This window comes from Atractosteus spatula, chromosome 8 (genome assembly GCF_055471065.1).
Source record: "Atractosteus spatula isolate fAtrSpa1 chromosome 8, fAtrSpa1.hap1, whole genome shotgun sequence".
In the NCBI taxonomy this organism is placed as follows: Eukaryota; Metazoa; Chordata; class Actinopteri; order Semionotiformes; family Lepisosteidae; genus Atractosteus; species Atractosteus spatula.
This window is the reverse complement of record NC_142713.1, coordinates 33847372-33919460: the sequence shown is the minus strand read 5'-3', so window position 1 is coordinate 33919460 and position 72089 is coordinate 33847372. Positions and strand designations below refer to the sequence as shown.

General features: G+C 37.3%; 2 protein-coding genes across 2 annotated transcripts in view; one reads left to right on the top strand and one right to left on the bottom strand.

Annotated features, from left to right (window-relative positions):
• arid2 (AT-rich interaction domain 2) overlaps positions 1 to 30791 on the top strand; it is an 81844-nt gene extending 51053 nt beyond the window's left edge. The window contains exons 6-21 of the mRNA XM_088923050.1: positions 507 to 574; positions 1320 to 1389; positions 1507 to 1757; positions 2122 to 2218; positions 2320 to 2529; positions 3416 to 3583; positions 11381 to 11462; positions 11680 to 11814; positions 14176 to 14369; positions 16041 to 18784; positions 23786 to 23943; positions 24558 to 24696; positions 24784 to 24866; positions 26144 to 26267; positions 28830 to 28921; positions 29528 to 30791. Of these exons, the coding sequence (XP_088779176.1) occupies positions 507 to 574; positions 1320 to 1389; positions 1507 to 1757; positions 2122 to 2218; positions 2320 to 2529; positions 3416 to 3583; positions 11381 to 11462; positions 11680 to 11814; positions 14176 to 14369; positions 16041 to 18784; positions 23786 to 23943; positions 24558 to 24696; positions 24784 to 24866; positions 26144 to 26267; positions 28830 to 28921; positions 29528 to 29639 (4727 nt within the window). The 3' untranslated portion in view covers positions 29640 to 30791. The remainder of the gene's footprint in view (positions 1 to 506; positions 575 to 1319; positions 1390 to 1506; positions 1758 to 2121; positions 2219 to 2319; positions 2530 to 3415; positions 3584 to 11380; positions 11463 to 11679; positions 11815 to 14175; positions 14370 to 16040; positions 18785 to 23785; positions 23944 to 24557; positions 24697 to 24783; positions 24867 to 26143; positions 26268 to 28829; positions 28922 to 29527) is intronic.
• Positions 30792 to 40980: 10189 nt separating this feature from the next.
• Positions 40981 to 71500, bottom strand: scaf11 (SR-related CTD-associated factor 11). Its single transcript, XM_088923049.1, has 15 exons — positions 71281 to 71500; positions 60835 to 60895; positions 60224 to 60384; positions 58314 to 58391; positions 57274 to 57380; positions 57046 to 57116; positions 55507 to 55565; positions 52131 to 52237; positions 51630 to 51752; positions 51024 to 51127; positions 47736 to 50219; positions 45019 to 45368; positions 43794 to 43997; positions 42505 to 42624; positions 40981 to 42354 (listed from the first exon to the last, which is right to left on the bottom strand). The coding sequence occupies exons 2-15, from the start codon at positions 60875 to 60877 to the stop codon at positions 42235 to 42237; spliced, it is 4131 nt and encodes a 1376-aa protein (XP_088779175.1). The 5' UTR covers positions 60878 to 60895; positions 71281 to 71500; the 3' UTR covers positions 40981 to 42234.
• Positions 71501 to 72089: the final 589 nt, after the last annotated feature.

Below are 72089 nucleotides of genomic sequence, written 5' to 3'. Positions count from 1 at the left end.
GGTAACATCACTAATAGCAGTTCAATGTCATGTGACTAGCCATTTCTGAATTCAGTGTTTTGAACCTGTGATTATTACTCTGAAAAAATGATTGAAAAATGGTGATTCCCCAAACAACATTTAAAATAAAAAGACTGTTACATACACCACATTCTTTTTTTTCAACTGCCAGAAGGTTATTGGACTTTAATGTTACTTCTTAATTTTGAATTTACTATACTGAAATATTTCCAGTCTGTTTACAGTAAAATGACATTACAGTCTAAGCTAGATGCAGGGTCTAGATTTGGGTGAATTGTCCCATGGTAAATGTAAGCTTATTTTTGAGAATGGATACATTTATGTCTCTTTTATCATTTAAAATAATTTAAACCAAGGTGAATGCTTTTTTGAAAGTAGGTTATCACTGATGTAAGGAGGAATAAATGGAAGGCTAAATTATTGCTCTTTCTGATGTCTGAAGGTTTTTTTAAGCTTTTCTTCGTGTTTGTGTGCTTGTATTACAGCACTAGGAAGCTTTTCTGCTGTATTTGGGACCGAGTGGAAAGAGAAAACATCTCGAGATTTTGTAAAGGTAATCTTTCATAAATGCACCCTTATCATTTAATGACAGTGTATAATAATGCTTAATTTGTTTCCATTTATTAGCACTGTTTTTTGTAAGTATCTGAAAGCCATTTACTCAGTATTTATTAATAGACATGATTTTATTAAACCAGAAAATTGCTTTAGCCTTGAACACCCCAAATGCTTTTTAGTGCATTTCTGAGCAAATAGTAAAATAATTCCTATTTCAAACTATGTAAAAAAGTTTGAAAGAATTCTGTAATAAACTACTTTGCTTTACCCATGAACCATTTTTTCTTGATTTTGTTGTTTTGTTGTTTGTGAACTTCATCTTTGATGAAGTATAGATAGCAAAAGTTCAAGAAGAAAATCTTTGCATGTTTTTTGGCATCCCATATGTTGTAACCAACATTTTTCACACCAAGTCATTTCTCTACCTTGCTTTCATACTTCATGAGCAAGTGCAGAACTTTACCACAATGCCATAATTAACTTCCTCTGCACAATTTTTCTCATTTAGATTAGACGTTTCTGTGGGTGTAGATTACTACAGTACTCTTCTGTATGAGCAAATCATTCATAACACATTTCTCAGGGAGAGTATTCTCCTGATGCTAAAACTCTTTAGTATCAACAGTTTTGCCCTTTTTTGTATTTTAAATAGTCTTATCTTTATAAATAACTGAAAATACAGTATGCATCGCTGCAGTTGTGTAACAATGAAATATTTTAAAACTTTTTTTTTCTTATAGTTATGGAAGGACATAGTAGATGATAATGAAGTAAGGGACCTCATTACAGACAAGAGCAACAAATCACAAGGTAGGTGAACTGAATTTCCATTGTTTCTTAATAAAGCTTGAGCTGAATTAATTCAAATTTTTCTAGAGCTGAGTAAATGTTGAATTCATAATTTGTACATTTTCTTTTTCACTGAAGATGGTACGACTACGGAGGGCAGCTGGGATTCTCTTTTCCATCCTCCTCGGAATGTCGGCATTAATGACATTGAAGGACAGCGGGTGCTCCAAATTGCAGTTATCCTTAGAAATCTTTCATTTGAAGAAGGAAACGTTAAACTTCTGGCAGCTAATCGGACTTGTCTCAGATTCCTATTACTGTGTGCCCACTGTCACTTTATTTCTCTAAGGCAGCTGGGTCTGGACACTCTGGGCAATGTAGCAGGAGAGGTAAAGATCTTGTTTTTTGGTGTGGACAGTGTCATTCTGATTCTTGTTTTAAAGTTAACATTTGCCAGGGATTCATCAATTTTAAGAGATTAATTTCTTTCCCATTAGTATTTGAAATAGAAAATCTCTCTTTATATACTTTTTGAGTAAAAATGAGCCTCCGATGACAATAGTATAAAGATAGTGACTGTTATTGGGAATGTTTTACAAAATGTGATTTCCATCTTTTTCTCTGTCTGTAAAAAGTCACAGATTGTCAAGATAGTTTTAGAGGAGACTGATGCAAACTGATGGCAGCTATTTCTTTTGTCTTGGTTTCTCTTATAAATGTGATCACTAGTAATGATAATTTTTTACTTTGCAGCTTCAGTTGGATCCTGTTGATTTTAGAGCTACTCATCTTATGTTTCACACTATTACAAAATGTTTAATGTCAAGAGACAGGTTTTTAAAAATGAGGGGTGAGTATTTCTTGTATAAACACAATAGTTCTTATTTTGTTTTTACTTGAAACGTGTAGTGCATTTGGCCCCTGACCTTCTTGGTTTGGTTGTATTTTCAGCAATGGAAATCTTGGGGAACCTTTGTAAAGCTGATGATAATGCAGTCCTCATTTGTGAGTATGTGGATCAAGAATCCTACAGGGAGATAATATGTCATCTCACTTTACCTGATGTGCTGCTTGTAATCTCCACACTAGAGGTGCTATACATGCTTACAGAACTGGGAGATGTAACTTGCACAAAGATAGCTTCTGTGGACAAGAGTATAGGTATGTACAGTTTTACCCCCCATCTTTTCAGTTAAGTAGAAAATAAGCTTTAATGGTCTTTTACCTTAATGTTATTTTTTGTATCTCTTAATGGTACAGTTGTAATACAATTCTAATTTTGATGTGGAATCTGTCCAAATCATTATTACTTACACTTGCATACTTTATGGAATACACAGTTTTGTTTATCTGACTCCCATTGATGTCATGCCAAGATAAAGTAACAGAAGGGGTTTTATTGAAAGTGAATGTTCTTTGGCTGACCATAACTGTTTTCCGGAAGTATCTGAAAAATACTTCAATGTGTCAGGCAAGAGTTGAGGGCAAAATATAATATGTTGTAATTAAATTGTTATTTTTGTGAGTTTAATATTTATTATGAAATCTCTTATGGGATAAGTTTTGTTTTCAGTTTGAGTCTTTTGTCTTACAATATCTAAGTATTATTTCTCTCCTTATGTGCTAACACAAGTGTCAGCTCGAATATTTATGGAGAGGCACAGTTACAGTATAATTAAATACATTTTTTTGAAAGACTGCTGGATATACTCCTGTGTGCCAACACTAAACAAATGCATCTCTGTAGCTGGAATCAATAAGTTGTAATTTCTATACTCTTACCTAGAGTATTGTGCCTGAAATGTAAGCAGCTGCATAATGGAATATTATGATTAAGTTTAAGGAATTATAAACAGATGTATTTTGTTTCCTGTTGGTGACATACTTTCCTTCAAATAAATACAATAGGGAGGAAATTATGTAATTAGACTATATTCTTTTTTCTTGGACACTTAAATGTTTTTTTCATGTTTGTTTTAAATGCCCAATGGCAATACTAATATAGAAATTCCACAATGAAATTATTTCCTTTTCACTCACTTCTCAGATCTTTTAGTTCGTTTGGTATCGGTGGACATCCAGACCTTTGGACCTGATGCACTCACAGCAGTGAAGCTTATTGAGCACCAGAGCTCCAACAGCCAAGTGGTGTCTGAAATTAGACCCCAGTTGGTAGAGCACGTCCCTGCACAGCTACATGGAGCTTCTACACCAGGTAAGAGATACAGGATATTTACTACAATGTTACAAGATAATAATACGGCCTTTGCTTCTCTCTGAACTTAATCTTTGTCATCTGTGTTAATGTGCGTTTTTGAAAATTCCTGAACCACCTGCGCTACATTATGAGAATCTAACACTACACATAAACAGTAGTTCTCGCATGTTTCCCACAAGCCAAAGGAGATATACGTTTTAAAATATGCCTAACTTCATTAAAAATCATTGGTTTTGTGTTGGGCAAAAGCTCTCAAGAGTAAAGATATCTAAAATATTGCAGTACTTTCCAGCATTTACGTTTGTATTTGATGATGATATAATCTCTGGAATGTGTGACTAATTCCCTCTCTATTCTAGAATATGGACATTACCAGTAACCTTACTTATTGTACTTTTTGGTATATAAGAAAGGTGGCAAATGACAGAAGACCTTCTGGCTCTTCTTTTTTGTTGAGCAAAGTAATCCTAAAACCAGCTGAATGAGACACTTGTTCCAAACACACACATCTCCTTATGTAGTGTTTTTCTCTCTACCCCTCTGAATTCTCTCTCTTCTAATTGTAACCCTATGTCAATAATAAACGTAAAGAAGTGTCCTTGGTTGACCCTGTATGTACAACATAAGTTTTTATGTACTTTGATCAAATCTATTCTTAATCTCCTTTGTTCTAGACTGAAGTGATTTAGTTCCTGCAAACTGTGTATAACAATCTCTTGAGACTAGGAATCATTCTCATTGCTCTTCTTCTAAGGCTAGAATACTACTTTTGTGGTATCAATACTGAATACAATATTCTAAATGAGGTTTTGGTAATGGATTGTTAAACCTGAACATAACTTCTCTAGATGCAAACTCTACACTGTTTCCTATAACCCCAAGCAGGGTGTTTTCTTTTTTATTTCTTCCCTGCATTCTTAATAAGTACATAGTGCATAGCTTCCTGCAGCTCAAAATCACCCATGCATGATATGCATAGTGTTGTTCCTACATGTTCCTACTTTTTTGGATCACTTTACACTTTAAATTTCATTTGCCAGGCATATTCTGAACCCATTATTTTGTCTAACTTTTTTGGTGGAAGTAACTTGTATTTCCTACTGGATGCCACTCCTCCCTGCTTTTCATAATTAACTCTAGTTAAGTCTGTACTCGAAACTAAATCATTGATATAGTACAGAAAGAGCAGCAGGCTTAAATGTATTACACACATTTATTGGCAAGCTATCTTCCAAGTAGAATTACCCTAAATCAATCCATATGTATTCTCTGTCAGTTTTCCCTGCATGTTGCATGGCACTACTACTTGATTCGGTGATGGTACACTATTTGTGTGATTGCGTTGCAAATCTTGCATTCGTTATAGGCGGATGAATAGGTATAGAAAACAGGTTGATTTTGATTTGGAATCGGTTAATGTTAGTCCAACGCGAAAGCTTCAACATCTAGCTAGTAAATTTGATCAGAAATGGAGCGTTGGCTAAAATAAAGTCTACATCTGAAGTAGGCAATCTCTCAAAAAATGCCCATGAACCTGAAAATTAAAAATTAAATGACGGTGATGAGGAGATTGACAAAAGAAAGAGTGAAGAGAAAGAACTCAAAGATATGTTTCAGGCAAGTTGGCTGAAAATATACCCATGGCTCAAAATGAAAGATGGAGAATTGAGATGCTCAGCTTGTAACATGTTCAGTAGTGTGAGGTTTACTAGCTGGTGTTAAAAAAATTTTTAAAAAGCTATTTCTTTAATGTTGGATGGGTCCACTGATAAGTAACAGTAAGCAGCTCATTACCTATGTAAGGTACATACATGAAAACAAAGTTTTTTAAGAAACTCTAAAATTGCAGATGGAAGGGAGGAAACCATTTGATATGAAGCAACTAATGAGCGAAAATAAAAATAAATGGCTGCCAAAGAGTAGTTCAAAAACTCAGGGAAGAATTCAGTTCAGAATGAACCAGATTGTACTGCACAGCTCTCCGGCTTGCCCTTGCCGCAAGTGATGCAGTCAAATCTGTGGACCAAGTGAAAAGGTTCTAGAAAGACTTGAGGCTTCTGAAACAACTGGAGGAGCCAACACTGAAGTTTACCACATACAGTGAGGTGGTTGTGAATTCAAAGTGCAGTGTCCGTTGTATGCAGATCATTAGAAGCCCTGAGAGATCTGCTAGAACATATGGCTGCCTCCAGCACTCAGGACTTTGATAAAGCCAAAGGTCTTTTTATTGCTGTCAGACAATTCAACTTTGTGGCCCTCTGTCATTTGATGAAAGATGTACTGGTGCCTATAGTCCTTCTCTCAAAGCATTTTCAAAAGGAAGACAGACTTCTCCACCATCCAGCCTATAGTTCCGTATACTAAAGGGGCACTGAGAGCTATTACTAATAGAATTAGTCCATCCTGGTCCTTAAGAGCAGGACTTTTTTAGTTAGCTCTCTTGAAGGGAACAACTTTAAAGGAGACAAACTGTTTGTCCTATACAAAAGCCTGCCTTTGATGACAGCATGAAAAGCAGATACATGGGTTGCTTGATTAGGAAAAGAAAAAAATAATCATCCTTCTCCTAAGTTATGTTCTTGTACCTTCAATGGAGAGGAGGTTGGTAATGAAAGACAGATTCACAAGGTAGGACTGTATTTACAATGAACTTATGAACCTCATGTTGTGTATTAATTATTTCGATGCACTCGTTTCATTAGTCTGCTATTATTCCCCTACAAGATGCTGAAATCCCCCCCATGAGCTTCACGTAAAGGGGAAATTTCCCCTCATTTTCCAAAATTAATTTTAAGCCCTGGTATTCTCTTGGTCAACCAGTTATCAATCCATGTGCATACATTACCTTCTATTCTTATATCTTTTAATGTAGGAATTAATTTCTGATGAGGGATTTTATCAACATTTGAATAGATCTTGCTATGGCTTTATTGGTAGTAACTGCTTGTTACTGATTCAAAATATTATATTACATACGATTTTCCTGTACTTTATTAGTGTATATATTTTGTGGCAGTTATTCTATAGAATAAGGTGTAATGCTAGTAATTGTAGGGCTTCAAATAAACAGCAGTCGTGAAGACATAGATTCCTAAATAATGTTTACAGTGAAATATGCAGTACATTCTCCTGCAGTGGTGTGGATATACAAATATGTGGTTCTATATATACCAGGACAACATATACTATATAGCAGAACTCCTGCCAGAAGTTCGATGCTGAAGTAGTGTTACCAGGCGTTTCATTTTATTGATAATTAGTGAAAGATAGTTGAAAAGTAACATCTCCCCTATAGACACTATTTCTTGCTTGTGTGCAGAAAATTATATTATGGAAATGTAACTTTACCAGCTGAGTGTACCAGATTGAAAATCTTTAGATGAGACAACTCTGCACACTTCTAAGATGATGGTGTAACTCACTCCTACAGCATTCATGAAATCCAGTCTGCTTTTGTCGTTGTCTTCTCAGTAGCAGCTTTGCCACCTTATAGTCTGATCTTGTCAGATCTCAGAAGCTAAACGTGGCTGGGCCTAGTCAGTACTGGGATGGGAAACCTCCAAGGAAAACCAGGATGCTGGTTACAAACCAGTGCCATACTATAGTGACCAGGGGGACACTGTGTCCTTCGGATGAGACGTTGAACAGAGGTCCCAACTATATGACTATTACATATCCCATAGCAGTTTTCAAAAGAGTAGAGGTATTAGTCCCAGTGACTTAACTAATTAATTCCTGGGCTTATATAGTTGGCCTTCTTAGAGTTTCTTCTTAACTCATTTGGGGTTCTGGTGCATAATGGCCGCTGTGTATCATAAAGGAAGGCACTGTAATTCAGTGTTAGATCCTGTATGCAGAGTGCTTTGAGATTCTTCTATATGAAAAACACTATATAAATTTAAGGAATTATTCTCCTCTCTGGATTCATGTTTGCCATAACACAGTTATTCACATAGGTGAAATTTATATAGAGCTTCATGGGTTGGTCACAAATTTCTCTTCTCATGTAAAATGTCCAAACAGGGACAACATAATTTTTGGCTACAAATTAGAATACTAAACAATCTCTGTGTACCAACATTTCTTTAAAATTTTGTTTTACAGTAATGTAATACTGTCATCTTTGCTTGAACATTATTTAGTTATATTACACATAGTGTGGTACCAAATCCATTGTTTGGTTGCCAAATGTGAGATTTTGGAGGAACCAATGATGCTCTTGCACACTCACTCATTTTTCTTTTTTTGGAGGAAAGGTGTTTCCTCTTCAGTCATTTTTTTTTTACTTTTCTGGTTGGGTAATAAGCTCACTTGATAATTTTTGTGGCTTTTGTCTTTCATTTTTCAGTTCAGTCCCCTTCACTATAGTGACACCTGAGTGATTGCCTGTAATTAGTGCTCTCGTTAATGTGTTGCAGGTGCCAATGACAATAAGCTAAAAAAAAAAACAGCTGGCAAAAATTATTTGGACGCATTTGCAACTTTTCTTATCAAAGTCCAGAGCCTTGCACTTTACTTTTATTATATGTTTATTTTCTTGAATGGAAAGCCCATTGATTTGAGTAAATAATGACTAATTTTTTTGATAGTGAATGAGAATTGATGAAGTCTCTTGTAAAAACTTCACATTTCCTCCACATAAATTGCATTTGCCTTTTGAAGGAACATTTCTGTGTTTTCAACACATTATCAATTGTAAATGTTGACAGGTACAAGAAATATCATGAAAAACTGGCTGTTTTATTTCTGCCAGTCACTTACAGCCAGACATTTTTTTAAATTTGGGATTCTCTGTAGCCTTCTATACAGACTGTTTTTTTCCAGGACAGAAACCATCTGGACAACACGGAAACTTATTCTGTGGTCAGATTATAGTATAAAAAAACTGCCAGAAGCAACTTAACCATTGACTTTTCTGAACCATTGTATGATTAATTCAAATTATTTAAATAAAAAGGCAGATGTGAACTTGGCAGAGAGATGCTCTTCCTTTTCAAGAAAATAACCTGCCTTATCACTAAGTAGCATTAGGTTACCACATTTTAAAGCAGATAAAGGCTAACTTCTCTCAAAATTATTTACACTACAAATGTTCTATGTAAAACAGGTAATTATTTTTGTATTAAATTCCTTTAACTCTAGTAAGGAATATGTAAACATTAATAAATATTTAGATGCCTTTTGACTGCCCTCTTTAGGATGTTAAAGGGAAATGCTTTTTTTTAAATTGGTGCAGGATTCACAAGTCTGTAGACACTCTTCAGTATTAAATTTGATAAGATGGAATTCTAAATGCCAGAACAGTAGATTCATTTGACATGTAGAAGGAAATTTGATTGGAATTAAAGAAGTCATGAATTCCAAAACCTTAAATTCTGTCCTAAGGCATATAATGTTCAGCAAACTGTTTAAAAGACAGGCTCATAGCATGTAAAGCTGGACATATTTATTGAAAAATGTTGTGTTTATTTGTGCCTGAAGCAAAGATTTATGATTGAATCCATCAGACTCTGTAAATAGGACAGGACCTGGCTGTAGTTTGTCCTGTAGATAATGCTCATTTCACAATTAAAACAGATTCAAAGTTTTTTTTTTAATGATCTGAGTTCAGGTAAAATAAATCTGCTTTCATTCGCCTATGGTACAGAAAAGTATATATAATAATAATAATTACTTACACTTATATAGCGCTTTTCTGGACAGTCCACTCAAAGCGCTTTACAGGTAATGGGGACTCCCCTCCACCACCACCAATGTGCAGCATCCACCTGGATGATGCGACGGCAGCCATAGTGCGCCAGAACGCTCACCACACATCAGCTATCAGTGGGGAGGAGAGCAGAGTAATGAAGCCAATTCATAGATGGGGATTATTAGGGGATTATTATTATCATATATATATGTATATAGGAGAATTCTTTGCAAAAATGATTTCAGTGCACAAATTATCAGTAATAGCTGCCGATCACTCTAAATATCGTGCTGAAACCCAGTGGATCTTCACGGTTATATCTAGGCTTCTGGTTTTGTAGAGTTGGGGTTTCTCAATTTAACCTGCTCCTTAACATTTTATCATGAGTTTATCTAAATTATTTGAACTGGTAATGCTATTGCTTGTTATATACAGTTAGTGGACAAAAAATGGAAACATTTGGGGAAAATGAGGGACACTTTATATATTGAAAGCAATGGCTTCCACAGAGGTGCGACTTATATGTTAAGTAAGCAAACAAAATCTCAGAATTTGTAGAGCGAAAATGCTGGACAGGGCCCAGGTGCCTATAATTATGCACCATGGCTACAAGAGGAGACCTCACTGACTTTGAAAGAGGGATGATTGGATTGGTGAGAAAATGATTTTGGCAGGTGCTTCAGTGACCAAGACAGCTCAACATGCTGATGTTACACAAACCTTTTTGTCTAAGGTGATGTCAACAAGGAAATCCAAGGGATTCCTCATCAGCAAAGGGCAGCAGTGGGCAGGATGCCTTAATCAGGATTGTGATATCCATACGTTTATTGAAGTGCACAGCAAAACAGGCAAGCCAAAGCAGATCAGTTTTCTGCTAATTTTATTCTGGGGTTTGAGCAGCTAGTTTTATCAAAAATAGTTTGCAGAGAACTCCACAGAACAGGATACTGTAGTCGGGCTGCAGTGCAAAAACTGCTCATCATGCCTGGCAATGCATGTTTTGAAGTCCAGAGATTCAAAGTGCATAGACAGTGGACTACCCAGCAGTGCAACAGTGTGACATGGTTAATTAAATCCTCCTTAACAGTGTTCTTGACTGATGGACAAGTGCACATGTGGCAACAACCTGTAGAACTCTATAGCGTTGTGCGCTTCGCTCCAACAGTGAAGGGTTGCAGTGGTTCAGTAAAGCTGTGGAGCACATTGGCCTGGCATTGTGTGGGTGCATTCATTCCCTTAGAAGGCAAGGTCAATGCTTATCGCTACTTTATGGTACTGAGTGATCATTTTCACCTCCATGTTGCAGCATTTCTTTCCTGCTGGGAGGACTATATTTCAACATGATAATGCCCCCACCCCACAGAGCATGTGTGGTTGCTTCATGAGCAGTACAGTGATATGTCCGTGTCATGATCTTCTCAGTCACCCGATATAAACCTGGGTGAACATTTATGGAATATTCTGGAACAATGCTTGTGATGGTGTTTTCCATCTCCATCAGCCAGGTGTGAGTTGATTGATTCTCCCTTTGAAGAATGGTATCGCATCCCTCCTGAGGAATTCCCGACGCCAGTATGGCCTGTATGTGCCATGGCATACAGTCTACCAGCAACACATGGTGGCCTAAGGGCCTGTTAAGTGACGTTGTATCGGGGCTTCCATTTTTGTGTCCACTACATGTGCATCTTCGAATTATCTAAACATAGAATGATCTGAACGAACCAAGCTTAGAACTAATCCTTTTATACCACTTCCATCTACATGAAATTTGCCTCGCCTTTGATGTTTTAAAGTAACTCTATAGCTGTCAGAAAGATTTTATTACTCTATGCACTTTATATATTCTTCATGATATTGTATGGTTTTGCAAGTGGGAATGTAGGCCAGTGTTTTAAAAACAATAGGGCACATTGTAGTCTATCTTTAACCCTATGTCAAACTGTCCTTTTTTTTAAAATGAGAACTAAAACTTCAGAATACCAAAAACAAGGTAAGACCGTACAGAGATACTACTAACTCTTTAGACCAGGATCAACTTTTTTGAATGTGTAGTTTAACAATTCCAGATACATAAGTAATTTGATATTGCCTTTTCTCCAAAGCATCAAGAAATATACCTGTACAATCAGCTTCTACTCCACCTGGCATTGTTGAAATTGATGGCGAGAAGTTTACAACTCAGTGGTGAGTCCAGAAGTGACACTTACTGTGTTCAGTCACCATTTTCTCTCTAGCATTTATCGTGCTCTTGATTTCCTAGCAGTTTCATTCTGTTTGAAACTGTACTGATGTCTTTATCATTTCACTTTTGCTCAGCAATCCTTTGTGAATTATCAAAAGAGACATATGATGAGTGTTACATTTAGGCTAGCAAAGATGACCCCTTTTGTTTATTTTGCAGGTTAAATGCACATTTTGAGGTGCACTCCGACAGCTCTGTTTCTCGGTCAGAGATGTACTCAGAGTACCTGGCTACTTGCAGCAAAATGGCACGAGGTGGAATCTTGACATCAACCGGATTTTATAAATGTCTAAGGTACACTGCACTGTGCACTTTCCACTGTGGGAACACCATTTCTGTGCCTTCATGAATGTTTAGTTCACCCAGATCTCAAGGGAGATGAGTTTTCGTAGTATTTTTACACTTCACTTTTTTTAATGCAGGAGAGGAGCAGCTGTCACCATTAAGAAACTAGAGCTTTAAAATAAACATAACATAGCTCTCACAGCATTCACTGTTGTTAATTTTATAATTTTTAAAAGAATATCACAAATGGGTGTTATCAGGTTTTCTGTAGTAATGTAGGGTAAACTTTTTTTTGTAGTGATCTGTAGTTTCTCATTTTAACTTACATTGTGATGTAGTCTTAAATTCCAATTTCTGGCTCTGATACTGGATGTATTCACTGAAGTTTAAGTTTTAAGTAGGCAGTTTTTTTACTCCCCTTTCCTCTTCTAAAATCCCAGAATTAAAAGTGTATCTTATCCAGTATTCATAGTATTCCAATTTTTAGCTCTATCACATTATTTTTGAAAGATAATAAAGTGGTAGAAATGTAGATAATATCTATTCCACATGGCGCAAAGGACAGAACTGCTTTGTAAGCACTCTGTAAAACACTTAGAAGTGAAATGAACTGTATTGACAACACAGATGGTGATATGGCAGAGGCTTCCATTCTACCTCCCACTGCATCACAAGACCACAAGGACCAGTTAATCTCTTAACATACGTTGTCAAATGTAAGATAGTACCTCTTACTGCGTGTAAAACGAAAACAGTGGTTTTAATTTTGTTTTTATAAACATCTTGTATTTCGTGCTTGTCACATAAAATCCTACTTGGGGTTTTTATTTCGTTTAAAACGGTCAAAAGTAGACACTGGAAACATCCTTGTTGTCACAGGAGCCAGTGTATTTTACCACATATTACACCTTCATTCCCGTTTTGTGCGTGATCCTTACTAGAAAAGGAAATAGTTTTAGGATTTTACTAAAACTGGGAAATATACCCATAATAGTAACCACCATTCTTTTCATGACAAGGCATTTGAGTACCCAAAGTATAAAAAAACAACAACTTAGGACCACTGTCTACCTAGTTTTAGAATATCTTTAGTATTCATAGAAGTATTGATATTTTTTGCGAATGTATTGGTTGCTGACAGTTAAAGTATCTCAGAACTACTTTAGATTTTATTTTTTTTCAAGGCTGTAGAGGAGAAGGGGGTAAGAACACTAAATGCACAATGAATTGTATTTAAATCATTCATCTTTGTCATTCTAAAGAGCCTGAAATGCGTGATGTGCTTGTGTAGCTGTGTTTGAGTCATAACTGTGTCAGGCAGGGGCAGGGAATTACTTCAGGGGACTGCAGGAGATTGGGAGGAATTGAGTGAGCTTTGAAATGCATTGGTTACTACACGCATCAGTCTACCACTATACAGGTGCCTACATAGGTGTTTATTAAACTAGATCTTATCAAGGATTGTGGTGTTCTTCAAAGATCATGAGGGACCTCCTGTTTATCTTATGGCAGTGGTTATCACCTCTCATTATGTAGGACCCATGTGTTTTCAGATTTTTGCTCCAACTGAGTTCTTAATTACTGAGGCTAATTGATCCCTTAATTACTTAAGCATTGAGTTAAGAACTTATTACTTAATCTTTTCTGGTCTGTTTTTGTACTATATGTGGTTTCAGAAACTCTCCTGCAGGTTTAGTGTTGTGAAGAAGGCAAACAGAACTCCATCCATTCTTTTCAGTTATCTTTTAAATTTGTTTTGTAAGTTCTTGTGTTATTTTTGTCTAAACAACTAACGATTGGGGACCACTTTGTTAAACTGAGATGTGTGGGAATGACATTGTATCAGACACTCCTAATTACTGAATTCTACACAACTGGAATGAGACCAGTTGTGAAACCTAGACATCGGTTCAAGGTGGATACTAATTAGTGACCCTAATGCCCTAAACCAACTTATTGATGAGTAGGGGAGGGGAGGGTTAAGAATGAGAGATCAATTAGTCTAATGGATTAAGAGGTCAAAAACTCAGACAAGGACTTTTTGGACCAAGGTGGAGAATCACTGTCTCACAAAATTAGTTTAAGACAAATGGAAAGAAATACAAATAATTTCTCCCACAGATCTGTGTGGACCTTTGTGAGGTTATGTGCTTCTGTCAGAGGTGATTCTACAAGAGACCTCTTGTGGAGGAAAGCAGTATATGCTATACCTGGCACAGTTTCTTAAGCAGGCTAACACTTTAAATGTTGTGCATTTTTTGTCACTTTGCAAACAGTAGGGAACACTATTTCTGAATTTTGATGTTTTAAATACGGAGATAAGTTAATAGTTTTGATTTTGAGCTTTTTTTTTCTTTTCTGATTTACTAGGAGTATTTTCCCTAACCATACAGTAAAGCGAATGGAAGATCCCAAGACCAATGGGCAAGCTCACATCCATGTGGTTGGAATCAGAAGGAGATCGATTCCACTTCCAATCCAGCTGTACTACCAGCAGCAGGCTTCCCCTGCACCCGGGGCCAGACACGACGCAGCCTCAGAACCTTCCCAGACTCCCCCCACAGGTAAAGGAAGACCTCTGCGCATCACTTTGGCATCCTGAGACTGCCCAAAGCTTTCCCGGAGACTCTTCATACCCAATCTTAGCAGGATGCAAAGTCAGTACTGTCACAACAGAAAAGCTCTGACATTGCTGTGTTTTTACATTTAAGCAACAGTAACATTATTTCTAATAACCTTATAATTACAATAATTATTACAAGTCAGGCTTGGTTAACAAGTCAGAAATGGTTGAAAATCCCTGTTGTATATGTGTGCAATGTTCAAGTTCAAATTTATTGTTATTATACTCATATACAGGTATGTGGTATAACGAAATGCTATTTAGCTAGCTTGCAGACGGTAAGAAGTACAAAAAAACAACAATACAATTGTATGAGAAAAGAAAGACAGAGACAACCGGCAATGTACAAAATAACAACAGGTAACAGGTAATGTGCAAAACAACATCAGATGTCCAAAATCATACATCAACGGAATGAAATAAAGGATAGAAAATTATGGGGTGTGTGAGGTAGAGGTAGATTTTAATGTGTGTTTGAGTTTTGGTAAGAGAGAAGGCACTGTGAGGGTTCAGATCGTAGGTGAGAGAGGCTGGGAGTTTAATAGTTTGATAGTGCGGGGGTAAAAACCGTCTCCGAGTCTGGTAGTCTGGGCCCGAATGCTCCAGTACTGTTTTCCAGATGGTAGAGGGTCAAACAGTCTGTAGCTGGGGTGTGTGGGGTCTTTGATGATGCTTAGAGCTTTCCACAAGCACCGTCTGTCATAAATGTCCTGGATGGATGGGAGAGCAACCCCAGTGATGGACTGGGCAGTTTTCACCACCCGCTGTAGGGCTTTGCAGTCAGCAATACTGCAGTTGCTATACCACACTGTGACGCAACCTGTCAGAGTGCTTTCTGTAGTGCATCTCAAAAAGTTAGTGAGGATCTGGGGACATATCTTAGCCTTCTTCAACCGTCTTAGGAAGTACAAGTGCTGTTGCGCTTTCTTGATCAGACAGGTGGCGTTGAGAGACCATGTGAGGTCCTCGGTGATATGGACGTCAAGGAATTTGAAGTTACTGACCCTTTCCACTTCAGTCCCGTTGATGTGGATAGGGGGATGTCCGTTTTGTAGTTTTCTGAAATCAATGGTCAGATCCTTGGTTTTGCTGACATTGAGGGTGAGGCTGTTGTCTTCACACTATGTTGTAAGGAGATTGACCTCCTCCCTGTAGGCCCTCTCATCATTGTGTTGGATGTATAATAAATTCTTCAAGGGGATGGTTTTGCACTACATTCACAGTATACAATATATTTTTACCACCTGTAATTGATTCATTTGTTGAGAGACATTTTTTTCTTTGTTCAATATATACTTTAAAAAGGGATGTAGCAATTTCAGAGCACCACTACTTTTTGCTGTTAATATTAAATATTACTTTTGTTAAAGGCAGTGTAGTATTTCAACCAGGGAATATTTTGTGTTCAGTTTTATAATGTCTTCTTTGCTGTGAACATTGATTCTTTTCTGTAACTTTCTTTCCTCTGATTATTCATTTTTTATTTATTATTTTATATGATAAGGAACATCTGTTTGTATGTTGTAGATCTGTAGCTTTCAACTTCTCATCTCTGTACGTTTTTTGTTTTTCAGTCACAAAATCTAAGAGCCATCTTTTACTTTCTTTTCAGGCTTGCCACATGGGCCTCAGAATTTGGGGAGTCAGTTCCCAAGGACACCGGTCAGTAGCCTTACTGCCAACCCGGCAGCCTCACAAATGGCCTTCACCGTTCCAGGAGTCCCGAATGTGGCTCAGACTGTTTCTAGGATATCCCAAAACCAGCCTGCCCAGGCCCCACAGCACCAAAACCCAGCAATGACTGTGATCCCCAGCAAACACGGAGAAGGCATGAAGACAGCGGTGATCCAGGGCTCCATTCCTTCATCTGCAGTTCCTGTCAGCCTTTCCGTTGTTCAGAACCACAACAGCGTAGTTCACCAGCCTTCAGTCACTGTTGTTACTTCCCAGCCTCTGCTTCACCATTCTCCAGTAATAACTTCCGGCACCCCAGTGACAGTCTTTCAGCAAGGGCTCCCTCAGACCCATATCCTCGCCAGCAGGGTGCAGAACGTTCCTATGGGCTCCACAGTTGCTGTCTCACAAGGACAGCAGCTTGCATCCACATCCTCTCAGCCCATACAAAACCCTCAGCAGCCTGGGCCTCCAGTCCAGCAGCAGGAGGCTGTCATCCTTGCACCCCAGCAGTACATGTCCACTTCCACACCCAGCATAGCCTCATGCTCCTCAGTACAAAACTTCCAAGTGGCTGGCGGTCAGGTCTTTACCATTGCTGGCGTCCAGAATCCGCAGAGCTCTCGAGTGACCTTTCAGAACATTGCACCCAAGCCTGTTCCCCCTCAGACTACCATGGTGTCCCAGCCCATACAACAACAGCAACAGCAGCAGAGCGTAGTTATTGTCAGTTCCAACCCCCAGCAGAACCAAGCCTACGCACCAGCTATTCATCAAATTGTACTGGCCAACCCTGCTCCAACCGTTCAGCTTGCTGGGCAACCCAGTATCACACCCTCCCCTACACCATCACCCTGTCCTCCAGCCGGCAGTCAGATACCACAAGTCATGGCTTCTCCACCAAATACCCCCCAGACACAAGGACCACCCCCAACAGTAAGCCAGATGCTGTCTGTAAAAAGACAGCAGCAGCAGCTCCACCACCACCCCCCTCCACCGCCACCTATGCAGGTCCAGCCCCAGCCAGCACCCCCACCTCCAGGCCAACCTACCTCCACAGAATCTAGTTTGATCAAACAGTTGCTTCTTCCAAAGCGAGGCCCTTCAACTCCAGGTGGCAAACTTATACTTCCTGCACCCCAGATCCCTCCCCCAAACAACACCAGAGCTCCTAGCCCTCAGGTGGTCTACCAGGTAACCAACAACCAAAACCAAGGTTTTGGTGTACAGGCTCAGACACAACCCCAACAGTTACTGGTAGGCCAGCAAAATGTGCAGCTGGTTCAGAACCCTCTTCAGTCACAAGGAACTGTCCAGGCAATGCCCATTTCCAATTTACAGTTATTGCCTGGACAGTTAATCTCAACTACTACCCCTGCAGCCATCATTCAAGGTACTGCTGGTAGCCAGGTGACTTTGACAGTGGTGCCAAATACCAGTTTCACAACTGCTGCTGTTAGTCAGGGAAGTGGGTCACAAATTATTGGTCCAGCTGGACTCTCGGTTAGTGGATCTCAGCCGGGGGTTGGCTTGCAAGTACAGACACTCCCGGCTTCTAATGCTGGCACCACAAGTCCGGCTCCAACCCCACCGTTTAAAGGCGATAAGATCATCTGCCAAAAGGAGGAGGAAGCAAAAGATGCAACGGGGTTACATATACATGAACGCAAAATTGAAGTAATGGAGAACTCTTCCCTTATGGAAGGGGTTGCCAAAACAAGTAATGGGGACTCCAAGGAGGCAGAAGCACCTGCAGGAAGTCTTGTAAATGGGAGAAAATATGTTGACTCTAGTCTACCTCCTTCTAACTCAGGGAAAAGCCAGTTGGAGGCCAGTCAGTACATACAGGTCACTAATGGCCCCTTGACCGAGGTCAATGACAGTCCTGCCAATGGGATGCCAAGAACAGAGCAGGTGGATGGGCAGGAGATGAAAAGTGACCTGAAAAAGTTCCTCGTAAATGGGATTTGTGACTTTGATAAAGGAGATGGTTCTATTTTGAGCAAAAACATTCCAAATCACAAAGCTTCCAAACATGTAGGAAATGGAGAAATTTCTCCTCAGGAGCAGCAAGAGAATTCAGTCGCCCCTCAGCAAGATACTGCCAAAGCTGATCAATTGGAACGAACATCAAATGGGCCTCTATTAGTCAGTAACTCTCTGCCTATTGCAAACACACCGCTGGAGGCTGTGCAGTTACCTAGCCAAAAGGTTAGCTGTAATAACTCCGAGCATTTAAATGGACCTGTTGGATCAAGTTTTAACTCAGATGTGCCTCAGCTTAAGCAACAGCAACAACATCAGTGTGTTGTAATGTCATCACAATCAACAGCCTCACTAACAGTGACCACTGTAAACCCCTTTACAACAGCACCCCAGTCTGGAACAGTAGCACCTCAGTGCATGCAGTTATCTGAGCCTCAGTGCTCTAATGGCTCAAGTGAAAACCGGGGTGTAAAGAGGCCAGCAGAAGATACAGATAGAGGAACTGTTTCAGGAATCCCCAACAAAGTAGGGGTGAGGATTGTTACAATTAGTGACCCCAACAACGCTGGCTGCAGTGCAACGATGGTAGCTGTGCCAGCAGGCGCTGACCCAAGCACAGTAGCGAAAGTAGCAATAGAAAATGCAGCCCAACAAAAACCGCATCCATCTTCCTTTATACAAGCAGTCGTCACACAGGTACGAGTCCTTCCTTTTGATTTTTTTGCAATGCTTTTCATATTTTCAGTGTTTTAAAGTTGTCTTGATATCACTGCTGTGTACACCGCGATCAAAAGAGTAGAGATGCTTGTTTTGACCTCAGTGGAATCAAATGCAATTTATTATTTTGCATCTCTACACTATTCGAGAAAAACTGTTCATGACTTGGTGTTCACAAACTGTATTAGATGCTATATTTGTCTTCTTGGTGAAAACTTTTTAGATTTTTTTGGTCAGGTAAGTCAGCTAAAACAAATTTTTAATTTACAATGACAGTATGAAGAGCCATTTATGCTACAAGGAATTTGAATTACCTTTCTTAAAAATACAGTAGCAGCATCTCACCTGGGATTCGAACCCTCTCAAGCTCAAGCTCACAGCCCTTACCGCTACTCCACACTGCAGTCTGGAAAATTATGTACCATAGGGGTCTCACAGGGGATGTCTCTTGGAACGGGCTAGTTTCATAAGGCTCGAACCTGTGATCACAGCTCAGATTCAACCTGTACCCAAGTGAGTGCCTTGACCAGTTGTTCCATTTGGGAAGCCCCTCCACAGCCTCTTCTTGACTGATTTGAGTTGGTCATTGTCATGGGTCTTGCAATGGGATGAAAGTAATTTTACTGTTAATCTGTGAGAGGTGAAGATGCTCCCTTTTTAGAATGGGAGAGCATTTATGGACAAAAAAAACTATTTCTTTTGAACTCATCTCACAATGGTTTCTAGATAACTTTTTCAGTGCTGTAATTGTGACCATTACAGATGTCAGTAACAAGCAAATGTATTAAGTACATTGAGAAATTCAGTGGGTCAGTAAGTCAACAGTATCTTTTACACTTATTTTTGATAAAAACAGTTGAGTAATTCCTCTTTTGAAGCTGTAACAAAATGAAATGCTAGTATTTTGAGAACTCTGGTGATTGCTTCCTTGAAGTTTTGAAGTGTGAACCTAAACTAAACCAAGACTCTTTCATTGACAGTTTGAATTTCTTCTCCTTCTGAAACCAAAACATATGGTTTTGATTTGCCAGTGTTTTAATCGGTTGCAGACATCAGGGAAATGAATGAGCAACACTGAACTATTAAATAAGTTCATATGACTTCCCTCCCTTGTGTGTTAGAGGTACTTTACTTTATGTTCAATAGTCAGTGCTGTTTGTGGTTTACGTCCCTTCAGTATGATGACTGTTCATATAACCCTTCAGGTTGCAGAAAAGTGGTAATGCTTAGCAGGTCAATGTAAATACCCTGGAGGTTTTTCCCCAGGGATGTTTTGTTGCCATATTATTTTTGTATAATAGTAGCCAGAAAAAAATTGTAATAATTGAGGTCTATTTTTGGAGAACCTTAAATTTATTTTTAAACAAATCCTTAAATGTATATTTAATTTAAATACACTTGCAAAATTAAAATATGTAATTTTGTATAAAATTCTCTTAGAATTGTAGGTCTAAAGGTTCCTTTTTTTGCCCATTTAACTGTCATCATTTTCACTTCTTATTCTGTGTTTGAAAGCATATTATCTCATTTTATCCCCTTCTTAATTTTTTAAAAGTTTAAAATAGTAAGTTTTTGAAAAAAATACACGCATGAGAAATTTAAATTTATTCATTTTATGTTCCTTTATTTTATCATTTACGTCATTTGGACTAGTGTGCTAAAATAAATACAATTGAATTATTCCATTTTGCGCTACCCATGCCAATGCCACCATGTTGTATTATTGTATTGGAATCGGTTTTCTTTGAAGAATATTCCAGTCTCTGCTTTTGATGTATCCAGCAAAACATGCACAGAGCAAATGACTTGATACATTCGAGCCTGATTGAAAAAGACCTGCTTCACTTCCTTTCTGATCCTTTGTTTTTAGAGCTTGTATTATTCTTGTGTTGTCTTTCTATAGCCACTGTGTTTCTTTTTTTACCTTTAAATGTTTTTTCAGCTTATGTGGAGACTCTCAGTACTTATAGTCATGTGCGTATGGTACTAAAATTAGCTTTCAGAGACATTAAGTTTATGACCTTGGCTTTCATTGATTTTGCTACAACCGTGCTTTTACCATGATGACTACCAACACTTATTTGAAAGCTACGGAAACTTAATTGTAGACTGTAATTGCACCAAGTCCGATAAATTGATGTTCCTAAAAATGATTCTCTGCAAGTTGACTTCGATGAATGTGGTCAGCATAATGTGTGTTCTCTAACACTGCAAGTACTGTAACTGCAAAGAAGTGCACATCAGATCATTTCTTCTATTTTGGAGAAGGTCACTGAGCTTGTCAATATAACTAATTTCTCCATTAAAATTCTACTTCAAATACACTCTTTCCCCGGGTTATGCAGGATACAACTTAAGCAAATTTGACTTAACATAAAAACCTCCAATGGGTAACAATTTTTTTTTCTCAGTAGTTTTATATACATGTATGTGGGTGAACAGCATGGAGTAAGTGTGATGTGGTCTCTGTCTTACTCTTCAGTTTTGCTTTGCTTTTGTGCACTTGTGGTAACTACGGCATGTTATCTTATGCTTTTTCACTGAAATCCATATTGCAATCATGTAATGGAAGCATTCAAGTGATTTCATTATATTTGTTTTATTGTAGTGTAGAGTAATGAAATGCACAGTTTGTATAATTTCATTTAACAGTAATTCTAGTTAATTTACTGTACTATATATGTTTTAAGTTGTGCTGTATTTGGTGTTTAATTATTCTTATTATCGGGTTTTAAAACAATTTTTCATTCTTCATTTCATGTTTCTCCCACTGTGTGAAAGAGGGAAGTTTCCTTTCATTCTTTATCTGCTAGTAACTGCTAGCTGCTGCTGGGTTCTCTGTCCTTCTCTACCCCTCTCCATCATTAGCACACACATCTGTTAACCATTAAAGGACAGTAATCTCTGGTGAGCTTGTGATTGTGCTCTCCAGTCTGCCCTTCCTCACTTGCAGACACAGTTGGGACAAATAAGGGAGGATTGCTGCAATATCATGAATGGTAATTATATGTATTCACGAAACAGCTACGAAAGTGTCACTTTCGACATCCATAAGATTCATGTAACCTAAAGATTTGAGGAACTGAACCCTTGCATAACCTGAGGAATGAGTGTAGTGTAATTGGTTAAATTTTAAGTTAAAAAAGGTTTTGGTAAGAAAATGCCTGTTTTCACAACAAACAGTTGCAACAGAGGTGTATAATGGAACATTTATGTTTATGAAAATCAAAATCACTGTGTAGCATTAAGACTTATTTTTTAAAAAACAGGCTTTAAATAGAATAATAGACTTAATTCAGTTTTATTTTAATCTAAAAAAATGTTTTAGTGAGTAATTATTTTTATTACTAAATTACAAGACGTTATTAATAGCTCTCTGTTTGTGCCAAACGTTTTTTGAACTTGGACCAAGGCCTCTTCTAAATTTTAGAATCACTGGGAATCCCCAGGCAGCAGTGGAAAACTGTCTCATTGCCACCAGGGGAGTGACTTGGCCTGGGTCCTATTGGCTCCCGGTAAAATTAAGACACCTGTGACTTGCCAGACACCACTAGGCTTGTGTGGAGACATTAGAGAGGGACTGAACCTTTGTATGTCACAGCTGTGCTTGTAATTTGTCACAAGTCAAGTGGCTTCTTTATTGGGCAGAAAATAGGAATGATGATATGTGGATATTGGGGCGTTGCTGTGAGCAGAAAAAATTGGCAGTTCGAAATTGGCTATGTATATAATCAACAAATTACCCATTCTAAGTGTCTAGTTAAATTGACAAATTATAATATTCTGTTCTACACAGGTGATTTCAAAACTAATTTCAAAACTGAAGTATTGTCAATCACTGTGAAGCCACATCTTCCTCAGCAGTTTCATGTCATTTTAGTTGTTGCATAATGGGGAATAAAAATGATTTTTTTTTAATTTGTAATATGTTGATGTAACTAACGTGTCAATACATTTATTGTAGATATATTTTAAGTTATAACTATTAGAAATATGACTTTTTCAGATAAGTGTATCTTTATTTGAGCTCTGACATTTTGATCCACAATCTTGGCTGAGCTTTGAGTGATTACAGAAATTACTTCTGAGTAACTCCACTTGATGAAGCACTGCAATACAGCGGTCAGCCAGTACACTGCCATGCTGTATGTTTCCCAGGGAGGGTGAGAGATTCATCTCACTCAATAGCAGTTATTGCTTTCTATTAACGACACAGTGGTATCTGCAAGACTACCAGCACTGAGCTTCCAAGCCATACAGCAAGTGTATGCACCAGTCAGCTGCACACCTAGCAGTTTCCTTCATGTCAGTCAGAATTCTTATGTTAATGGAGAGATGTGTGTGAAAACTCGAGGTATTATGATTCATAGCTGGAGGGCGACAGTGTGGATTTGTTTACACTGTGAAAACTGGAACCGTTAAGGAACTGTCCACAAAGAAAGACAAGAAACATCTCTTATCTGTTGAGCATAAATTGTATCAGCCTGAATGTTCTGTGCCGTTCAGACTGCACTGTCTGCTAGGTTTTTTATCCCACTATAATGTATAATTGTGGTTTAAGTAGTCGGATTATCCCAAATTCATTCTCATTATTTTCCTTAACCATTCATAATGTTTGCCCATGTAATGAATTATCTTAATCAAATGTGGAAAAATGTTTGACAAACATGGTAAAACCTTTTATTGGAGTCCTCCAAACCATTTTGAAACATACATGATTTCTCTAGAGTGTTTTATTGACAACATTACTCTGTTCCACAGAAATAGTCATTCTTTGATTAAAAAATTGTTTTATGTCAATATCTACTAACTACTAACAAATGTAGGTGTTAGGTGGGAGTTTAAGGAGTTCCTTTTCAGAAGTGTGTTTTCTAATGGGCATTGTGTTTTCCATCTGACATACATTGTCACCTAAGTTATACAAGTATAGCAAACAACTCTGATGATAAATCAAATCTTCCTGCTCCTATCCTTGTGCAGCCTTCATCCATCGTATCACCACCTCCACCACAAAGTGTACAGGCATGCCAAGTGAGCTCAACACCCCCGCCTCCTGCAAACCAGGCCTCAAGTGCACCCTCAGAACATGTCAGGAAGCCTGGGCAGAACTTCATGTGCTTGTGGCAATCATGTAAAAGGTACCTATTTTTTCCTCTTCCTGGAGCTCAGGAACTGCTTTTGGTTGCTGTGTGTACTATATAATTGTTTTAATCATAAGCATCAGATTTATTTAACAGTTTATCCTTTTGTTGGTCTTTTTATAGCACATATTCAGAATCAGTTTAATTTGAGTTCATCTCCTTTCTGGCTTATGGGAAAATAAGATTGACTTCTTTACCTTTCATTAGAACTGGAATGTGTGTTTACTACGACATGTGGCGTATCTCCGGAATGTGTGAAACATTTCGGGATTAGTCCATAGGATGACACAATTCCTGTTTTTGTTTAGTTTTGGCTTTCTGATGTTCTTTGTGCTGTTCAAGGGTGTCGCTTAAAAATAAAGAAAAAAAGATCATTTTGGTCTTTACGGGACCTCTACAAACACATTATTGAGAGGTTTTAGTCAGTACTGAAGCATTTCTATCCTGCCTGCATTTTCAGTTTTACCCAGATGCTTCCCAGCATTCAATAAGCCAGAGCAAGTATAGTTTGTATTTTGATTTTTGTATGCAAAAGCAGGACTTTTTTTTCTTCTGACCAGTTAATTGTTTGGAAGAGAAACTGTGACTCATGGTTTTCTTGGTCATTTCAGATGGTTTGACACTCCGTCTCAGGTGTTCTACCATGCAGCCACCCAGCATGGAGGCAAAGAGGTTTATCCAGGACAGTGCTTCTGGGAGGGCTGTGAGCCATTCCCTCGCCAGAGATTGTCCTTCATCACTCACTTACAGGCAAGAAATCTAACCTCTTACCGATTACCATTTCTCCATAATGTTTCTGCGTTTCCTAAGAAGTGCTAATGGTGTTTAATCATGCAGGATAAGCACTGTTCACGGGAAGCCCTACTCGCTGGATTAAAGCTAGAAGAGCTGGCGCAAGGTGGCAATCAGAAAACTTCCAAGTAAGATTGTTTCTTAAGACTTCAGTTTTGCTCCTGGTTTTCAAAGGACGTCTTCTAATTATTTTCCCTGTACCTTCAGTAATTTCTGGTACCTTATTGAATCCTCCCAACTCTTGTGTTTGTTCACAATTGTATTGAAGGTTTTTTACATGTGAATGTGAATCAGACAGGCCAGTAACACCTGTTTCATTGTCACAGATGTCTTAAAACAAGCTCTTGTAGTAAGCAGTAGATCAGAATTAATTTCTACTCATGTCAAGATTTTTTTTTGAACAGTTATTTCTTTTTTGGCATTTTATGGACAGTGTGAACTATTCTGAGAATTGTATGAGAGGCTTTCAAAAGGAGTACTGAGTTTATTCATTAGAAAAGTGAATTAACATCATATGGTTGGGCTTTTCATGCTGAGAAAAATCATGCTTTTTAAAAATCTCTTGCTATTCCTAGTGTATATATCTTGATAATCTTAATGCACTCCTTAAGCACTTACATTTTTATTGAAATATACAAATCTATTTACAGTTTATGTAAGAGTTACAATTTAAGTACATATAGTTTTAAGATACAACATTTGTGTTAAATTATCACTCCGGATCATGTCACTTCCATTGTTGTATACTTCATATAATAATTATGATTTAAATCTGTAAAATTATTTCTTTCCATGTCCAGTACAAAGTATATGATAAAACCTAGTTTACAGGTTGTTTTTAATACCGTAACAATTTTGGTCAAGATAAGAGAAAAATACTGCTCCTCAGGAATCATTATAATGACAAAGCTAAAAAAACTATATATACAAGACTGAAAACATATAAAGTCAATCCTATGATCTTCAGAATCGACAATAAAATATGAATTAGGACAGATGTGGAAACTGAAGAACTGCCTTTAAAATCGAGGTTGGAAAGCACGTTAGATTAAAGGGTTGTGGGAGTACAGAACTAGGAGTATACCCTGATGTCCTTCAACAACTGGATAAAGTAGCTAATGAATAGAAAAGAGCTACACTAGATAAATGGCCTCTTCTAATTTGTAACCTTTTTTAAGTCAGAATGGAGTACTGAGGTGATGTGTTGCTTAAAGGTTCATCGTTGTTTGATATTATGGAGACACTAGTAATATTGCTTACCAAATAACAGAGTAATTGCAAGGCTGAAGCTCCTGCAGCTGTTAAATGACACAGTGACTGAGACCTGATTCTCTCCATGAGTGTAATTTGTTCAGGACATGGAAATTAACACTGTTTACACTGTTCTATTTTTTTCCTTTTGTAGGCAACAGCCAGCTGCAGGTAGCACTTCCACCCCTAGAGCACAAAAGGCCATTGTAAACCATCCCAGTGCTGCCCTCATGGCACTTCGAAGGGGATCCCGAAACCTAGTGTTTAGGGATTTCACAGTGAGTATTAATGGATACCTCTCTCTGAACATAACTTCGTTAATACTAGCCTTTAGCAAGAAGCAAAAAATATAGCAGCCAGAGAAAAAATCTTGCTTACCAGCTTCTCGTCTTCAGTAACCCAGTTATGTTTGTAAGAGGTATATTTTTAAAAGAATTAAGTGCAAAAGTTTGACCGTTTAAAGTTCATTTAAAAAAACATGACAGTTTTTATGATACAGTAAAAAAAAGAAAACAAGTTTCTTTCTTCAGAACAATGTAGCCTGCTGTTGTGATGAGGTCACATACACACTCACCTTGATTCCAGTCCCACGCTCTCAGCACATGATTTATTGCTGGTGGATGACGCATGTGGATAAAGGTGGAAGGCACATAGTCAGATACAAACATAATCAGAAACAGCACATACGTTACAAAAACATCCACATCCTCCTGATCAGTAGTACGATGAGAGTCTTGTGTTCTTGGTGTTAGAGACCTCCACATGCTTTAGGTTTAATAGTAACAAGCAACTTTGTGATTGGTTAGATGTGAACAAGCGTCTATGTCCTGTGTGGCTGGGTTAGTAGGAGTTTTTGGAGGAGAGGTTTTGGTTGAGGTAAAAGGAGTTCTTGGAGAGGTACTCTATAGAGAGTGCAGAGAGAGTTAATAGTGGAGGTAGAAAGTGGAGCAATGGTAAAGTATTGCTGTTGTAAGGATTTAACATTCCACCTTACCTTAATCCGCATATAGTTTGTTTTAACTTTCTTTTTTATCACACTTAGTGATTCTGTTCGTCATACCAACTAATATACTAAGCTGATCAATTAGAACTATTTTGGGAGACCATATTTTCTCCATCGATGGGACAGTCTCAGATTTTTTTTTAATACACTTGCTGCCCAGCTGTTTATTCTGATTTAATCTGGGATATTTATAGTTATTTTTAGTGTTAATTTACAATAATTGTTCTGCAATGGACAGGCGTCCCATCCAGTGTATAGGCCTTGTGCCCGTTGCTTGGATGGATAGGCTCCAGCTGCCCCATGCTACCGTGTTTGGAAAAGCAGTTAGTAAATAGGTGGACGCAAGCAACTCTTTCTTAGCCTCTGTGTAAACACATATAGAGACATTCATTAAAGTGCAGAAATCTTCCCTTATTTGCTCTAGTTGTGTCTGGAGTGAGGAAGCAGAGACAGGAGAGTAGAATTGTGGGCTCACCAGGGTTTATTGTCCTGTGATGGTTAACATGTGTGCGCTAAAGTTGTAAGAGGTAGAGAGAAAGAGAAACGCAGCAGCAGCTAATAGTCCATGATGTATAGAGAAAAAGAAAACTTCCTTTATATATGGGGAGAGAAATGAAATAGCAATGGACGAAAAAAAAGCCTCCTATAATTAGTATAATTAAATACTATATATAACATACATTTAGTAAGTATACAGCAAAATGAAACATTGGAGAAAGATATTGAACTTTTAATGAATTTCGAATTAATATATTTCATTGCCCTACAAGGTACGATTCTGTAATTAAACACAAAAGAAAAACACTTTGGAGCTTCCCTTACATGATTGCAATACAATTTTCTGTGGAAAAAGAGCAAGACAGCACATAGAATGTAACACAACATAAAAACACAGTGAAACTGAGAGTAAAATGGAGCCCTGGTGGTGACTTATGCATACTCTGCATTAATAAACCATAGAAGGAACCTGCTGAACTACTTGCTCTTAACAGATCTAATGTAAACTTTCCATAATTCAAAGGTATTACTGTGGGACCCATGGGAGGTTTTTTATGTAAAGTGAGATTTATGTAAAAGTGGACATCAAGACTTACAGTGCCTTGCAAAAGTATTCAGACCCAAACAGCATATTGCAGTTTTTTATTTTTTTAGGAATATTTTCTAACATAAACCGATGTCACATTAAAATAATTTTGAGTTTCAGTGCTTTGAAATAAAAGTATCACAGAGAACTAAATTTCAATGTAGGATTTGTAATTCAGTAAAATGAGAGAATGGGTCAGGGGTCTGAATACTTTTGCAAGGCACTGTATGTATCCCAGGAGAGGGATTTTCACTCAAGTAAATTAGTACAAGAGTCTGTATTTGTATTATTTATGCTCCCCATTGAGCTCACTGAAATCTGTGTAATCATTTGAGATGCTTTGCTTAGTAACTGAGCTCTTATTTATTCTTATTCTTTAAGTTCTGACTTATTTTTTTATATTTAAGTGAATTCTCCATTAGATTAAAACTTGCTCAATCCAAGAAACATCTACTTTTTTTTCCTCCAAAATCTAAGTGAGAGTCTGATTTGACTCCTCCTTTGTCTAGCTGAAACAAAGTACTAACACTCTCAAAGTGCACAAACGTAAGCTGCTTTTATTTTAAATTTGAAAAGAGATTGCTAGTATGCTTTTGGTTTTTGGTTTATGCTTTATGCTGACTTATATTTATTAGCCAAAATTAGACATTGCAATTTTGTTGCAATTTGGAAGACTGAAGAAAAATTAAGACATGTAATTGGTTGATTTTAGCTAGACCCACATTATTTTAAAGTATTTTTTTTTCTATTTAGGATGAAAAAGAGGGACCAATAACCAAACACATCAGGCTGACTGCTGCCTTAACGTTAAAAAATATTGCAAAATACTCAGACTGTGGCCGAAAGTAAGTATAATGCTGGATAGTTTTAATTAAGACTTTTCATGTGAAGATACAGATATATCAATTAATACAAAATATCAATGACAAGACAAAACAGTATCTGAAATTTGTCAGCTGATAGTGAACTCACATATGTCTGTTGAAAAACCAAGAGTTTTTGTAGACTCATCATTTTCTGTGACTAGAAAGTGCAAGGAGGCAATAAAAATGGCAACAAAATGCTGTATTAAGAGTTTTGATTTTAAGTGAAGCAATGTCAAGTTAAATTTTAAACAATTTATTACTTAGACTTCACTTAGAATGTAGTGTACAAAGTATTGTGTTGTCTACAGCCAGTTCTTGGCTGGTCACATGGTGAAGCTGATCCCTGTAAGTAAGGAATAAAATTCTTAGATCATTAAGCTACTAGATGCCAAAATGAGCAAGATGGGCCCAAATGGGCCTCTCATTTTTATGTTATGTAATAAAAGTGAATTATAAATATGGACGGACATCATTCTCAGATTCCTTTTACATTGTCAACATGTGTTTTTTTTCCTTTTTGGTTATTGAAGGCCTGGGTGTTTCTTTAATGGCCCCTTGTCTCATGCATGTTTCTTTCCTGTGCAGGTTGGTGAAACGGCATGAAAACCACCTGTCCGTACTAGCTCTAAGTAACATGGAAGCTTCCACCACCCTTGCCAAATGCCTTTATGAACTCACTCATTCCCTTCAGCCCTGAGTCCGCGTCAGGACATAAGACTCTTAACGAGAGGAAAGTCTTCATTTTTCCCCCACACCAGAGGAAAAAAAAGTTGAAACAAAAAAAGGAGGAAAACCACATTTCAAGTACTATTACTGAAGATAGAGTCTTAATGGAAAGGAGACCGTAGGCTGGCATATTTATCTGCTCCCGTGATGCAGATTGTAAGCTTTGTATTCTGATCACTGAAAGAATCCCTTTGTTCTTCATACAAACTGCCATGGGATCTTCCACCAGCTGTCTGCAGGATGCCACTCAAAAGCAGCTTTATCCTAAAGGAAACTGGTATGATCAGAATTCAATACCATCCACATTGGAACAGATAAATTTAAATATTAAAAAACTTTACAATCAGACAAGATATGAGCATTATTTTTATTCTTCCCAAAACGAGCACATTTTTATATTGACGGAACTGTTTGACTAAGATGGGTTGAATACATGTTTCAGCACACCAGAAATAAGCCCTCTGGTTTTTTTTCGGGGGGGGGGAGGTTGCCGGGGGGGTGGGCACCAGGGGACAACTGATGACTAGCTACGGATCGTGTGTTTTTCTTTAGAAATTGGTAGCTTGGTTTTCTTACTTGAGCCGATATATTTTCACTTATTTATTATCAAAATTACCAATATGATTAAATGAAAACCTATGTAAATATTTGTGAATATATATTAAAAAACAACTTTCATGCCACTGCAGCCACTGGAAACACACTCTGTGGTGTCATAGAAGCATTATTTGGGTAGGTTCCAATGATTTTTTTTATGATCCCAGTCACTTGTATCAAATATGATTATATACTCCGCAGTGGATGAATGTTAAAAAAATCTGTGTAAATAATTCTGCAAAGGTACTGATGCTGTAAAGTTGGGGGGGAAGAAACAGTTTTTGTGGAACTGTGATATTTTTTTTTGTATTATAATACCTTGTAGAACTCATTTTGCTGGCTGAAAGAGTATGGAATAATATATCTCATGTCATTTTTGTAGAAAAAAAAATATTGAAGGTATTTTTTGGTTTTTCCCTAACATGTATCCACTGTAAACGTTTTTGTCACAGTACAAGCACAATGCTTGTACAAAATTATTTTGTATTTGTAAATTGGTTTAAATACATGGAGTTTTATACAGGTTTTCTCCTGTGTTATATTTGCTTTATGTGCAGGTATGATATTTTCTTCACTACTTTTTCTATCTTAATATAGTGTGGAGTTTTATTGTACTATTTTTTCATTCTTAATACCATTGCCACATTCCTGCTCACATCCCCAAACTGTGTCCTCTTTACAGCGTGTTGTGTAACCATTTATAACTGCCTATTGCCTGTTGTATTAGCATCCAAAAACGGGGAAAATCATCCCATCACCATTTCTGCTGTGTCAGTAGGATGTGCAGTATAAATATAGATCTAACAGTTTATGTTATAGAATGGCTTTATTTACTTTGGTGACTGTTTATAGTTTTTAAATAAAAGACTGAACATTTTTTTGTCTTTCTTTTTATTTTAAACTTTACCCATAAAACTTTTTTGTGTGCGTGTGTATGATAGAAGTGGAAATGGGGAATAGAGGGTGAGCTTCCTTTTTGCTTTTTCACACCGTAAGTGTAAAACATTCCTTGTGTCCTATAGTTTTAGGCTGCTGTATACTGAGAAGGAAGGTGATGTGGACAATATAGCAATATTTTTATGTTTTTTTTATATTTTAAAGGGGATTGTCTTTTGTTTTGCCAATTATTTTATAATAAACACCAATAAAGCTGATCTAGATGGTCTTTAAACAATTATTAAAGGGTATTTTAGTTCATTTTTATTGTTTTAAGTGCTCTTTGTGGTTTGTCCATTTTTTCCTCTCCAATTTGGAGTGTCAAATTCTGTTCTCATTTTATGTCTGTAACCCCTAAACTACAGTGATTGAAGACCAAGTTTACCTTCCTCACCTTTGAGCTGCGAGACGGGTCTTTTCACCTGGCAAACTCAAGGCACCTTCTCACATGCAACACGAGGCAAAAAAAATACTTCAGTGAGTTTTGGGAGCCAGCACTGCACTGAACTGTAATGTTATGAATTGTATTATTAGTGTTAAACCTTCAGTCTAATATCATAATGTTGCCAAGAAGCTTCCAAAGTTCAAGCTGCTGAAGAAGCGTGGATGGCAAGATGTGCAATAGAACAGTAAACTGCTGCCGCTGGGAGTTATTGGGAACTTCTGTGTATAATCTCACCACTGTAGTTTTGATGAAGGGTGGGACCCCATGGGACCCCCGGCTTGCTGTTTGATCAGTGAATCATTGGCCACGAGCCTATGAAAGTCCGGCTCCACTGTTAGGAGTTCAGGTAACACAGTTCAAGTGAAAGTGCTCAGGCTGGCAGCTTGTCTCTGAGGAGCCGTTTATGGTCTCCCATTTTAGTTTAGGGATGCAATGACATCAGACTAATAACATTAGTCACTTCCTTCTGACTAATTCGGATTGAAATATAAATACTGATCTAACTAAATTTATTGGTAAACTCCCTAAATTACTACTTACAATGGAAAGATGTATTTGAAACCATTGATTTATGTAATAGCTTAAGAGACATTTATACTTGCATTTATATAAATTGCAGTATCGACTGAAAACTTCAAATCATTTAGAAATTTATCAGCGTTTTGGAGCCAGTGACTGGTGTCACAATTGCCTTGTATGATCGTTTCTTCTAAAATAACTGGAATTCACCACACTATGCAAAATTATATGATTAGCAAATATGTACAAATAGAAAAACAAGACTGCATAAATGACAAAAAATGTACAATCATACATGTATTTACTGTAAAAGTAATGCCATTCTACGAAGAATGCTCTGAGTCTTTAATTCCCGGTATTACGGCCAGTCATACACTTTACATAATAATATGCGGGCAAGAGATTTTAAAACTCACGCTGCAGTATGAGAGCTTGGTTTATTCAATTCTTAAATCTACTAAAACATTTTACCTTTGGAGGTGTTGAGTGGTAACCGTTACACAAATTGAGTATACGGTACATTTTCAGCTTCTTAATTGTGGCATGCATTCCACCCGATTGCAGCAGAAACTGTACAAACTCAATATTAACTATGTTGTACAGCCATCCAGGTTGATAAATACAGCTCTGTGGTGCACACCTACTCTTATCTCAGTTGCATTCAGTTTTTGTGAAGTTTTAAAATCGGATATCCACGTTCTTTTACACATAGTATATATATAAAAATGATAGTTGCACGTGCTATTACGTGTTGCAAAATGATAATGTTTAATGGTCATTTGTGCTGTTTTTTTGTGTCAAGCTCATCAGTACTGTGTTATGAAATGTGAAGGGTGGCTTTTCAGTTTGTCACATGAGAGTTCTGGCTTTGAGAGAATCAATGTTGTTATTTTTTTTGTACACAGAATGGTTGTGATGTGTAAGAATGGTGCCAGATTGATTGCCATGGATACCAAAGGCCTTAAACGAGCTCAAGCAAAAGCCGAAAAGGTAATCCAGAGGCAGCAGCTGTGGTGCCCAGTTTCTGAAGGATGTATTGCTTGAAGATTTCAACCAGTACTAGTCTGAGCCCTCAAAAGCTGCAGGATCCCACTAATTTTATTCCATCTGAATTACTAATTGCATTCAAGTAATTCAATTATTAGTTAACTGAAACAAAACTGTTTCCAGATTTTAAGCAGGCTCGTATCTGAAAAATACTACATTTGGAACAGACCACCATTAGACAGGTTAGTTTTACCCTACTGGCGTGTTGTTGCAATAGTAATCCTGCCCTGTACGAGAGAAACCGCAGGTTCAGACATTTGGTATCTGTGCTTGGCTGAGGGGCCACAGGTGCAAAGCTGCCATCTGTGAGAATGTGACTAAATATCTTCAAGTCAGAATCCCCATAGAGGGTAACAGGACAGACAGAGTACTGCTTTACAGTCCTCTGGGCCAGCTACCCACCACCAATTTAGCCTGGCAATCAGATCCTCTTTTCTGAATCACAATAACCACATTTTAGGTTTCAGTCTCGCTCTTCATATTATTCAATGTTGGTAGTTTTTTTTTTGTGTTCATTATCAAGAGACTCATTGGATGTGTACAGAAAGAGCAATGTAACTCATTACAATTACAAATTGTCTTCAGAGTTTAATAATGGATTTGCAATACAATTAAAAAAGCAAACAGTCTGATCAAACGTCTTAAGAACGAGGTAAGCTAGTCCCATCCATAAGTTACATGAGGATTTGCTTTATTTGTCAATTTAAACAGCCTCCTTGATAGTGACTAAAAAGCTATAAAGTGTATGTGGATGTATAACTAAATAGTCTTTGTTCAATTCAAATTTATAACCCTAATATATTACTATTACCCATATCCCAAATTAAATAGAACCTTCAAACAAAAGATTTACACTTTACCAGTATTTTTTCCTTAGGGAGCTGAAAATGCACATTATCACTACACACTCAGTGATGTCTAACAGCTTTCCAGATGACTGCGGTTTTCCTCTCAAATATTTTTATACAAAAAAGATTTTTAAAGAATTCATCATCCACCCAATAGCTAAAAGTATCTTGAAGTAAAACCTTTAGATTATGATGTTATTTTTAACATACCTGAGTAAAGTTACTTAAAGCCCACTTTAGGCCAGGTGGCTGTCAGCAGTCGTTCTTCACAGCGTTCAAAACTGTAGTGTTGCCACTTCAGGGGCACTTCTCTCCGCTTTATAATAGCAGAACAAATGACAAAGCCTACCTGACTGACCCAGAGTATTGAGCTCCTCGGACATTTACTAGTGTGTTATGTATGAATGAGGAATCTGGAGATCATATAAATAATATAAGTAAGGATGATGGAGGGGAGGCACCCCATACCAGCACCGCTAGCTTCAGATGTGTCAGGACAGAAAAAGTACTGCTTCAGAAAGATGAAAGAAACCCAGCACTGGATTGTATTACAAATTTTGTCCTTTTTTATTTCAGGAACTATAACAACGCAACAGAAAAAGTTAAAAAGTCCCATTCCTGCAATCCCGCCTGAAATGTTTACTTACGTAAGGTTTCTGGGGCTTACTGCCTTTTAAAATTGTGTATCTTAGTCGGTAATGGATTTGCTGCAGTGTCACTTTGCGGAAACGCCTTCTCCTGGTGTTGGGGTGGTGGGCCCACAGGTCTTTTCATTTACACAAAAAAGATTATCACAGACACAGATAATCATAATTGTACAGGAAGAGGTAAAGGTTTATTCCTTGCTGAAAGGGAAAAAAAAGGAGACAACATTTTGGCTTTGGCAGGCTTCATCCTGTTGATCTTGGAACCATGAAAAACTATATGTGAATTTGGGGCACTTTGCAATTCATTCATTCATTTTTAAATAGAATCAAATCATTATCTTTCTTACCTTTTAGAACTGTTAATCCACAGAGCATACTACTACAGCCTTTGGGCTAATACTGGGGATGACAATAATGGGAAGGATTTGATCTGCTTCCTTCATCACCAGCATCAGAGATAAGACATTGAAGTGGTGCAGCTCTCATTTCCACTGCTATTGCCACTACAGCACACAAGGTGATCGACCCGTTCCATGCGTCACTGTGTCACAGCAAGCTGAGGATGGGCAATGAACCCAGCTTACCTTAAGGGTATTCGCCTCGATGGGTGCTTCTAATGACAAGATTTTTGTAGCAGAAGCTTGTACTAATACAAATACAAATACATTTGTTTTTTACAAAAAAATCTATTTGGCCTACCAAAGAAATTTGTACCTATCTGGGGTGGATACACAATCCATACTTAATTGGACAATTAACCAAAACCTCTGAAGCTTCCCTTTTAAATCAGTTTTCTAACTTTACATTTTGTGGAATGTTTGGCTAGACCTACTAAACACTTCTACTCAGGGCAATCAGTACCGATTCAAACTACTACTTTAAATTATTCCTAATTACCACAATTTAACCCTTTCCTTTCATATCAGTTTCTGTCTATTATTGCATGCAGGATTAGTGCAAACTTAACTAAAGGGTTTAAGAAGGGATAATGAATGTCAGTCATGTGGTTCCAACATGCTAATCTGATGGAATAGAGGGTCTATGAATGTATCACTGATTGCATTGGTGGGTTGTTTTTGGAAGCCCAGAAAGATCAGAAGACGACAGGCAAACAGCTGAAGTATTTCACTTCATTCAAACCACATCACAGGAAGAATGCAACCCATTTGTAAAATCAAAAGAATTTTTCACTGCTCTCCAATGGTAGTAAAAAACTACGTTGCGTCACATCAAGCCAAATATGGGCAAAAATGTATTTTTTCTCCCATTCTTGAACTTGGATTAACACTATTTACAAAGTAATAATCTCACTGAAATTTCAGATCTAGTGCAATATAAGGATTAACTACTTTTTTTCTTTATTTTTCTACTTTAGAAAAGCCTGAGTGCTGATAAACCACACAAAGATCACAGAACAACTTGTGTCTTGTGATTCTAGTTTGGCCAGGGGATCTGGGTGAATCCCAGTGGAAATGTAAGAATTGATGGGAAATGACTGTACAGTCAGTCCACTACATTTTTGGAAACAACACTGAATAAGTAGAAAAAAATTCCATATCAGGATTTTCCGAAATGACTAGGTTTCACTCAACATTTATATACATCAGAAGTAAGATAATGCTAGTAAAACTACTTAATTAAAACAATTTAAAACATAAGCTCAGAGGTCACCAACTTCAATCACCCCTCTGATCCCGATTTATTTCTGAAAGAGGTCGTACCAATACACTACATCTATATTGGATTGCACTGGATGTATGCAATGCTAATTCAAAAAATGGGTGGCATGTCAAAAAAATTCATAACCCCAAGAGACAGTGAAGGATATGGTTGCTGCTTGCTAACCACCTTCAAATCCTATGGTCATGAGAACATAATAAATATGTCATTATATTTGGATTGAACAAGACTATACCAAAGGATTTCCCCAAGTTCCAAAATGAGAAAAAAAAATCAGAGTTCTTGATAGTATCACTCTGTATTTCATTATTAGTGTCTATCCTTAGATCCTGTAGTTCACACATACACATAGGAAATGACATATCCTGGGCAGGCATAATGTAATTTTTTACATCATGATGTACACTTCATTGATGGTGCTTGTCACCATGTAGCATGACAATGACTTAAAACATATGGCCAATGCAAGCAAGGAGTTCCCCAGGAGAAAGAAAAAATGGAAAATCTTAAGACTGGCCAAATCAATCTACAGATTTAAATCCAGTTTAGCATGCTTAAAAAAAATGGTCGGGACAACCCAAAAATAGACAAGAACTAAAAATTGCTGCAGTAAAAGCTTGGCAAAGCATCTCAATTACATAAGAAGTTTGGAGAGTTCAGTGGGTCACAGAATTCATGCACTATAATTATTGCCTTAAAGGCATATGCAGCTACAGTAAATACCGACTTGACTTAGAACAGTGCATGTGTCCTAATATGTACAGTCAAATTAATGTACTGGGTTGAACACAATGTATGATTTTGTTCTAATATAAATGAATGCAAGTATGGAATCAGCCAAGAATAAAATATTATATTGCATGTACTTATGCAAATCTTATGAAAACACACACACACATATATATATATAAATTGCTGGACAGTAAAGTAGAAATAAGTGTTTTTCAAAATGTATGCACTTTTCCTGGATAGCAGATATCTCTGTTACTTTTTCCAAGTAGTGTTCCTGATTGTTAAGTCAAGCTGGACTCTGCTGTCCCAATACCTTTGGAAGACACTTTACTTTTACATATATTCTCATAAGCAGCCATGTTATAATAAAAAAGTGATGAAGCCCTTTCAACCATGATCATGAAGGGATCTCAGAAATAAAGATGGTATAAAAATGCATTATTATAAATTACGTCACAAATTCTCACATTTGTGTTTTGTGTGAACTGCCTGTTGCAACAACAAGAATAATGTTTAGACCCGGTAATTTTAATATAAAGATAACCAACCATCTACCATGTCTCAGTTTCATATTGTATTCTTTCTAAATAATTTTGATGCCAACAGTGCTGTAACAGCTCTTTCCCATTTCATAGTATATGAAAATCTGACGAGCATCCTAATGAGACTTGCATTATCTTTGATGCAAAAATTATTAGCATTAACTAATATTTTCTTGTCTCTTCTCAAGAAGCTAAGCAAGACCACACCTTGGAAATCTCAAAGGAAAACCAGGTTGCTGCTATAAGTGAAATCTGTGGACCAGTAGGCGGCAGTCTTCTCTCAAGATTGGAATTTGTATACCACTCAGTACAACGAGCAGAGAAATTGTGCTGGAGGTGCCACTCTTAGGAAGAGACATTAAACCAAGGTGCTGACTATTTTGACAATAGCACTTTTTGAAAGAATAAGGATTTTAACTGGTTTCTCACTAAATTCCCCTCTTGGCTTGCACAGCTTTGTTCAAGCTTCCCCTCAGACTCCATTTGTACTTCTACTGGTTCACCACAAGGCTGTTCTTTCTTCCAAAATCATTGGTGAGCCTGTAAGACCCCTGGAACAGCTGTATGCCCACCAGATCCTGAGGAAGTTCCTGTGCCATCATTGAAGATCCATCTCACATCCTTCATCAGAGGCCATCAGTCTTGCAAACAATGACTGTAAAGAAGTCTCATCAAGATAATGTCTACTTGACAGACCCCCCTCCCCTGCAAATATGGATGTACTAATATCTCCCTAAATACTAAATATACTTTCAATCCCTTCTATGATCTGTCTGCCATTTGTATCTATGTATACTCTTTTTTCATCACAGTTTTTTGTTTTTGGTTTAATAATACACTTATATAGTGCTATTCTGGACACATTTCTACAGATAATGGGGTCTCCCCTCCACTATCACCAATGTGCAGCACCCACTCGGATGATGCGACAACAGCCATGATGTACACATTACGCTCACCATATATCAGCTATCTGCGGGGAGGATTACAGAGTAGTGAATCCAATTCATAGATGGGGATTATAAGGAGGCCGTGACTGGTAAAGGCCAATGGCAAATTTGGCCAGGACGGCAGGGTAACACCCTTACTGTTTTTGAGAAATGCCCTGGGATTTTTAATGACCACACTCAGGACCTCAGTTTTATCTCTCATCAGAAGGCGCCTTTATACAATATAGAGTCCCTGTCACTATACTGGGGCATTAGGACCCACACAGACCGCAGGGAGAGTGTCCCCTGCTGGCCCCACTAACACTTCTTCCAGCAGCAACCTTAGTTTTTCCTAGGAGGACTCCCATTTAGGTATTGACCAGGCTCACAGCTGCTGAGCTTCAGTGGGTTGTCAGTTGCGAGTTGCTGGGCGATATGGCTGCTGGTCATATTGCTTTGTGTTGTATGTTGCACCACATAGTTCTTAAATTCCCCTGAGGTTGAACTGAATGAGTTCAAGTGGTGAATTTCACACTTGACCTGATCTATTGTGTAGTGGGACTACCAGTGCATAAAGGCTGCATTTCAGTGGGGGATGAAGTGGGCCTGTTCCCACTTATAAAGTGCTTTGGGATTCCTTGGGATGGAGAATGCTACATTTACAAAGCATAAAAAACCCATCAATACTTATGCATTTCTGTTTCCAGAAAATCAAGATTTTAGAGGATAAAATATTTTTGGCATAATTTTAGTCATTCGTGACTTGACTATAATGCACTCAGCTGACTGTTGCACATGTATTAGTCATGAAATTGAAAATCCCCCCCAAAAAATATACCCCACTTTGCAAGAGGACATCATCCTCTCACTTGATCATCCTGATCTTGCAGCAACAATTCAGTCAGGTTGAAGACAGCAGAGCCAAGTCCTCTTCAGCAATTAATCAATGTTGTGTAAATCGCAGCGTGGTGTGGAACGTGAAGCTAATTATTGTGCACAAATGAACAATCAATGGAAAGGTCTAAGCGTGATGATCTGAGCAGGAGTATCCAGGCACTGTAATACTTGTATTTACTGATGGTTTGACTGGATGGTGTTACGCTGATCAAGTGTACAGATGCGAGAACAACTCACATCCTCATGCCGCTCATGTAACCATGACTTTCTTTTCCTTGAAAGATGGGACAGAAAAACTGTGTATGCCCTACTTGCCAGACAAAAGTCAAAGTGAACATTTGTGGAACGTACTGGGATGACACGCGATATAGAGTGCAAACACCAGTGCACAGGCACAGGCTGTTGCAGGCATTATGAATCGGACAGGAAAGCATCTGCAACCTTGTAGAAAGAATAATTATTAGAATAACCGCTTGTAAGGCTTTCAACCCTGGCCATACATGCTTCTAGCCTGGGACTTTCACCGTAGATGAACCCTGTTAAAGACAAATGTTAATCAGAATGATGAATTTAGCTGTCATGTGTGTTTAATAAGATGTCAGTGCAACTCCTGTCAATTTATTGCAGTTGTAAGGGAGTTCTCTTGATGCTCAGTGCTAATGCAAAGAGTTAAAATAAAGGCAGGTGATCATAACACCTCAGTAGGAAAAGATACGCATTGGAAAACCACAAAGATACATCGTCTTTAAACTCCTTGCTTCTGTGAATTTAATGAGCTAGAATGACATGAATGCTCCTACTTGACCTTCGTCATTCCAGTACAAGTTGATCACCACTCTACAAGATCAGCTGAGGAGAATCTCACAATAATTAACCGACTCCTTGACTGGAAGCATGCCTCATTATTAAAAGACATGGTTGAATTAGGATGACCACACGCACAATGTACAGTACTTATCACACGTTTAGCACAATAGACATCCTTATTACACTAGAAAATTAAAAACGACAAAAAATGCTAATGCTTATACTGACATCCAATGAAAAAAGTCAAAATGTTAGTATATATAGTTAAAATCATAGAACTTAAGGGTTATGTTAAAATTGTATAGACTGCCAAACTTTTAGAATATTGGGTAGAATTTTCTTAGAACTATATTTTTTAAAAGATATTGCCACTCTGCAATCTTTCCAGAGAAGAGCAATGCAGCCATGGCTTAAGAGAATGCCCTACCTTGGAAAACCCACTAGAAATTCAAAGAAAATGACTAGCAAAACTAAAATTTCAGTAAATACCCAAAACATTAATCAAAGAGTACAGGAACCTTTTCATTTTTTTTTATTATGCCTGTTATCTCTCCTATATATACAAATCTTACAATGACATTCGTCTAAAGAACCTGATAACCGCACATCTTCTACAAACAGTATTCCCTTGCTAATGTTTTATATGGGATATTCACGGAAGAAAAGAAAAATGAACAGTCAGTATAGGTTTTCAATTTGGATGCTGTATTGCAAAAAAGCCATGGAAGATATTGCTTTAAAGAGGAAATGCTGGAGCAGATAACTGAAAGAATATAAACAAGTGACTTCAATTAACTGTACTCGGGTACTATTGCAAGGTATGGATACCTCAATGACTTGCAATTTAAGCAGAACACTACTAAAATCAGTTCTTTACAGATAACCTCAGTATCCCTTCTGAATAACTGCAAATTCATAAATTCTGCATTCATTGTTTATGGTTACAATTCATCAGAAGGACTGTTCATAAAAAATCTGCCACATACATACACTTCATTATTCCAACACAAAATAAACATACCCAAAAGAAGAAGCTTACAAATATAGCTTGATTTTCCAATTTAAAAAATCTAAACCAGTTCAGTGTTATCTACATTATGAACTAAGAATCCAACATCATCTTTTGCTAGCTATAAAAAAATAACAATGAAGTTGCATCTGCTGGTTTTAGTCTAGACAGAACTCCTAAAAACAATGCACATGAAAATCACAATAAGCAGCATATCATTTATTTCAATGCTTTCTGGATTATAGGTACAGTGTCCACGCAGCACATTTTACAAAAAATTAAGGGCATGGATTTCTGATCAGCAAAATGATTTGTTTCTCGAACTACACTTAAATGCCTAACCTAATTTGAATATATTAAATCCTTAGTGACAAGATTTCTGACATGACTGAACACAGCAGAGTCCTGCACTCATATTTCCAGTTTTTGCTACAAATAATTATGAAGGCAACACAATTACCTAGGCTTTAAGAGAATCCTTTATATAAAAACAAAAAAGATGAAAAAATTGCAACCTAAAAACTTAAGAAAAGACCTTATCCTGATAGATGAAAACTGTACATACCTGTTCAGTACCAATTAGCTACAAGAGAAGAGATCGATGTGATCTCACTACTGCAGGTCCTCAATCTGTACAATTTATAAATCATAAAGACATTCCACTGGCCCAGCATGCTAAGCTTTAACCATTAACAGTTTCAGAGAATAACAGTAGTTACCAATTAAACAGACCTATTTAAAACAAAGGGTTTTACGATCTATAATTTCAATTTCTCTTATTTTAAACAAAATATGAAATCTATAGAAAAAATTTTATATTAACATTACGTTGGCGATATCAAAACCTTATTTCCAGTCTGTCCCTAAGAGTTTGAATATAATGTTACAGTTGGTAGAAATTGCACTTAGCAAATATTTAAAGAAACATGTTTCATAACTTTCCATGATCTTCTGTTTTATTCTTGCGGGCATGTTTGTATTTATCGACGTATGCCTTCACCAGATTCGCCACTTTGGCAGAATTGACTTCTCCACTCTTGCTATGACAAACCTGAAAGGAAAAGAAACACTTAACAGAATATCATCTCTTACGCTAACTTCTAACCATGCAAACCTATGCAAAATGCCATTTTTATCTATGTTAAACACTTTTTTCCCCATGTTTGCTGTGTACCTAGCAACTAAATCCGTCTTTACTTACTTTATCCACTGCTTTGCGGACAATCTCTTTGTATTCATCCTTGGTGATGTCCTTGTTTTGGTAATATGGTTTAATTGCCAGCTTAACTTCTTGTATAGCTCTTTCCTGAATTTGCAGCTTCTGGAGATAAATGAACACAAGCATATTAGTTTACCATTCAAATCTGAATCATTAAATGCATGGCAACAGAAATACTAAATGCAGTACATTTTTAATCTACCACTATTAATTGCCATAAAACATCCACATGCTTCATCTGCACTGAAATGCAGTTTTTGTTTATTGCATACTAGATAAAGAGAAATAGGTTTTATTGCTGACTTCTGCAAAATGCAATTAAACCGGCATTAATCACTGTGTACACAACACGGTTTAGAAAGCGGATTACACATTTGTACTTCTCACTAGATTCCAGTTTGAATCTGGAGAAGGTTTTGACAGTATGTTGCTTTCATATTTATTTTTACTATAAAAGTTTGAAACTACATACACAAATTTGTGTAACTGATATAACATACAATTCAATGTCAATCATGTACCTACTGTACTACTGTCTTTTGTATTAAAATAATTCAATGAAGATAGAACATAATCTTCATTTCTGCCATGTTTACCTTTTAAATAACAGATCAAAATCTCTGCATTCAGCTGTTTAAAATTAGGATACCAGCACTACTCATCTCATACAAAATTTCCACAAAACTATTAGGTGGATAATACTGACGACTAATAACAGCTAACACAAATGGAATCAGTGCTTGACAACAGTGACACGATATCACAGTGTATTTTAAATACCTGTACACTAGAATTTTAGCTAAAAAAATATTTACGTGAAATGATCACTGTTGTAGAATTGACATATTTCTAAAAAATGTCACAAAACTCTGCTATTTTCAGTTTTAACCTGTTTTTTCTGGTAGGAATTTATGCTATCAAAGAGATGTTATTCTAATGCTCCATCAAGTTAGAAACTGGGAGAAATTTAACTCATGACTGTATACAATCACTACAGTATCTCCATGCCCCATTTCATTTATTGTCCCCAAGAAGTAAAATGCTTCAGATCCTATTGTGTTATCCAGTTAAAATGCAAACAACACCAAACATCTTTAAATCATGAGTCAATGGTTTCACAAAAGCTCATAATTTCTCAATTGTTTGTGTACAGAGAAAGGAAAAAAGTACAATGAATTTCTCTGGAAACATTTTTGTATACAAATTGAAATCCCTGCTTTGTTTCACCCTACAATTAAATATACATATAGTCACATATAGGTGAAACATGCCTTTTCTTTCTTTGAACTGTCAGCATTGACTTCAACTCTGATGATTTCTTTACTCGAAATGGATTTTCCAGCCGCGCTGCTCTGGGTGGTGGACGATGGAAGAATGATGCTAGGTGGTCCCTGAACTGCACTTCCCGGGACTTTGGTTGGATTGGGCAGGAGAGGAGCGCTGAACTTGTTACCCCCCTGGGCACTGGTCACTGCCTGCTCAAGATAGAAACAAGATCAACAAACATATCCAGTTCATCATTTTTAAAAATAAAGCTATATTTGGAAAAATGTCAGGTTCGTATTTTAATATTTACACCCTACTCAGTTGAATTGATAATATTTCTTAATCCACTACACTACTGCTTAAAACGGTCAAGTTCAAAACATTCAATAGTACAAAATCACAAAAATACCAAAAACCAAAATAACCAATGGCATTATACATAATGTGCATTAAGGAAGATCACTCAGTCACACTTGTGGTTTTAAACCACAACAAATCATTTAAGCAACCACCATCTGCAGCAACACATGATTCAGTTTGTGAAACTGGTCCGTAAACAGTTGTTGGGGTATATATTATGAAACATCTGTTCATTTATCTATAGTACAGCATCAGTCTGGACAATTCAAGTAGAAAGCATCAGTTTAAAAATTAACAAAATTGTATAAAACATCCCTAATGATCTAGCAACCTATCATTTCGGACTAAAATGCAAGTTCTGAGAGGTGGGACACCAAACCTTTTAGCATGTGTATTTCAGGGATGTATGAACAAATAAGCTTGAGAGTGGGAAACAATATATACTGGCACAATTCTTTGAAACCAAGTGTTGAAATACTGTGAAGGAAAACCTGGATGTAATCTCTGAAAGAATATTTTCACAAGCATGTCCAAGTGTATTTACCTTTTCAAGACAAGATCACATCCGCCCAACACTAAGTGGGAAGGTTACAATCGATTAAAGCAAGAGGTTTCTTACTTCTTTCAGTCTAAGAGTCTAATGAACTTTGATTGCCACTTCATTGTCAATTGGTTAAGAACACTAATTGGTCTAAAAAAAACCTGAGACTGAAAAACCTTTTCTAACACTGTCTGCAATTTTGTCGCTCTCCGAGAACATTCAACTTTCCTCAATTCCTTGAGTGTAAAATAAGGTTAAAAAAGTCAACAGAGCAACAGAACTCTATAGGATAACCCGTTGATAGCAAGCACTGCGCCATGCCAGCTCACCTGAGGCTGTTTGCTGTCCAACTGCGGGGCCACAAAGCTTGCCTGCTGTGTAGGTGGAGGAGGGGGTGGGGGTGGGGGTAGAACCTGAGACCCAGGAGCTGGCACCTGCATGAGGGGCACCGCAGAGTGGATGTGCACTGGTAACTGGTGGGACATGTTGAATGGGGCAGGCTGGATGTTCATTGCAGGTGTGGGCACCCCCATGGGGAACTGCAGGATGTTCACAGGCTGTGGGTTAATAGGCTGTGGATTGACTGGCTGCGGGATTACATTCATTTGGTGATGCATCACATTTACGGGAAGCTGCTGGCAGTCACCGGGCTGACTGTTCTGTTCGTTGACAGTTGCATCTAAAAGACAAAAAAAAATACTGTGTAATTAAAATGTTTTACAAATATACTTTCATTCTGCAGTACCAATGAAGAATATAATTAGAGTGCATTCTTCACTTCGGCACTTCAGTTTAGAATAAAGTAGGTAGCTGCATTACTAGTTAACGTTTCCCAGTTTTTCAGTATCACTTGTTCTAGGCATTACCTTATTATGCAAAGGGAACAGGTAAAGGTTTATTACATGCTGAAAGGAAAAGAAGGAAAAGAAAAGAGACGTTTAGGTTGTGGGGCCTTCCGGTGTGAGGGAGAGAGGGAAACTGACAGACGAAAGAAGCTCCGGAGCTGAAACGCTTTGTCTCTTTTCTTTTCAGCATTGAAAAAAACCTTTACCTGTTCCTTTGTATAATAAAATAATGTCTAGAGCAATTGATGCTGAAAATCCAGGAAACATTTACTATCCCTTCTGAACTCTTAGGGGGGGGGGGAGTATTCATTAACCTCACCAGCTGTTTTATCATGGCAGTAAAGAATGTTAGTCTCACCGTGCCTTCTTCCAATTCATAAGTAGTGCTTACTGAAGTGATAGTTGCATTATCAAAACAGAATACAATAAAAAGAACTACCCCTTTCTAATCCGCATACACTGAAAGTGATTCACAAAAACAAATGAGGTAAATGGCTTTTATCAGTGTGGTAAATACCACAAAAAAACTGTGGCTAACAAAAGCTTTGTCAGTAACCACTGCATCACAGGAATATACTGAGTACTTTTTTCTTAATGGCTTTTGTTGACCTATATTAACCATAAAAAATTTATTTACCATATATGTCCACATGTGAACATGGACAATGTAGCCTTGATACTAATACTAGTTTTGACTCAAGTTTACAAACCACGCGATGATGACTAGTTGTAACCATATAAGCACTGATTGTACCACAGCATTTTTTTCCAGATGCATCTGATGATTTGTCCGTTTTTCCCAAAACATCCTCTCTGTAAAGGATTAGTTATGTAAAGGGTGGAAAATTTTGGCTAACTCTGCCCCTCTGTAGAATTCATCTGAATTCCACTAACTGCTTCTCTGCTGCTGCCTTGGCATCTGTTGTCCTGACTTGGGACATCACTCGCATACTGACTTAAACTGCTTGCATTGACACCAGTAATTTTCCATCACTTTTAAATAAGCTATGCAACATGACTGTCATATTACTTATCCTAGAGTTTTTATTAAGGAGGTAAAAAGACTGTCACAATGTTGTGATATTTATTATGAATAAATACCTATGACTTTAAAAAGGGGACCTCTATCCTACATATTCTACTCAAGAATACTACATATTCTACTCAAGGGGGCATATTCTACTGTTACTAGTGGAATTTTGATCTATGCTGTTATAATTTTTCTTAATTATCTAAATTTTTCAAGTTCACAGATTTGTTAATAGATGCTTAATCAGTGTTTAAATGCATTTGCAGATCACAGTTTAAGTCTGTTCATTTAGTAATACTCTTGATTTTAGTGATTCGCTCCTGTAGAGGCAAAGAAGAATTACAAAATGGCAAATAAAATTTGATATTGATAAAGGCAAAGTGATCCACATAGGCTGCAAGAACACACATTATATGTATTTTGTGGGTGATACAGAGCTGTAGGAATCCCTAGAAAAGAAAGTGATCTTGATGTTTTTGTAGACTTAGCTATGTTCTCATCAATATAATGTGGGAAGCAGAAACATTTAGTTTCACATCATTTAGTTTCACCCGAAAAGTTGTGGTATCTCGAGTAGCTTCCTAGCAATGTGATTGGGGCACAAGCTCTTGTCTTTTAAAATGGTGGAAGTGCATTATTAACTTGGCTATTAAACTCAACTGTTCACACAAAACCACCTGTTTCAGAAACATTGTATTAATTTTCAGATAGTTGGCATCATACTAAACCTTCGATACAAATCACTAGGTCCCTTTCAGACATGGTATTGTTTAAATGGAAATACCAGGAGAGTCATATATTTCAGGATAATTCCTGCACTACTGAAGATTTAAAAGCAAGATCTTAATTAAGTTTCATAGGACATGCTTCTGTGTATTGTGCAATTTCTAGGAATGCAGAATGTAATTATAGGTGGTTATATTGAATATGTTCTGAAATAGGTTATAAAATTCCAACATGTAATAAAAATTAGAAGCTACTTATTTAATTTATAAACCTTTATAGAGCATGTTAAGAAAACATTCTACTACTAACGGACAGTTCAATATTTAAATAAACCCCTTGTAGCAAAAAGTACAAGTCAGTACTGTTCAGAAATAGTTCTCAAGGCAACACTGCTTTAATACCCATTTTTGACATTTCTTTCAAAGTGTAAACCGTCAAGTCCTACCTTGCCCAGGTGTCTCCTCCTCTTGTTTCATCCACCCCCCTTGTGAGCCTGAAGAGTTCCTCCCCTTCCTGGAGTAGTAATTCTGCACATCGGCTGGCAGAGTTCTGCGCACAGCCCAGCTGGAAGCAGAGGACCAGCCAGAACGATCCACGGGAGGTTCGGCTACAAAATCCTGATCGCCCTTCCGTCTATTGTGACGGTTTTCATTGAACCGACTGTAAGAGTCATTCCCTGAATTGTTAGAGATCCCTGAGAAAGAATTTCTTGGTTGCCAGCGGTTTTCTGTTGGTTCCGCCTGTCCAAAACCTCCCCTGAAGCCACCACCACGCCCAGATCCCCCACCACGCCCACGATCCGATTTCCAACCCCCTGGGCTGAAACTGCGATTCCAGGAGTCTCCTGCACCATCATTCTTATTTTCATCCCACCGAGATTCATTAAGAACTCCAGTGTCACGGCCTCTCAACTCCAAGTCAGACTTTACTTTTTCTTTCACCCAGTCTGGATTTTCTGTCCTGCCTCTTTCTGGAGGGATTTCAGCATAGCCTCCACTGTCAGGCTCACTGGATTCTTTGCCCAAGAAATCACTTTGCTTTTCCTGATCATTTCTTCTCTGTCGGTCATTTCCCCTAGAGCTCCTCCAGCTATCATTGGACCACCTGTCCCTTCTCCAAGGGGAATGACCACCCCTCTCAGTCCTCTCTGAGGACGAACCTCTACCATATGTTCTGGACCGAGACCTGCTTCTAGACCGTCTTCTCCCTCTTCTTTCTCTCTCACGGCTACGGTCTCTCCTATGACTATCACTTTCTCTGTCCCTGCTGCGTGTTCTGGACCTTCGCCTAGTAGGTGGGGTTGCGTCACGCTCTCTTGACCTAGATCTCGATCTTCTTCTCTCCTTTCTGGAATCTCTTTTAGGAGACCAGGTTGTAGAAGGAGAGTGAAAACGTGATTTGCGCTGCCTCCCTTCCTTTTTCTCCGGTTCCTTCTGTTCTGTTGTGGAACTCTCTGTGGTCTCATCAGGAGTTTTCTGTTCCATTTTCTTGTCGTTTTCAGAAGCTTGGCTGTCAGACACAAGACTTACTGCTGTAGAAGAGGCACGTTCAGTTTTGTTCTCTTGTTCAGTTTTCAGCTCACTATGTTCACTATTAGGAGAGTCACATTCCATTGGTACCATCTCATTATTATCTTCAGCGAAAGACACTCCGTTTTTGCATTCACTACTGTCCACAGATTCTGTAACCTGGGGATCAATATGGAAATGTTCACATCCCTGTAAAGATTTCCCTTCCACATCCAATTCCTCCTGAGATTTCTTGGGAATGGCTCTGTTTGGTTGATCAGCTTTTGATTCATTGTCTACAGTTTCTTTACTGTCTTGATCAGAATGATGAAACTCTTCTAAATCATCTGAACACGCTTTAGGGTCTGTGTGCTCGCTTGACTCATTTACAGGCTGAGGTGATATGCATTTTTCAGATGACCATTCTTTTGCTTCTGACTCTGAACTAACACCATGGGCTATAGCTTCCATGTCATCCATGTTAATGTCCACAGGTGAGTAAGGCCGTTCACTGCTAAAGGACATAGAATCTTCTTTTTCTGAAGCACTTTCAGCCCTTACTTCTTCATATTTTTCTAAAGAGCTTAAAGGAGGATCACAGCAAACTGAATCTGCTTTATCTTCCACATTTTCTCCTTCTAGTGTTAAAGACTTCTGGCTGCAAGGTGAGACTGCTGAATCTTTAAAAACCTCTTCATCGGAAGACAGAAGAAAGCGATTAGGTTGGACAGCTGGATCTTCATCCTGCTTCTCCTTCACAGTTAATGGGGGAAGGTCATCATTAATTTGAGATGTTGACTCTTCCTCATCAGAACTGTCATCTTTTCTTCTGTCATTTATCATCATCTCAGCTGAGGATCTGGTATTATTGTCTTCATGTTCAGAAATGTGACCGGATGTTTCTGTGTAATTATCTTCCGGACTTGAATGCTGACTGGAATCATCAATTTGCGTGTTTGGATTTTGATCACCATCTGACAGTAGCAAATCTGAGCATTCAGCTGCCTCTTTCTCTTCTTCCTCTTCCACCTGCTGTTGTTCAACATCACTCCCCTCTGGACTACTCGTGGGTTTATTAGAGGTGTTTCTAGTGGCTCTACCTTTTCTCTTCACTGGACGCTTTTCTTTAGCCGCCTGCTTAGACTTCCTCTTTGCCGCTTGCCTCTCTGGCTTTTTGGAGATGCTGCTGGCTTTTGCAGAAGTATTTGTAACAGACGAGTCAGAATCCGAGTGGTTAGACTGTGATGAACTTGGATCCTGTACAGGGGATGATTCGTCTGTTCTGCTGTTGCGGGTCGACCTTCTTCTTGTGGTGGAGGACTCACTTTTGTTCTTGGAACTCTTCGGGCCAGATGCACGTGAAGCACTCTTCTTTTCTTCTCCCTTGGAACAAGTGACAGCACACTCTTTGCCAACGAATACTGGAATGAAATAAAAGAAAAGAAAATCAAAGACATTATCGAGTCGGGGTAGTTGTAAACATCATCAACTATGTAAACATCATTAAAATATTTTAAAATTATGGGTGTTAAAAAAATACCAGCTCAAATTCATAGGATTAGCTTACTTCATCATTAACACTAGTTTCTTTCGTTAACATTGAATATAACATAATACAACCCATTAATTGTACAGCCACAGCAATCTAATTAAATGGTTGGTTTAATTGGAAACAAGCATTTTAATTTGCTTGGAAGCTATGAAGTAGTGTTAGGGAAACAAACCAGTTTCCTTATAAACAGAAAGCAAAATCACGACAATCTGCCACATTTACATTAAAAAAGATGTTTTGATTTCGTATAAATTAGAAATGCATATTTAGGCAGAAAAAGTGAATGGTTTTTTGAGTTGTGAACCGAATCTGTACCGTATGATAAGCACAAATGCAAGAAGAGTTTAATGCAAAAACACACTACAAATACATGCAGTAATAGCAGTTTCCTTTAACGATCTATAGAAAAGTGCATATTAATCCCACTGAGTAAAAATGTTCTTGGATATAACTGTACCAAAATACATGGTCTTGAGAACAATCAGTGCAAACAATTAGTTTTTTAATCTTTTTTTGCAGATGTTTTGTTTTAACTGCTGATTAGGTCAGTGATCTAAGGGTATAATTTTTTTTACAATTACACAATACAACCCAGTAGAATAAAAAAACAAAAAATAAAACACCAGTAGAATAAAAAAAGGGAAAAAATCCAAATTAGATTTTTCAGACTCACTGAAATGTCCGGCTGCAAAAGGATTCGTTGGAGAGGTAGAGTCTGGTAATAATGATCTCAAGGGAAATAAACCATTTAGCATTTCGGAAGGACCAGAGCACTGCCTGTAAGACAGAAATAAAAGAAAATACTAAATTGGTTGAAGCTGAAAGCTGTCATTCTGTCACTATACTGTTAGATCAATTTGTGTAAGGCCTGTGCAAGATACTAAAATATTATTTGTAGAATTCTCTGAGCACTTAAGTTTCATAGTGAATTATTTTAATAGAAATCAAAATTCTCCAAAAAAATTGTGTGCTTCAGATGTTAAATGTAATTTACTGTCAAAGTTGTAACCACAACTTCAATGTTCACAACTTCAAAGAAAAAGCACTAAGTAATGCTAAACTGCATTCTCTTTTTTGAAAAATACCCCCAAATCAAAAACGTGTGCTTACACCCAATTCAGTTTTCTGAATGTCTTTGAAAGCTTTTTACTTCAAAACTTGCTGAAGCACCCTCAACAGAATTCGGATACTTGTCTCCAAACTATGCTGAAGATGAATTTTTAGGAACAGACACGGTTCCATGTCCGAGAGGGTGGAATTGACAGTGTGCGGAGCTCACCGAACTAGTCCATCGGCGGGCACTGCAGTGGAGACAGGCAGCCAGGGCCGCTCACACGTTTCCAGCCTGCAGCGCTTCTGTCGTAACAGAGGCTCTCCTTCGTACACGTCCAGGAAGTCTGCACTGCAAAACATTTTCAGTGGACGGTAAAGTCAGCCCAAAGCTCAGAAAGCAGTGATATATTTTACATTTTGCATATTTATTCCACATACAATTCCTTATTAAAATACTTTTTTTTGCATGCAATTCAAAAGCTTAACAATTTCTGGGCAACATTAACATGATTAAATGGTGTTAAACCTAATATGTTACATGGATTAATAAAATCAGCAAAAACCTCTGACTTCATAAGCAACATTTAAAGTGACAATATCAAGGATCAGTGAGAAGCTCCATTTTATAATCATGTGAAGATGAGAGAATAACATTTTAAAAAAGGTAGGCAATCATACAGGTAAAAAACTTTTTTATATAAAGGAAGGGGTTTAGATGTGTACTAACCAGCTTTCAGAAACTGAGATACACGATCCACTGAGCTGGCCACCCGAAAGGGATTTAGAAGAGAAATCATTTTTAACAAGCTGTTGAGAACAGGTCCCTCTGTTGACCTATTAGAAAATGAAAAGAAAACCTAAATTGGGTCTCTGAAAAACAAGCACAAATCTGGACCTCCTGAAAGAAGTAAAATGTTTGAGAACATTCATGTTAAAACTTCTATACAGGTAGAATGAATAATGTATGCATTGTGTAATGCTGAAAAGAGAAGAAAGGAAACAACGTTTCGGCTATGGAGCCTTCTTCGGGTGTGACACGGGTGTAAGAACTGACACCCGGAGAAGGCTCCACAGCCGAAACGTTGTTTCCCCTTTCTTCTCTTTTCAGCATGGAATAAACCTTTACTTGTTCCTTTGCAGCCTACATATGCTGACACAGCTACCCACCTGAACTACTTCTACATTGTATAATTCCTAACGAACACTGTGGATACAATAGGCATCTTGGTACCCTGTGGCCTTTCAGTCTTGAAATGCAAAAATTATTATCATGAAGGGTTTTACCAAATTGATTTTATACTGTGCATTCATGCAGAGTCAACAACTATAGTACTATGAAAGCTGCCAGGACCTTTCACTTGATTAAAATGTTCTTAAAGTTTGTCTACAATTAATAAAAATATACAAGCTAAACACCACTATCTATTGAGCACTTTTTGAGCATTTTCTGTATTTGAAACCAGCCTAATATTTCTTGGCTGTAAGAACTGACAATGCAAATGTTGCCCATCAATTCAGTTGGATGAAGCATGTTGCTTAACATGGATTCCAAAGTTAATTTCAAGTTTAGAATGAAGCCTTAATCAGGGTTCCACCAGTAGAATACATTACCAGTAAACCCAAGCCTGTTTCTGTTTAGAGTGACACAGAACACCATCTTTTTTATGCTAGTTTCTTGCTGATGGTTACCAAATGGTAATACACAACTATTGTTTTTTAAATAATCAAAAAGGATTAGATAAGATATATACCACTGTGAATACCCAAGATATTAGATAATCAGGAGTAGGGTTGGGATAAACAGTTTAAGATGACAGATATAAAACAACTATCCCAACTGTATAACTCAAAATTAGCATAATTAGATTAATGTTACTTTCAAAAAGTTAGTTTGCTCATAAAGATTTTTATTTTACTACAGAAACGTAAGGGATTTCAGATTTATAAACCGGGAGAATCTATTGGGACCCATGGCTTGTAATTTGCAACACTGAATTTTTTATATATTGAAACTGCCAAGTAACAGTGCATAAAATGTTACTTTGTAGCATCCACACTTCCCAAATCTAGGTATAGAGCTACTGCTAATTTATTATAAAAAATAAGATAAACTATGTCACTTTCTAAAGCAATAACTGATTAATGTAAACTGCATGCAAATTGAAATGAACGTTGAATGCTTTGAAATACCTTGCTTTACTTGGCTTCATTTTCTGAAACTTAATTTTGTCATTGTGATGGATCTCATTTTAGAAATGTATTTTCAATGTAATGTTTTCTTGTATAACTAACTCAAGCAGTAAAGAGTCATGTACCGTATATAAAAACCAAGGTCCACAGCAGGATCAAAACTGTAGCATCTCAGGACAGAAGGAATCAGAGCAGATAACTTCCATTCATTTTTGCTATAGATCTCTCAGTAGTAATCTTAAACTCTACTTTTTGCCTCAGCATCTGATCATTCTGCAGTTGATCACAGAACACTCTGAGAAAGTATCTGAGTAGAAGGATATCACAGTGTTTGTCCACTGCCAATTGGTGACTGAACTGATGACCAGGTGAACATAAAGCTTACAAATGAGATGAGGTCATTTGGCCAAAAACAGTGAAATGATTATGTACTGAGATTAAATAAAACACTGAAGAAATAATTTGTATAACCATAAGTGTTTTACCATAACGCATTTATCTGAAATAAAAATACAGCAGGGTATGTTAGCCAAAGTTTAGGAGTTTGTTCAGAATATACTGCCTTCAAACTTGGTCACAGGTTCATCAATTTCTGCAAAAACTCCATACATTTAAATAAAGCCACCTTTCACAAGGTGGAGTTTCTTGATATAAGGCAAGTTTCTACTTCCTGCTCATAAACATTTGAGCGTTTTAATGGCAATCTTCATAAAAACATTTACACAAAGTACAGTACCAGTCAAATGTTTGAGTACATTCACTTAATATTTAATTACATGATACGTGAACTTATAATCTTAAGTGAGGTAAGATGCTAGTTAACTGTAACTTCTTTTAGTGTTCTAACACCATTTCTGACTTAACTAACCTGGGCTTCAGACTGAAATCCGCTTGCTTTGGGTGTTAATTTTATTGAAAATGAAAAATTAACATTTTCAATGCAGTTCACTTAAGATAAGTACTCAAAGTTTAAGCACTCAAACTTTTGACTGGTACTGTATATGTGGGGTCAAGCTGGGTCACTAACTTAAGCTACACTCCACTTTTTTACAAGTTTATTTCTAGCCATTTTATGTTACAAAAGACAGATCTTACTGGATGCTATACAAAAAGCTGCTGGATCTGAGATTCAGAGTGATCTGGAAACAAATGCATGAATATTGTTGTAGTCAGGAGATACATATTCAAGCCTTATTCAAGAAGTCAGGAAAAACTAACAGTTGCAGCTATTTGGAGTGTAACCCATTCATGTCTTGAAGTGAATGTGAAGTCCTGCGATTCTGATAAATACAGATACTGCTTACAGCACTTGTGTTTTGCAATGCAGTTCCACTAGAAACTGCAACAGAAGCCTACTACTGCCATATCCTGAAGACGTGCCTGCACTTTTTGTAAAAAAAGTAAATACAGAAACTTAAGTTTATTCCATATTTCTACTGTGTGGTTTATTTCTCAATTTCCATAAACTACCAAAGAAATAAGTGGAAGTGCATTTATAACTGAGAAGAGGCAGCAATTCTTTACACAAAGGACTGTGAGATTATGAACAATCTACCCAGCCATGTTGTTAAAGCAAACACCTCAGTTTCCTTCAAGAAATGGAAGAAACAGATGAGATCCTTGGATCAATAAGGCATGACCTGTCTAACAGGTTAAATGAGCCCAATGGTCTCCTTGCAGTTATAGACATACTTAGGTTAACATTTGCTAAAACTTTGTTTTAAAAAAATATTTAGTTACAAAGGAAAGAAAATATAGATAAAATGTAAAAATTGAATTACTGCTTTTATTAAATACAGTGCACATACTCTACCAGAATTCTAGTTTTTTTATTTACATCTGAGCAGTGAAAGAAAATGTGGAAAAAAAATCTGCTTTTAAACATAAGCATGTGTACTGGAAACAGCACAAACCTTTTTCTTCCTCACAGCTGTAGTGTTCTTTCCGTACTTGTGGCCGATAAAAGAATTACCTGTAATACAGTACACAGAAACGTTATGATGCTTATATGGATGAAACCGGAAAAGAAGATGTTCTGAAAAATGGCCAACACTAACTCTGCTGATGGAAAGCTAGGCTAAGGAAGGCATTTAAAACCAGAAGATTAAGATCAGAAAATTTGACTGCACACAAAAAACACTAACCTAAAAAAATTGCATCATGTCATTTAAACATGATATCCTAGCTCTCTTAATGAGCAAGTGATACTGTTCAGTAGTCACACATATTCTTTCTCTTGTGTGAGAAACAGAGGAATGTGTAACAAAAAATCCACAACACTCCTCTAAAATTGTAAAGCATGTAACGCCAAAAGGTCTAGAATGAGAAGAAACCCTTCTCTTCGTATTTACTGTGACAATTTCACATGTCCTTTATTCTGAACCATGCCAATTGTGGTACACCATTTTAAACTTTTTTACAACCAAGTTATTTTACCATTTAAATATTTCTCCACAATGCTGAATGACCGTAGCCTGTATTTCTTCTGTGATTAGCATTTCACAACTCATACATTTCATTTCAGCTAACAGTTTAAACAAGACTAGAAGAGTACTAATAGTATTGACAGAAACGGCAGCAATTCCAATCAAGAGTTATCCCAAGTTACGTATTAAATTAATGTCTACCAGGGACTAGTTCTGTGCTATTTCACAACCCTGAAATAGTGTTGTTTCTTTTCATTGCAAGCTTTTTATCTTACAGATCCTGTATTTTTTAAACGTCTATACAATCAGTTGAAGCTGAATGTGATGGATTTAAAAAAATGTGATTAATTGTCAGTACATTTAAGGTCAGTAGAAAAGGCTGATTGAATACGTTCATGTATGGCAAATATTTGTTCACATTGCATTTTGGAGTATGCTACCCTGACAGGGTCTTTGTCAGAGGAGTGGAATATAATACAGGAGTCCTCAGCTCCTGTCTCCAAGAGCGGCTCCCCACAAGTTTATTTGACCCTGTTGCACATCTGGACAAAGGCCCAGAATACTTCAATTACGCAAACCATTAGCTCATCTAGGCAATTAAAAGCTTGTATTTAATAAAAATGAGATCTCATGGACCCAAAGCCAAACATATCAGGGCTGTTTTTAACCTCAGAAAAAACATTCTAATGTGATTTAAAATAGCATTATTAGCGCAATTTAAAATAGCTTTTAAATCTGATTGAAGTTTGTCCTCTCAAGCTTCTGATGGAAAAGACATCATTAAGTCACATTTAACAGTGCTGCATTGTTTTAGAAAATGACTAACATGCTGTAACACCGCTGCAAATTTATAACATCCACTTCACTGCTACACATTTTAATCTTACAGCAAAAGTTAAGACTTTAAAACTGAGATTCTTAAGAGTATTTCTTCAGCACGAAAATATTCTTTCACCTTTAAGAAAACAACATGTGAAAAAAGTTCTAACTTTAATTTGAAAAAGTTCTGGAGAAAAAAAAACTTACACTTTCTATTAAGATCTTCATTTATTTTGGGAAGTAATGTCCTTTCAGGTTTTTTTGCAATACTCCTCCTCCTGAAACAAAAAAAATATACTCAAAAGTGTATGATTTTTGACAATATAGTTATTGTGATAGTGCACAAAATTATCATTCCATGCCATGAGACTTCGGTTTCCAAGACTGAGCACGAACAGTGACATACAGCCGTGCGGGCTGAAAGGTGTCCCCCACCTTGATGTGCAGCTGCATTGTGACATGTAGTCTTTCCTTTTTTCTTTCTCCTTGTTGTAGCAACACAGTGGCAGCTCTACTTCTCTCACTTTTTTCTTCACGGGAATCTGAAAGCAACATTAGATGAGCTTTAAACCTTCTAAGGGCATCAAAGATCACATTAAAGATAAGCAGCAAGGATTTCCTGTAAATTACACATTCTTTGATAGTATTCAGCCAATAAACCTGTGCACACCCACCACCCCACTAAACACCAAAAAATAATACGGAAATGTTCATAGTATCATTTTTTTATGCAACCAAACATGATGGCCTTTGACCTTTTGAGACTTTCATTACAGAAAACACTCCAATAACCTCTTAAGTTTCTTTTAATCACTGAGGCTGAAGAGACTGGAGCTCAGTTATGAGCAATGAAGACTGATTAATTGTTACAAACAAAAACATTAATGGCTAAGGAAGTCTACAGGTGTTCTTTACAAGAGCTGCTACAAACACTTCTTGCCTTCATTCAAGGTTTTGTTCACAAGCTGAGAGTAAATGTGATTAAATGGGTAAAGGGTACACAGTTTCTGTAACACAATACATCTTTCAATCCTGGAAATATGCATTGGAAAAAAAAGTACAATCTAAATTTGCTTGCATCCACAATTTAGCTGAACAAATCATTCTAAGGACAATTAGTGATATATTTTAAGTTCAGCTTCTTCCCATAACTAAGATATTCTACAGATCGGTAGGAGAATGCTACCTCAAAGTGAAATGAACTGCATATTGTATCAAATTCATTTTTATTTATGAAACACTTCATAATGCAACTGCATGAAAAGGCATATATGCACTACTGTTTGATATCTGCTCAGGGATGCAAAGATATTAGTAAATCTAGAGACCATAAAAAAAGAGTAAACAACATTCTCTCACTGAAGTATTATGTAGGCAGTTTGGAAACGTTTTAACATTAATGTTTATACAGTCATACAACCAGCATACATAAATATTTTTAAGACTACAATATGAAACCAAACATAAGCACTAACCTTTATGCATCCTAGGATGGCGTCTTGTTTGAAAATGGCGTGGAAAGGCTTCCTGTCTACAGGGCAGGATGGAACTGTCTGCAAAGCAGATTACTTCATTTGCAAAGTCCAAACTCAAAACACTTATCAATAACAAAATTAAGGGCCAAGATTTTCTGTATCTTATTTTCGGTAAAATCACTTTTCTCCCTTGAAATCAGTTAAAGATGTGTAGGAATTTAGTTAAGTAAGAAATTGGAAGTGTATAGCAATTAAATGGATTGCAATTCAGTGAAAACCTTTATGTTCACGAAATTTGTTAAGAACTGAAGATTACAAAACATGCAATTTCATATAGCCAACATATACATTTACAAAATGTAATACATATATATAGTATGTATACGGTGTGGTAGAAAACACATCCCATTAAGATTTTATTAAGGTTTAACATATTTAGACACATTCAACCTTCACATAGTCCTAATAGTAGATAGAACTATTCTCATCTGACAATACAAAAATTCTGCTCTGTCATTAAAAAAAAATCCCCCAGCATCTTTGTGTGAAAAAGTAAGTGCATCCCTTGATTTAGCAACTTATAACATTAACTTAATAAATCTTATCTTGTGGCGCTGCTTTTAGCAGCAATAACTTTAATTAAACCTTTCCTGTAAAAGTTGAGCAGGATCACATATCCTGGAAGGAATTCTGCCTCACTCTTCCTTACAGAACTGCTTCATCTCTGTGATGTCGGAGGGCTTCCTTGTATGCACAGCTCTCTTTAGGTCCCAACACATCATCTCAATGGGGTTTAGATTTGGACTTGGCAGTTCCAAAATCCTGAATTTCTTCTTTGAGCTATCCAGTTGTAGATTTTCTTGTGTGATTTGGATCATTCTTCCGTCACAAAATCCTCTTTTGGTTCAGCTTTAGCTGTGAGAAATTTCTCAAATTTTTTCTAGAATATTCTGGTATACTATGGAAATCTTGGAAGACCCAATAACAGCAAGGCACCTAGGTCCTGGGGCAGCATAGCAGGCCCAAAATACCACCCTTATTCATGGATGGTATGAGGTTCCTCTGGTCAAAGGCAGCGTTTGGTTTTTGCCTAACGTGACGTTTGTGGCCAAACAACTCCACTTTTGACTCAGCCATCCAGAGCACATTGTTTCAGAAGTCTTGTTTTTTATTCAAGTGCTGTTTTGCAAACTTAAGTCTTGTGGCAACGTTAGTAAGGGTTTATTCCCGGCTATTCTTCTATGAAAGCCATTATTATTCAATCTTTTCCTAATGGTGGAATCATGAACTCTGACATTTACCATAGTGAGAGAGGCCAGCAGATTAATGCATGTAACCTCAAGAGTTCTTTGAGACTTGAAGGAGCACCATAGGTCCAGTACTTGGAAGAGAATTTAGTAGAATGACCACCCTGGTAGATTAGCAACAATCTTACATTTCCTACCATGGAATGATGGGACTTCAAATTGTTTGGAAATAGCTTTATAACCCTCCCTGGACTGACAAAGATTTATTTTGATCTGGGCATGATGTGTGGTTGAGTGCTTAAGACCAAACAGACAAAGTTTCCGATTACAGGTAGACTCACTCCGATGATCAACTAATTATTTACACATCCTTTGGTGCACCCGATTCTACATGCCCCCTTTTTCGATGTGGTGGAATTAAGGGTACACTTACCTTTTCACAAAAAGATACAGGATGCTGGATTACCTTTTTTAATTAATAATGACAAAGTAGAACTGATGTGTGTTATTTATCAAATGAGGTTAATTTTACCCATTATTAGGACTTGGTTAGGAGTAGGTAAAGATAAAAGTTTGTTAAACCAGTAAATCTTAAGGGTGTGTACTTACTTTTTCACCACACTGAATATCATACATGTCTAGTGACAAGTAAAGGACACTTACTTCAGCCCACTTTAGAATGCAGGTCAGGCAAAACACATGACAGCAGCTTTCAGGGACAGCCAGTTCTTGTCGTAAGAAGAGGTTAAGACAGATGGGGCACCGATCTGCTTCATCAGTCTCTGCAACAGCAGACTCATTGTCATCCTCTCTGTTCTTTTCTCCTGTTGGAAGAATGTTCATATTTAACATTTCTAGACTTGTTTACTGAGCATGATCTCACAGTGAAGTATTACCCGTCTCAGTGAACCAGTGAGACAAAATTCTACACTGTAGCTGAAGAGTGTACAAGGTCATCAAAAACAAATTCTCAATGATCCTTAGTTCTGTAATTGCAGGTGGACTGAGAATGCCATAATTTCAATGCTACTTATAAAATCTACAATAGCATTGAGCCCCAGAGCTGACTACTTTTCCCAATCCTCTACACATTGACACCAACTGCTTGGGAAAAAACTTTTGATGATATTTATAAAAACTGAAGAGTGAAACATCTTTAGCCTCCAGTCATTATTTTTCATGTAACAAAGCAAAAAATATATTTTAAAAATCACTGCATATTTTTTAAATGGGAGAGAAAAGTGGTCATCCATTTTGGCAATGGTCAGACTCACCACTGTCTGTTTCATCAGATGTCTTTGGCTTGTTGCTTCTCATTTCAGGTTACTAGATGCCCTTTGAAAGAAAGGAAATATAATAGATGAAGTGTATGATGTAATACACAAACATATACTTTATTTAGACATACACCAATATTCATAACTATTAAAAATACGTCAACAGGATTCTCAGCACTTCCGTATCAAGTCAAAAATCTAAACTCACAGCTCACATTTTAACAGGGTTTAAAATGTTCATTAGTTATAAATAAAAACGGACACCTTTAATAACCGTTTTTGACAACACTGTTAGAAAACAGCATATATGACATGGATGGCAATGTCTTCAGAGATCCATTTCCGAGTTGCAGTAAATGTAATAAAACAAAAACACTGACCTATTAAAGAATAAAACAGTAGAAAACACCATTTAGATGTGACGACTGATAAAATCAACAGCATTTAAGGGTAATGAAAAGTATCAGTAAATTTATATTGCTAACAATATAAACTAATAAGATCACTGTCTGAATATAAACAAAATGTACTGGGAAATTGTTAATGTTTATAACACTAAAAATTAATTAACAGCATCCAGTCTGTATTTAGTTATAAACCACTTTTCCCTACAATGCTTTCTGAAGTAAAAGTTAGGTCTAGGCCTGTATGTTGAAGCTTAACCTGACAGCGTAGGAGCTCATTTTTATAAAGCAATTTGCTGTCGGCATAGATAATTTAAAACTCGTATCTGTTAGATTAACTTTATTATACCCATTTCTAACAAAATACCACACTTCTAGGTGTAAATCAATCCAAAACCAGACGAATGCTGAATAACAAAAACACATACAATAGCAACTATCCATTTTTTAACCACATCATCCATTTCATAGTCATGGACGGCCGGAGCCTGTCCCTGCCATCAACAGGCACAAAGCAGGATACTCTATACACCCTGGACGAGATGCCTGTCCATCGCATAGCACAGACACAACAACATGCACACACTCACACCAGGGCCAGTGACACTGACTAAAGACGATTCAAGATGTTTAAGTTCCATTTGTAGTGGATTCACAGACTATCACAAAATCCTGTGCTCAGCTGATTTTCAGCAATCAAATTATACGAATATATGATTTTTAAAACATTAGACTATAAATATTCTTCTGTTAACACTTTGTGCAGGTATATCTTAAAGTGGTGTCAAGTCTTTATAATGGTGGACCAGTGTGTCTGCTGCTTAAAGACAAATCAAACCAATACTGACTTCAATGGACCAATTTAACTACTTAAATGATAGCTTAAGAATTCTCTAACATATGTTAAGTAAAATAAAGGCACGCTCACAGGTGAATTTAACAACTCAAATGACAATCTTCAGTATTAAAAATTTTGAGCATAAAGCACTGCACATGTTATTTAGGATTAAAGACTCTCAGGTATCAAGCTGTGTTATTTTCTTGCTTGCCAACTGAAAGATGCACACTCACTGATTAATCTTTGTGGCCCTTAAACCACCATGTGATTTTGACAAAGTAATTTTTTTTCATGCTTTTACAAATGCATTATGTGCGAGGCTACAAACGGCCAAGTATATAAAATCATTTTTTAATATATATTCATAATCAACCTAAAACTACAAAAAAAGTAGGCTGTCTTGTCCTTTCCAAACAGTCTTTGTGCATAATGAAAGAAGTGGCTGTCTGGGGAACCCCCTATCTTTACAGTTGATGCTAGTATTTTTCAACATTTTCAGACGCTGGCAAATATACCTTAATTTACTCCCTAGACGAGACCATAAATCAATCTGCTTCTTTCGATTCAGGGTCACAGGGGAGACGGAGCCTATGACAGCAAGCAATGCACGCAAGGCAGGGTACATCCTGGACGGGACGCCAATCCATCGCAAGGCAGACAGTCAAAGAGACTAGGAGACCGCTTCAGAGAACATGTTGGGGCTGTGAAGATTAAAGACTTCTCCAAGCCCATAGTTTCTCATTTCACCTCAGACGGCCATGATCACACTGATCTCCCTGTCTGCGTTCTCAAAGGAAGGTTTCTTAACTCCCATAGCAAAAAGACATCAGAAACAAAAATTATCCTGAAACTCCACACCATCCCCCTTCTCTCAATGACAGACTTGTTTTTGTGTAATCTTCTCTATTCACATGCAGGTTTCGACTTCACACCTGTCTTCACCTCTCCCCACTTCGCACCACCTGAGCGGCCACTCTGCCTCTCCCCTGCTCCTACCTTCTCCACTCTCCCAGCTTTTGTTCTCCTATGCCAGTGGTTCTCAAACTTTTTGGACCAAGTACCACCCCTGATCAAAACCAAAGTATCCAAGTACCACCTACAAGTCACCTTCTCATAGGAACCCCAGAAATTCTCAATGACCAACATGAGCACGCGTACGTGCACACACTCACACATATCATAAATATTATAATAATAAACTTTATTTGATATAGTGCCTTTAAAGGCGGCTTCTCAAAGCACTTTACAGAAAAAAAACAGGAACAACAACAATTAAAAATAAACAATAAAAACGCACCATTTCAGCTAGAGGGGTATGCCTGTTTTGTCGAGCAAAGCAGATGTGAATTCATTTTTCGAGCCTTGATACAATTCACAACAGAGTCTAACAGATTTTAAATTTTCAGGCATTTTCTTGACGGCAAAGGTCTCGTGGTGGATGTTGCAATGCGTCCATTCATTTCTGGAGCAACCTCTCTAATTCGTGCAACTACACCGCTGTGTTGGCTTGTCATTGCTCTAGCACCGTCTGTACAAACTCTGATGCATTTTATCCAGTTGATGCCATTCTCTTTGATAAATTCATTCAGAAGCTGAAATATGTGCGCTCCTGTAGTTCCTGTTGGTAGCGGCTTACAGAACAGAAAGTCCTCATGGGACGTACCCTCAAACTCGTACCTAACAAACGAGCAAATTGGCCAAATCGACAACATCTACAGACTCATCTAATTGCAGTGAAAAGCATCTGCTCATCTTAACACACTCTATCAGCGCACTTTTGATATAACCCGCCATATCAATAATTCTATGAGTGACTGTCTTTCAGAGGAGGCAGCAGGTTGAGCTGTTTAGCAGCTTTTTCTCCACACAATACATGTCAGCTCTTTTGCCAACGGTAAATAAGGTTCTTCAGAAATAGCGTGGGGCTTACCTGCTTTAGCAATCCGCAAGCTTGCATTTTTCCCCGTTTCCGTTTCAGGAGTCCGTCTCAGAAGTTAAAAGAAGTTTTTATTTCTTGCGCATGGGAGTGAAACACTGTCCACTGTCCTATGCTATTTAATCTATGCTGTCTGCCCTGTCTTTCTCACACCCGAAGAAGGCCCCACAGCCAAAAAGTTGTTCTTTCTTCTCTTTTCAGCATGGAATAAACCTGTTACTTGTTCCTTTGCAGCCTACACATGCTGACGCTGCTACCCACCTGAACTAATTACATAAGTGTTAACACAAATACTTCTGACAACATTTTCAATTCTTATGTCAAGAACGTCATCTAAAGGTTCTGAGTGGCATAAAGTTTAATTTACTGTGGTTATTGTGATTATGAATTTCAAACTGCTTGTGACCCAGAAATGGGATCATAATGCTTTTTGTCTCACTTCTTACCAAGAATGCAGTTTAGAACTTTATCTGTTTGGAGTTTTTTTGTCTAAAATCGAAAAATCGTAAGTCAAAATGCTGAAATTTTTAAAGCTGTTAATTTTAATAAACGTTTTAATTGTACCCGTACAGTATATTCGTCAATGTCTATGATGGTAGCAATAACTTCAGAAATGTGTACAAAAAAGGTGGATTACAATGTAGCCTTCAAAATAGCCCATTTTTAACAAAAGGTAAAATAAAAAACCTTCCTGCCCCACTCATGGAAAATTTAGAGATCAAGCCTTAACTTAATATTTTACATTTTAATTTAAAAAGCAAAAAAAATCATCTTAAACAATACAGTGATACTCTTGTCCTCTCTATAATCACACACAAGGTTACCAATCACACAAAAGAAATACTTACAAATCAATACATAGTATTTCTACATCACAAACGGTGTCACGTTTTATGATTTGTTCCCCGTGAATTAACAGTCTGATTCCGCAAGATGCACAATTAAGGACCTATTTTTTAGGTTTTCATTAGTTATTACTTTTAGGAAAGTTTGCCTTTGTTTTTCACTTGGAAGTTGTGTGTAATAATGTGTAAATAAAGGTAAAATTAATTTCAATTTAATGCGTCTTGATTTCTGTCTTTTAGGCTACAAAAGTTGTTATTTTGGAAAGGATGTGGAGACTTTCTATAGACACTGCAGGTGCTCTCACCAAATCTGAAAAGCACAATTTAAAACAATGAATATGAATATTACTAAAAATAGTCAGTTTAGGTTCAAAACAAAAACCATAAACTGTCAAATACACAATGAAAAGCAGTAGTACCTTAAATCACTCAATGGAAGAACACAATGTGAAGAATAATTCCAATGCAACAAACGTATCATACAGAAATGTCAGCAACAGAGGGAGGAAAAGCCAGACGGCCTGAACTGCATTAATAGCCGGATGTCGGGGATGGACAGTCCTGTAGCTACTGGGTATAATATCTCCCTGCAGTGTTGCAAGTGAAGGGAAAGATGGGGTACATGAAGGAGGAGAGGAAGCAGACGCAGCAACTATGTGACCAGAAAAGAAAAACAGAGTGAAAGGAGTACCCTCTGCATTTCTACACGATACAGATTCAAATGTGTTCATACGTTGGCAACCTATTCAGTGGACCCTGCTTAGGCTCTAATAATGTCAAGAGGTTACCAACCTAAGCTTTTTAAAAGATTTGCAAGCTTATTTATTAATATAAAACTTATTTAGTAGCTCTTACCCTCTTTATTCTTTTGTAAAGTTCATTTGCACACAAGCTTGAATTTCATGAAAAATGGCACCAGTTTGGGCTAAAAAAATCCTGGGAAATTTTGTAATCTGTCTGTTCTTCAATTCAGATTGGGACATAGGGACCAGAATATGAAAGCCAACCACAAACCATAAAATTAAATTTTTTCATAAGCATTTGATATAAAATACATTTCACTCACCTGAGATTAAATGGGTGATGAAGCTAAAATGCATTGAATTAAAAGCACCAAATGAAGTCACCACCATGTAACAATTTTTGAAGATACAAGTCAGGCAAAAAGTATAGTTACAGTAGGATCATATCTGAATCAGGTACAATCCATTAAATTATTGTATCTTCCTTTAGGAGGCAGAAACTAGATTTTCAAATTGATACAAAAGTTTGCATCACTGTAGTTCTAGTTTCAACTATGTAGCGTCTACTTAGTTCAAATGAGCAGTCTGTTAAGGCACTGCTGATGTCATTGTTTCTACAATGCATCTGTATTCTTGCCTCTCCAAATTCAAAAACATGAATATGTTTGAAGGAGCCCTGGCAGTACCCTTCCCCATTTTTCTTGCATGTGACAGACACATTGGCACCACAGACAGTGCAATCTGATGATGCCAGGTTTTTATATAACTCCCCAATGTTTGCATTTGGGTGCAGGTTAACCTCCCAATCCACTTTTCTGACCACACACAGAGTTAAATATCTTAATAGCCTCTACCTGATGGGGCAGCAACCATCACACCAATCATGAACTTCTTGATGATGAACTTTGTCATAGAGACTCACACAATGTTGAAATTATGGATTTTTTCATGGCATTACTTGACTTGTTGAGGTCAATTGTTTTTGCCTTGGATCTTTGAACAATTTAAAAAATCCCCATGATGACACGGAACTAAGTTTTGTTTCTATGTTCAGCTTCCTTTAATATCTAGTGGCAATTAAGGGGCATTGCAAAAACTCCTTTACACTTTGAGACTTTGCAAAAACATTACAGGATTAAATTAACAGGACATTGTAGTTTTACACTGTACACTACAGATTTAGGCATTTGTGTTATACTACTGATGTATTCCATAGGCTACTCCTTTTGAAATATTTTATCATGTCATTTACATTTATGGATATACATCTATTTTTGTTGTTAATCAAAATCCACAAGTAAAGCTGTAATCACTAGCCTGGATTCAATTGTTTTAGTTTCTAACTTCCAATTATCAAACACCAGTACACATTCAAGAAATGCTCAGCTGGTGCTGTTGTATTTGTTCATTCTCATGCACCTTCTCACGATCAACACAAAGCAGAACAATCTACTATGAATGCTACCTCCCTAGTACACTGAATAAGAAGGATTAATTCCTTTAAGTATTAAATCTTTAATGGCACTCAAAAAAATCAATCTGACCTCACTAGACTATGTGTGGGTTTCGCAGAAAGCCATAATGTTTCTCACACCTGCTAGACTTATCACAGCCTAAAAAAAGATCTCAATTACAATAATTGAATTTTACTTATAGGGAAAATCAAGAGTCTACTGTTTAATTTATGGTATACTGTACTGGCAGAACTACTGTTTTGTATGAGGAGTGCTCTAACTTATTTACTGTAACCATCCTAATTCAGCTCACTGTGGTTTCTATACACTGCAAAACAAGAAACTTATCACTACTTGGATTTTATCGTTTACATTTTAGATATTGATTAACATAACAGATATTGAGCAACAAAATTAATCTTTGTTTACTGACTACATTACACCCGTGCCTTTCACAGTTGCATAAGAACTAAATTATTTCATTAGAGCGAGTGCTGAAATGATTTAACCTGTTAAATTTCATGCCCACCATAATCAAGAAAAACTCAGAAAGGAACTAATATACCCAGATTATCAGAAGAACACCATCTTCACACCAACGGTATATAGGAGCAACACAGTCAAGTCCTCCTCTAGTTAAGAATAAAAACTTTATGTAGATCACCTAGATGAACATTAGCAATTGCAGTGCAGATGGGCAGAATTAAAAAAACATGAAGTGTCTAAGGGCTACAGAAGATAAGATCACATTATTAGCCATATACAATTTCTTGCATTAGGAATTTGTCTTTTCACATACCCCAGCTTACTCTCCATGAGACACACAGGCACACAGACAGGGAGAGAAGCTTGGGATCGGAGTGCAGGGTCAGCCATTTATACAGCACCCCTGGAGCAGTTCGGGTTAAGGGCCTTGCTCAGGTGCCCAACGGAGTAGGATTCCCCTGCCGCCCGTGGGATTTGAACCGGCAACCTTCCACCCACAGGCGCAGGTGCCAAACAAGTACAGTATGCGGGATGAACCCACTAAATGATCAGTATGCGAGATGAGCTGGGACAACATGTAGCATCCAAGGTTTAGAAACCAGTGAACAGACACACACTTGTCCAGACTACAAAAAGTGAATGGGACAGAAACCCACAAGAGACTGTCTACAGAAGGTGCAGAGTATGTTGTAAGTATGTTGTAGCTTGTGTTGCTTCTAAAAGAGACCAGTCAAGCTAGTAGTGAGTGACTTTCACAGTAGACACTCTGTTGATGACCCGTTAATGAAAAATATTAATGTATTTACCTGTAATAGCTGTTCACTTAAATGTCTGTGTACCTGCTATAAAAAAGTATTGCCATTTTAGTCATATCTTTGGTAATTTGTCAGAGTTGGTTTAGTAATTTGTTTGATGATCATTTACCATATATTTACACAAAGCCCCACACGAGGGCACATCATGAACCAAAACAGCACAGCATCTTGCAAAATGTACAACATTCAATTTAATTTGAGTGCACGAAACATCTGATTAAGTGTTTAAAGTTTTCCTTATGCCAAAGAGACCACCTACAAACTTTTAGCTACAAGTTTGGGTCTTAATCACAGGATGCTTCTTCACATGCTGCTGCCCTGAAAGTCAACTAAAAAATAACTAGTTATGAAGTAGTTTCAGGTTTACTTGACAAACATACAGCTTTGCTGTTTCAAAGTTTTTCTGAGAGTACAGAACAAATCTGGATTTAAGTCAACTACATGGCTGACTCAATTTGTACAGAAGACTGTCGTACTTAAATGATTTAATACTGGCATGGTTCACAGCCAGGAATTTCAGGCGACATTAATAGATGCTGTCTTTTAAATAAAGCGAAAATTACTTCAATGCAAAATTTTTAAAAAGTCATGAGCAAACAGTGATTTAATGGAACTGAATAATTAAAAATTATTATAAAACAGAAGACACTTAAATTCTGAAATTCAAACACTGCAGAATTTTCATCAGCTGCTGGTCTGATGTTTAACTGGCTCAATTAAAAGACATTGGTTCAGTTTTAAAAATTAGTATTACGGTTCTTAGGACAGATGGCTGTGCAATGATGGAGAAGTTGGGACAAACTGTGCAATTAAACTAAGGCTGTGTCCCACAAGATATAAACAGTGACCAATGAAGAGGAGGCCATTTTGGAATCCAAACAGCAAAAGCATTAACCATCTGCAGTATATCCTTTCTTTTCAAAAAAGTAAATCAAGTTACTATTTTCAACCATTGACAATGTATGCAGAATAATGCAAACAAATTAAAGATCCTGACAGCTGACTCTTATTACAACTTATATACAACTGTGAAACTCATTGGAGTTGTCTAATGGAAATGTTTTAAAAGCTTATCACAAGTGCCAGATTACCATACTTACATTGATATAAATTCCTATAGATTGTTAAACCACAGGGACCTAATTAACAAAAAAAAGTTTAAGATGTCCGCACTGTTCAAAGATGATGATAGTGCTTACTTATGGAAGCATTAAGCAAAAGAGAGACTTGATACTTTCACTCGCACATGCTAAATGAAATCCATTCTCGTTTTCGGAAGGAGAAACATTAGTGACTCTAAAACAATATTAAATGTAACAACGTTAGTAACAATGTTACGTGATTTGAAAACATTTAGAGTAATAGAAGCGTATCTAGCACTTCTACAACATGCACCATCCATTCTCTTATTTTGTTGCGATAATGAAAAGAACTCATGTATTTAATGTTATCTGAATTCTGAAAATGTTACTTCCGTTACGTGTGATTATGCAAAAATCGTACTCTCAATCTTCTTCTGTTAAGTAACCCCAAAACATAAATGTTACATTTACGCTCTAGCTAACACTACCACATCAATACAGTGACAGAATCACAAGACGTAAATAATCATAGATTTCAGGAATGAGACTCGATTATTTAAAGGTTAATTTTTAAAAGACTATGTTTCTAAACTATATTAAAGGGAGAACAATCATGTGGTATTTCACATTTTCAAATTATTTAGAATGGTGGTCGATGTAAATTCACTTTTTCAGTTGAAAATTGATTTATACTGCAATTCGAAATGTAGGTTTTGAACCCGCTCGGTGAAATCGATTTGTTTTTGCGCGTGTGGCACACTTAGCCGAAGACTCAGTTTCTCCTCCTCACTAAGCTAAACCAGTGAAAACTGGTTTCAAACTTGTGGAGTTGGACAGTAGATTGAACAGATAATACACATCCCATCTACATCTAGGGGTGAATTTGACTCTGTAGCAGCGAGTACAACAATTTCATTTTAATTTCAGTAAAACCTCGGCGAAATCAGTTCTCAACCTTGTCAGCCGCCTCGCGAGTCCTGACTGGCCTGGAGCGAGTCAGAAACACAGGCCTCTGAGCCGAGTAGCCTACACCTTTACCTCGCGTCTCCAACTCACATTTCGCCCTTTGTTCAGCTCAGAAGTAACCCGATAACTGTACTCTAAACAGCGTGCTGCGGGCAAAACATATCTAAAGCCCAGCTAACCATCAGGTAGGAAGAGCTGGAACAGAACCAAACGTCCTGCTGGCCGTGCTATTTACATTTTGTTTACAGAGCAGACCTTTCCGCTAATCCCAGCCCAAACTCGTGAGGGACATTAACGATTGGCGTTAAGAAGCAGCACAACAAACTGGCGATTGCCCCAAATGTGGCGACTGTCCAAGACAACAACATTACCCTGGTAATACAGTTCCGTGCTTTTTCTGGGTTCACTGAAACACGATTGAGCTGTTAACAATATTTCCGATATGCGCAGTGATGCTCCCTAGTTTGCTAAGCGAACATCTTAAAAAGAAAATACTTTTCCGTGCTAACGTGCATACCCAAGAAACTAGGCTTGAGCACTGACATTTTAAAAGCGTTTGGGTTTGTATTCGATTTTACGTATGAGCAGCGATGGGTAAGGTTATTTAAACTTTGACTAATGGCAAGCCACATGTAAACTAAAATGACCCTTCAACTCTCAAGGCCTAAACTTTTGTCTGAACCAACTTAAAGGGAATTTGTAGGGGAAGATCAGAGTCAGATACCCACAGGCCACTTCGGAGCAATCCTAAATACATTACGAAAATCATTTCAACTGTAAACACCGTCGCTTTTTAACAGCGAAATCTCAAAAGGCAGTACGAAGTTCTCCTTCCAGTTTTATAACGCCACATATTTTCTATTCTTCCACTTACCGCTTAGAAAAGGCAGACGATTCAGGTACAAAACGCTATCTCCGGTTGTGCAAAAGCCAACATGGAGTCCCCCCTCGTCCTCTGTCAGTGTATTTCCGGGAATCCTGTCCCCTACACTGCGGGAAAAGATACGAAATCCCGCCGATTTGAATGCACGGAAAGCTCGCTGTAGGTTTGTAGGCTCCTCGGCCACATGTCGGTCAGAGATTCTCCGTGCGTAAAGAAGTCCGCTGGGTGTCGCTGTGCAGCCGTCTCTTTAATTTTATGAAAAATTGACGCACAGAAAGGGAGGACTGGTCGAATACGGTTTCGTCAGAAAGAGAAGGAAATGGGAAGTGGAGTCCATTTTCTGAGCCAAGAACTGGGCTCCAGAATAAAATCACAGCGACGACTGCTGGACCAACATTGCGTTACACTTAAACCAATGCACCTAGAAAATGTTTCAAATTATGGAAAAGCAACTGAAGCGGTACATGGATTTCTATTAAACTACTTACAAGCAATATTTTATTTTCATATTTTAACAATTGATGCGTAGACAGCTTCGCAACTGTTTTATGTTAAATGACGAACTTGTGCGAGTGGCATTCTTTTAAAAAAACTTTATTTCCAAATCCTTTTCATGGAGTATCCTCATTTGTGTCTTATAGTTTTCATTTCACTTGAACATTTGAAGTTTAGCGCATGAAGCACTTGTATGTGCGCATTTAAAAATACGTTTCTGTTCTGAAATAGAAGAACAAAGTTACGAATTAGCTTAAAACCTGTACGAGATGTTGGGATTTAGTTCTCAAATTTAGGATATGTTT

Excerpts from the sequence above, each read along its gene's own strand:
- scaf11 (XM_088923049.1), bottom strand. The coding sequence starts at position 60,877 with ATGAGAAGCAACAAGCCAAAGACATCTGATGAAACAGACAGTG. Across the intron at positions 57,381-58,313 it reads CCATCCTAGGATGCATAAAG|ATTCCCGTGAAGAAAAAAGT; the intron begins GTTAGTGCTTAT and ends TGTTGCTTTCAG. Across the intron at positions 45,369-47,735 it reads GGAGGAGACACCTGGGCAAG|ATGCAACTGTCAACGAACAG; the intron begins GTAGGACTTGAC and ends TTTGTCTTTTAG.